This window comes from Zingiber officinale, chromosome 6B, assembly GCF_018446385.1.
Source record: "Zingiber officinale cultivar Zhangliang chromosome 6B, Zo_v1.1, whole genome shotgun sequence".
In the NCBI taxonomy this organism is placed as follows: domain Eukaryota; kingdom Viridiplantae; phylum Streptophyta; class Magnoliopsida; order Zingiberales; family Zingiberaceae; genus Zingiber; species Zingiber officinale.
This window is the reverse complement of record NC_055996.1, coordinates 41,492,337-41,564,425: the sequence shown is the minus strand read 5'-3', so window position 1 is coordinate 41,564,425 and position 72,089 is coordinate 41,492,337. Positions and strand designations below refer to the sequence as shown.

General features: G+C 37.1%; 1 protein-coding gene and 1 non-coding gene across 5 annotated transcripts; both read right to left on the bottom strand.

The window, feature by feature from the left end:
- Window positions 1-28,096: 28,096 nt before the first annotated feature.
- LOC121992374 lies at window positions 28,097-50,257 on the bottom strand. Of its 4 annotated transcripts, XM_042546697.1 has the most exons (10): window positions 50,026-50,257; window positions 49,418-49,931; window positions 47,691-49,327; window positions 47,249-47,363; window positions 47,072-47,160; window positions 45,663-45,904; window positions 44,758-44,844; window positions 41,720-41,819; window positions 29,065-29,275; window positions 28,097-28,985 (listed from the first exon to the last, which is right to left on the bottom strand). In XM_042546697.1, exons 2-10 carry the CDS (start codon window positions 49,770-49,772, stop codon window positions 28,405-28,407), a joined length of 3,417 nt encoding a protein of 1,138 aa, XP_042402631.1. In that variant the 5' UTR covers window positions 49,773-49,931; window positions 50,026-50,257; the 3' UTR covers window positions 28,097-28,404. The 4 variants fall into 4 exon arrangements, with proteins under 4 accessions (XP_042402631.1, XP_042402627.1, XP_042402630.1 ...); XM_042546693.1 differs by having other exon boundaries at window positions 47,691-49,931; XM_042546696.1 differs by having other exon boundaries at window positions 47,249-47,360; window positions 47,691-49,931.
- A 19,958-nt stretch (window positions 50,258-70,215) lies between these two features.
- Window positions 70,216-70,321, bottom strand: LOC121993317. Its single transcript, XR_006115178.1, has one exon. It is a non-coding gene; the product is annotated as a small nucleolar RNA R71 (small nucleolar RNA).
- Window positions 70,322-72,089: the final 1,768 nt, after the last annotated feature.

Genomic DNA, 72,089 nt, shown 5'->3' with positions numbered 1-72,089 from the left:
ACACCTTTTGTTTGCTTACCCTTTTGACATGCATCACATAGTTTGGTCTTGTGGTACTTGATGCTGGGTAAGTCTCGCACTAACCCTTGGTTGGCCAACTTCCGGATGTTCTTCATGTTTACATGTGCCAACCTTCTATGCCATAGCCAAGACTCTTCTTCTTTTGACATGAAACACTTAATCAAAGCATTAGTAGCACTTTTAAACGATACTTGATAAATATTATCAACCCTTGTGCCTACTAGTACCGTGTCAAGTGTGTCAATGTGTTTAACCAAACATTGACTTGAATGAAATTCAATTGTGTAACCGTATCACACAATTGACTGACACTTAGGAGATTAAAAGTCATCCCTTGACTAGAAGGACATTCTTGATATGGAGACATTCGGATATATGAATGTCTCCAACTCCTACAACCTTAAGACTACCATTGTTACCAAATGACACATTACCTCTATTTTTGTTTTGAATGGTAGAAAATAGTGACTTGTCCCCGGTCATGTGCTTGGAGCATCCACTATCAACAAACCAAGTTGATAGACGCTCCCCCTTTACCAATGCCTATAAGACACGAAAGATAGATGTTTTAGGTACCCAAATCTTGGGACCTAATGCATCTACAATGAAAGACTTAGGCACCCATGCCTTTGTTACCTTCTTCCTAGTCTCATGAACCCTAGAAACATGCGATCTATGAAATTGGGTTCTTAACACTAAAGAGATAAAGCTAGACTCCTTAGGTTGGTATCCTAATCCAGCCTTGTTGTAGACCGCCCTTTGGGCATTTAGAATCATGTCTAATGTCTTGGAGCTAGTTGAGAATTTCTCAAGCATTTTCTTGAGTTTCTCAACCTCACCCTTCAAGGCTTTGTTTTCATCTTCAAGGAGCTCTAGATGTAGGTCATCAACCTCATCTTTCCTAAGAGCTCTCAAGTTCTCTACTTCTTCTTTTAATGATTTATTTTCTGTTTTTGATTTTTTAAGCAAGGTAGACAAATGTGTAATAGTCTTATAGCATTTTTCTAAGTGAGAAGAGGTTACCTCTTCATCATCCAAAGATGATGAAGCCGCGGCTGATGTGCTTGAGTCATCACTCTCAGATTCGGACTCCTCCCTTGCCATGAGTGCCAATTGCCGAGTACTCTTCTCCTTCTTCTCTTCCTCCTCCGATGAGCTTGAGGAGGATTCATCCCAAGTGGCCTTGAGAGCTTTCTTCTTCTTGGCTCTTTCCTCCTTCTTTTTGGCCCGTTCCTCCTTCTTGAGTTTTGGACACTCACTCCGGTAGTGGCCTTTCTTACTACACTCATAACATGTAACATTAGTCTTATCGATATTTTGTTCATTAGGTTTACCTTTTCCTTTATATCTCCTGCTTCTTCTCATGATCATCCTCACAAAATTTGCCATCTCGCTTGATGATGATCCACCTTCATCATCGGACTCGGAGGAGGATGAAGATGAAGGAATCTCTTTCTCCTTCTTCTTTTCTTTCCTTCTTCTCCCATCCTTGCTCTTTTCTCCTGCAACCAAAGCTATACCTTTCTCCTTTTGACCTTTGTTAGCAAGTTCATGAAGTTCCATTTCATAAAAGAATTCGTCTAATTTAACAATGGAAAGATCCTTGGAAACCTTGTAGGCATCTACCATAGATGACCACAAGGCATTCCTTGGAAAGGATTTAAGAGCGTACCTTACTAGATCGCGATTCTCCACGCGTTCATCCACGGAATGTAAACCATTGATGATTTCCTTGAACCTCCCATGTAGTTCACTTACCGTTTCATTTTCCTTCATGGTGAGATTTTGTAGTTGATTCAAGAATAGGTCCCTCTTGGCTATCCGAGAATCTCGAGTTCCTTCTTGGAGCTCGATAAGCTTGTTCCATAAATCTTTTGCACTCGAGAATGGACCTACCTTGACGAGTTGGTCCTTGGCAATCCCACATTGTAAGGTGACAACCGCCTTGGCATCGGCTTGCCCTTTACGAGTTTGTTCAAGAGACCACCTTGATGAATCGAGTTCCTTACCTTCTTCGTCCTTCGGTGGTGTGAAGCCTTCCTTGACCGAGAACCACATGGAGATATCAGTCTTGAGGTAATACTCCATGCGGCTCTTCCAATACTGGAAATCTGCTCCATCGAAGAAGGGTGGTCTGTTGGTGCTGAATCCTTCCTTCATGGCCATCTTGTTGCTCCTTGGAATGTTAGTCCAGATGAAGAGCACCAGGCTCTGATACCACTTGTTGGGATCTTAGATGGCTAGAGGGGGGGTGAATAGCCTCTTAAAAAACTTAGACAGAGAGTTCTACACAAAAACTAGTTAGCACAGCGGAAGTGGAAAACTAAAACAAAGGAAGAAAAACACACACAGTAGACACAAAGATATACGAGGTTCGGGATAACTTGCCCCTACTCTGTCCGTAAGGTGGACGACTCCTTGATCTTCGGTAGATTGCACCCCGGATAACTTCCGGCTACAAATCCTCCTTCTCGGTGGAGTAACCTCCCCACAACGTCTCAAGAAAGATCTAAGTTAAAGCACGAGACTTACGAAGCTCGGTGGCAAAGGAGAATAGAAATGCTTACAACCACGCGAGGATCGATAGCAGAAAACAAGTTCACCCAAGAGCTCAAGAACTTCGCACAAGACTTTTTTTTCAAGCTTTCTTACATTGTTCTTGTTCACCTCTCACTGTTTTACCGCTTCTCAAAACTGATCTCTGCATCAGATCTGGTCAAAATGCAAATCAGTGGCTGCCCAATCCCTCTTCCTCCTTACTGGTTCTCCGAACTCACACCAATGATATCACAGTCATCACTGGCGTCTTGAGCTAGAGTCAAACTGATCGCAGCCCAATCGCAATCAGAACCACAGTGAGCGTTGATGCCTCAAATGCATCATTGCAGCAAATCACAGTGTAAAGAGCACTTGTCTTCTTCTCTTAATGAAGCTCAATTTGAATTCAACCATGAGAATGTGTCCTGCAACCTGCAAGCTAAAAAGACTCACAGGTTAAAAACAGATGGCGAAAACAAATACGGCAATCGGAAAAAGTGCATGCAAAACAAACAATACCGTGGATCGGTGCGCCGATCCACGCTTAGATCATCGGTGATCGGACCGATCGGTACTATCTGATCGGTCCCGGACCGATCGGATGTCATCGCTTCCAACACGACGATCGGTGCGGACCGATCGAGGCTATCTGATCGGTCCGACCGATCAGATGTCACTCTTCCCAAACGCTTACAACCTCCCGATCGGTCTCCGGACCGATCGATCGTGAAGACCTATCAGGGACTCCTGATCGGTAGACCGATCAACATCGCTCTTCCAAAGTGCGCGATTCTGATCGGTCGGCGGACCGATCGAGTGACACCCACGCGATCACTGGCGACCGCCGATCGAGCTACCGAGCCCTCTCGACCTAGTCCGGAGAAACGGTCTCCCTAGCCCTCTCCGACTTCATCTGGTCCTAGAGAACGAGCTACCGAACCCTCTCTGACTCCGCATGCCAAGTTTCCTTCTTGGACTTTTCAACACCAGATGTCCGATCACCCTTGATCCATCTGGATTTTCCCTTGCCTGGCTTCACTCACCAGGACTTGCACCTAGCTTCACTCACTAGGGTTTTCACCTGGCTTCACTCACCAGGACTTTCCAACTGCCTAACATCCCAGTTAGGACTTTCTCAATCAGGTCAACCTAGTCAACCTAGATTAGTAATTAATCTGAGTTAAATATCTGATACAAACTTAAATCAGTGTCAACAGCGAAACAACATCCAGGTCAGACTGTATCAACACCTTGATCTACTTGGACTTCCCAACACCAGATGTCCGATCACCCTTGATCCATCTGGATTTTCCCTTGCCCGGCTTAACTCACCAGGACTTTCACCTAGCTTCACTCACTAGGGTTTTCACCTGGCTTCACTCACCAGGATTTCCAATCTGCCTGGCTTCACTCACCAGGACTTTCACCTTCACCTAGCTTCACTCACTAGGATTTTCACCTGGCTTCACTCACCAGGATTTCCCGTCTGCCTGGCTTCACTCACCAGGACTTCTCCCCGTGCCAAACTCCCTGTTTGGACTTTCCCCGTGCCAAATCTCCATACTTGGACTTTCCGCGTGCCAAGCTACCTGCTTGGACTTTTCCCGAATCAGGTCAACCAGGTCAACCTTGACCTAAGGTTGCACCTACAATCTCCCAAACACCTATTCTTGTCAAACATCAAGAATACAACTCTCTTCTCGTCAAACATCGTCAAACATCAAAACACAACTCGAGTCAGGTCAACTCGAGTCAGGTCAACCAGGTCAACATTGACCTAAGGTTGCACCAACACAAGTAGTATCAGAGCAAGATTTTTTTTGGCTCTGTGTGATTGGTTTTCGGTTAAATTATGCACTGCTCATATATAAGTTTAGGCAGGATAATAGTAGGATGTGTAAGAAAGATTAACTCTGTGGTTACAGACGTCCTAGGTTAAACTATTATGGCTTTTGTGTTTATGTATGATTTGAACCCTCAAGCATATTGAGGTTGTTTTATGTTGTGCATAATTGTAATAATTAAGTACAGTCGATTGCTGTATTATTTTTTTTACATCCTGTTTGATCTAGATTACATGTAAATTCCTTTGTGGAATATAGGATCGATAAATATAAATTTTTATTTCTTTTTGTTATGGCTTGTATCCTTGCTATGCGTGGTACTATTTTGAGGACCAGAGGCGCGGTGAAGAAGGAAGCAGGATAGACGTAACGACTTGATCCATTGGCGGCATATTGGAGGACAGCGATGGATGAGTCATAATAGTTGAAAATTTTATTTTCATATTTATTGCCTTTATATGCTGTTTTTATGTGTTGTGATGTGTGTGCATGTTAAAATTTCTCAATTTAAATAACTAAGTGGGAAAGGGATATTTAAATAAATTCCACGGTCTTCATTACTGGTTTGTAAGTGATGTATTCAAATTTGCGCATTGGCTTTAAGTGTCTTCCTCCATATCGGATGAGTTTGTTTGCGGATCACTGATCAAACTTCCTCTATGGATGATTATAGGAAATTATTTAGGTATGTGTGATCTTCTCCATCTGAAGGGGCACAATCCTAATTAATGGACTAAGTATCAAGTAATGGTATACAGTTAGCCACATTTAATAGTATCATCCCCATCGAAGTCACTACTATTATTTGTGTGGTCGAAGATGAACCAGCTATTAATTTTATTTGTCATAAAGTTAGGTTGATAAGATAATAAAATTAATGGGTAAAACCTCCTCTTATAAATGTTTGAATTAGTCTACATCCATACTATCGTGGCATATGAAATTCATGGTGTTTTGAGGTGTTGGTGAATTTAAATTATATTGTTTGAGGAATCAATATTATTTTAAATTCTAAAGTTTTGACCAAATATTTTATTTTGTGATTTTCAGGATTTCAAAATGGCTTTCAGTCTTCTTGCTGTTATTTTAAAAGAAAATAAACTTACTGGTCCAAATTATATTGATTGGAAACGGAACTTGGGCATTGTCTTAACTACTGAAGAATACAAGTTCATACTTCTTGAGATATGTCCTAGAATGCCTGATAAGGATTCTAGTGAAGATGAGATAGAGAGACATAGGAAATAGGTCAATGCAGATGAGATGGCGCGATGTTACATTTTGGCTTCTATGTCAAATATTCTGCAACATCAGCATCAGGCCATACCCACTGCCTATGACATGATGCTCAATCTCAATGAACTCTTTGAACACCAGAATTGGGTTGCTAGGCAGGAGGCCATGAGAAACTTAATGACGACTACCATGATTGAGGGGACACCCGTAAGGGATCATATCCTCAGGATGATGGCTTTTTTGAATGAGATGGAAGTCCTTCGAGTTGAAATCGATGGGGAAACCCAGGTCGATATCATTTTGCAAACCCTGTCCAAGAGTTTTGAGCAGTTCCACCTGAACTACAACATAAACAAAAGGGTTTATTCGTTGGTGGAACTTCTAACAGAACTCCAAGCGACAGAAGGGCTATTTCGTCAAAGTTCTCAAGTTCACATTGTTGAAAAGGTTTCTGCCTCTAAGCCGAAAGGCGGAAAGAAGAAGAAGAAACAAGTTGGTTCGGCAAAGAAAGTGATTCGACCTCAAGGGACTGGGTCGCAGGCAGGTGTGAAGAAGTCGAAATGCAAGTGCTTCACATACAAGCAGTCTGGACATTGGAAGGTGGACTATCCTCGTAGAAAGGAGAATAATAAAGGTATATCTTATTCATTAGTTGTTGAAACATTTTAGCGGTGTTATCTACCGGTACCTGGTGTGTAGATACGGGAGCTATTGATCATGTCTGCAATTCATTGCAGGGGTTCTAGGAAACCAGACGACTACATGAAGGGGAGATCACCATCTATATGGGCAATGCTACGAGAGTGGTGGTTGTTGCAGTAAGAGATGTTTATTTATCTTTTGATAGGAATAAAATTTTGATTTTGAAAAATTGTCTTTACTTACCATGCTTTAAAAAGAACTTGATTTCAGTTTCTAAATTATTTATGGATGGATATTCAGTTTCTTTTGATGATAAAGTGGTTGTCAAGAAAAATATGGCGGTTATCTGTTCTGGTGTATTGGTTGACAATTTGTATACTCTTAATCCAATAACTCCCACGATGCAACAAATGGAAATTAATAACACATCTTCTAATTCTAATAAGAGAAAGCAACCTTTGGAAATGAACCAAACATATCTTTGGCATCTAAGGTTGGGTCATATTAACTTGAGTAGGATTCAAAGATTAATAGTTGATGGACCTTTGGGTTCATTGGTAGTGGAAAACTTTCTGACCTACGAGTCTTACTTGGAAGGAAAAATGACCAAGAAGCCTTTTAAGGAAAAGGGGTATAGAGCCAAAGAAGTGTTGGAATTGGTTCATTCTGATTTGTGTGGGCCTATGACTATCCAGGCAAGAGGTGGTTTCAAATATTTTGTATCTTTTATAGACGACTATTCAAATATGGGTACATTTACTTGATGTGTCGCAAGTCTGAGAGCTTTGATAAGTTCAAAGAGTACAAGGCTGATGTGAAGAAGCGTCATGGTAAAAGTATCAAGACACTACGGTCTGATCGTGGTGGAGAGTACCTCTTAGGAGAGTTTAGGAATTACTTATCAGATGTCAAGATTCAATCCCAATTGTTTGGACCTGGTACACCTTAACAGAATAGTGTGGTGGAACGAAGGAATAGGACTCTTATGGAAATAGTTAGATCAATGATGAGTTATTCAGAATTAACAAATTCATTTTGGGGATATGCTCTGGAAACGGCGACGTACATTCTGAACTTGGTACCTTCTAAGTTAGTACCCTCTACTCCCATATAATTGTAGAATGGGCGTAAGCCTAGTTTGAAACACATTCGGATTTGGGGTAGTCCAGCACATGTGCTAAAGGGAGATGCTGATAAGTTGGAATCACATACAGAAGTTTGCTTGTTCGTGGGATATCCTAGAGGAACGAAAGGTGGTTTGTTTTATAGTCCTAAAGATCAGAAGGTCATTGTTAGTACCAATGTCCAATTTTTAGAAGATGACTATGTAATGAACCACAAGCCCATGAGTAAAATTGTTCTTGAGGAAATAAGAGAGGACACTTCTACTTTAGTACCAACGGTACAAGATGAGATACCACAAGTAACTGCAACACGTGTCACAAATGATGCACAATTACAGGTAGTGTCTCGTCGTAGTGGGAGGGTTGTTAGACAACCTGATAGATTCATGTTTTTGGGAGAGTCTTCGGACTTGATCCCTGGTGAACATGAAGCTGATCTCTGGACATATGATGAAGCACTCCAAGATAAAGATGCAGCATCTTGGCAAAGTGCAATAAATTCTGAAATATAATCTATGCATTCTAATCAGGTCTAGAAGCTTGTAGAACCACCAAATGGTGTAAAAGTCATTGGATGTAAATGGGTCTACAAAAGAAAAAGAGGAACAAAAGGGAAGGTGAAAACCTTTAAAGCGAGGCTTGTTGCGAAGGGGTATACTCAGAAAGAGGGAACCGATTATGAGGAAACTTTTTCACCGGTAGCCATGCTTAAGTCTATTTGGATTCTTTTATCTATTGCTGCTCATATGGATTATGAGGTTTGGCAAATGGATGTCAAGATAGCTTTCCTTAACGGAAGTCTTGAAGAAAACATCTATATGAAGCAACCAGAGGGATTCATTGCGAAGGGTAAAGAGCATCTTGTATGTAAGCTCAATTGCTCCATTTATGGACTGAAACAAGATTTGAGATCTTGAAACATCTGGTTTGATGAAGCGATACAGTCTCATGGATTCATTCAGTGTCCGGATGAGTCTTGTGTATACAAGAAAAGTGACGGAAACGTGGTGGTATTTCTTGTACTATACGTAGATGACATTTTGCTCATTGGCAACAATGTCAAAGTGTTGTCAGACGTAAGGGTATGGATGTCCAAGCAGTTTGATATGAAGTACTTGGGAGAATGTGGACATATTATTGGGATCAAAGTAATAAGGAATCACAAAAAAAAGATGTTGTGCTTATCCCAAGCTTCATACATCGATATTATCCTAGCTCGTTTTAGCATGCAAAACTCCAAGAAAGGTTTTCTACCTTTTCGACATGGAGTACCTTTATCTAAAGAGATGCGTCCTAAGACATCAAAGGAGATAGAGGAGATGAAGGCAGTACCTTATGCTTCGGTTGTAGCGATGCTATGTACGAGACTAGATATCTGTTTTGTCATGGGCATGGTTAGTAGATATCAAAGTAACCCAGGACCGGGATATTGGATTGCCATAAAACATATATTAAAGTACCTGAAAAGGACTAGAGATTATATGCTAGTTTACCAAGCAGATGATTTGTTCCCTGTGGGTTAGACAGATTCTAACTTCCAATCAGATAGGGGAAGTAGTAAACAACCTCGGGGTATGTGTTTACTTTGGGAGGTAGAGTCATAGCATGGAGGAGTGTTAAGCAGAAATGCGTTTCAGACTCCACCATGGAAGCTGAGTATGTGGCAGCCTCTGAGGCAGCCAAAGAAGTTGTATGGCTCAGAAACTTCTTGATGGACTTAGATGTGATTCCTGGTTTGCCCAAAGTTATCACAATTTATTATGATAACAGTGGTGCAGTAGCAAACTGGAAGGAACCACGAGCCCATAAGGTAAGTAAACACATTGAGCGTAAGTACCACCTGATACGAGATATAGTAAAACAAGGAAAGGTTGTTGTCGCCAAGATTACATTAGTAGATAACCTGGCCGATCCTTTCACTAAGGCCCTTCCGGCGAGAGCTTTTGATAGACATGTTGAGGGGATGGGAATTAGATGTATGACAGCATAGTCTTTTAGTATAAGTGGGAGATTATTGGGATGTATACTATAAGCCTAGCTTTTGTATGAATATCTATTTTGAAATGAGAATCACTTTGGTTAAATGTTTGCATTTTATATTTATATATATGTCAATGCAGTTGTCCATTTAATTTATATTGTAGATAACATGGTGTGTGGTGCCACACAGAAAATCATATTATCAGTTCCTTATAAATTATAAATAGTAGCTCATAACCAAGATGAATTGGGATAAACCATTAGAACAGTTGTAATATAATTTGGTATTAGTCTGTCTTGACTATAAAATTACACTAGTACACTATGTGAGTATTGAGCATGACCTTTTGAAGTTGTTTGATTTGTACTGACTATATAAAAGAACAAAACCTCTGTTATTATGGATGTGTGTCCTCTTAATCCCTATATAATAACAAGCACGTATACTTAGTATTTATTTCTTTAACCTATCAATGGGTGAGATTTATTTGTTAAATCAATAGGCCTGATGAGTTGGGAGATAGTACTGTTTATATGGTGTGTTGTTAATTATAGAAGGAATCTGTGTCCTAATTATTTAGGCTGATGATGTCCCATTGAGGAGCTCATAAGGATTATCATGTAAATCCTGCAAGTGGACTTAGTCCAGCATGATAATAAAGTTGAGTGGTACTACTCTTGGAATCAGATGTTAATTAATTGAGTTGTCAGTAACTCATTTAATTAATGGACATATGATATCTTAAACACAGGGAAATTAACGCACTCATGATAAGAAGAAGCCCATATTTTAATATGGGATTGGTGCGGTAGTTCAATAATAATCCTTTAGTGGTATGGGTTATTATTGATGGACTTGAGTTGAGTGTTCAGGCCGAACACAGGAAGCCCAAGCCCATCAGGAGGCCTAAACCAATTCCTCCTCTAGTCCCTTGTTGTAGCATCTATATAAAGTCTCACATCTACCCATCCACAATTTGGTTAATCTCACCTTCCTAGGGCCAGCGGCAAGGGTTATAAAAGGGAGTAGGTGGCACCTCCTAAAACCTAATTTTTTTTCCCACAATTCTCTTCTCCTCCTTGCTAGGGTCGGTGCCTCCTCTTGCTTAGAATTCTTGGTGGCCGACAGCTTGGAAAAGAAGAAGAAGAGGAGAAGGTGCCCCATCCTAGAGCTTCTCTTGGTGGCCGGCGGTTTGGAAACAAAGAGGGGAAGGGTGTTTGTTGTCTTGGTAGATCGTCGCCCACACGACGTCCAAGAAGAGGATAGGAATACAACAAAAGATCACGAGGTCTTTGGCTACAAAGGAAAGGTACAACTTGTTCTTTGATTCTACTGTGTAATTAGTTTAGTTTTCTTTGTATCAATCTTGAATACCAACACAAGAGGTCAGCGATTCTGTACTTCGATCAAGGCATGCTTTGATCCATCAAGAACTCACTTGATTAATCAAACACATGTCTGATCGAACATGCAGGTTGCTAGGAAAAGTTCTGTACTTGTACAATTTTTGTACAGGGGAAATTAAAACAGAACGGAATTCCAGCGCCTTCAGTTGACCTACATAAACCTCTTCTTTTATTAGCTCATTTAAGAAGACATATTTAACATCCATTTGATAAAACTTGAATCTTTTATGGGCTTCATAGCTCAGTAGCATTCTATAGACTCAAGTATGGCTACTGGAGCATATATTTTATCATAGTCAAGTTCCTCTACTTGACTAAACCCTTAAGCTACTAGTCTAGCCTTGTTTCTAACAATTTCCCTATTTTCACTTATTTTATTTCTAAATACCCATTTTGTTTCCATTACCTTTTTATTATCAGGTAGTGGTACTAAGTCCCAGACTTCATTTCTCTCAAATTGGGGCAGTTCTTCCTACATGGCTATAATCTAGTCTGAGTCAAGTAAAGATTCTTCTATAGTTTTGGGTTCAATTTTAGAGATTAAGGATATTTGACTTAGGTTTCTTAATGATGATCTAGTCTGAACTCTTAAGTCTGGGTCACCTATTATTTGTTTAATTGGGTGGTCTGAGCTAACTCTTATTGTTCTAGGCTCAATTTGTTTTTTTTTCATGTTCTTATGGATGATTCTGTTCATCCTCGTATTCGCCTATTGTGTTTTCACTTGCTCCCTCTAGATCAGTGCTAGCTCTAACGAAGTCCATTAGTTGATACTGAGGTTGAGTTAAGCTAGATTCTTTAGTAATTTCATCAAATTTTACATTGGTTATTTCCTCAATTCTTAGAGTAGTCTTATTATAAACTCTAGATCCTCTACTGTTTAGGGAATACCTTATAAAGATTCTACTTTCTACTTTTGAGGTAAATTTTTCTAACTATTCTCTAGTATTTACTATGTAAACAAGACATCTAAATACTTTAAAGTATTTAATATTTGGTAATTTATTATAGTAAATTTCAAATGGGATTTTATTGTGTTTCTTATTTATTGTTGTTCTATTTTGTACATAGCAGGCTGTACTAACAGCTTCTGCCCAGAAATATTTTGGTAATTGGTATTCATTAAGCATTATTCGAGTGACTTCTTGGAGAGTTCTACTTTTTCTTTCCAATATTTTATTTTGTTGAGGTGTATTAGGACATGAGGATTCTTGATGGTACCCATTTTCTAAGAAGAATTTAGTAAATCTATGATTTTTGAATTCTCCACCATTATCACTCCTAATTCTTTTGATTTCTGAGGCTTTTTCATTTTCAGTTTGTTTACAAAATTTTTTAAATATTTTAAATGTTTCGTCTTTATGTTTTAAGAATTTTACCCAAGTGAATCTTGAGTAATCATCAATTATTACTAGATAGTATAAGTTTCCATTTATGGATTTAATCCAATGTGAGTCAAACAATCTAAGTGTAATAATTCAAGTGTTGAATTAGTTTGAATTTGATTAGTTGGTCTATGGGTTGATTTAGTATGTTTTCCTTGTTGACAAGCATTATAAATTGTTAAATCTAAGTTAGGTAATTTTGGTAATACTCTAACTAAGTCATTTAGTTTGGTGAGATTTCTATAGTTAGTGTGGGGCATTCTCCTATGTCATAGCCAATTTTCCTCTTTTTGTGTCAAATGACACTTAAGTGAGAAGCTGACTAGGTTAATTGTATAAATATAATTATTTCTAAATCCTTTTAATCTTATTGTAGGGTCTTTCATATGTGTAATTAATCATTCAGTGGATGTAAACCTAACCTTATATTCTTAGTCACACAATTAACTAATGATGAGTAATTTAAATTTGAAATTTTCAATAAGGAGTACTTTATTAATAATGAAATTGGATTGTAATTCAATGTTACCTATTCTAATTACGTTCAGTTTGTCATTGTTTCCAAAGACAACTATTTCTAGTCTTTTGAAGGTTAATTTCATGAACATTGTTTGATCCTCGGTCATGTGTCGGGAGCAACCACTATCCAATATCTATTTAAATTCCTAAAAAAGATTAGGAGAAATAAAATTTCAACTCAAGTGTGAACTTATTTTAAGTTGATTTATTTTAATTTTAATTTAATTTAATTTTGATTTAATCTTTATTCATCTCAGCCAGTCTAAGTTTTTGAACAAGGGGATCCTATGATTTTGTGAAATGGGTTAAGTTAAATTTCAAGGTTTGGTTTAACTTATGTTAGATTTAAGTTTAGTTTTGGGTTTAACAAATAGGCATTCTTTGTATAAACTTCTAAGCTGTAGTGAGTCACCTAGACATCATTAAAGTAATCACGCCTTCGAGGTTTTCCAAATAGTCATCCACTGAACTTAATAACAAAACTTTGGTCTAACCAGCTAGAATTGGTAAAGGGTAGTTTCAGTTAGTTCCACTAAGTCAAATGCACCAGGTCAAAGTCATATCTTCCTAGACATGCATAGATATAGTTTCCTTAACCTACTATCATCCAAACTTCTCCAGTACTATTTTTCAGGTTAAACTTTTATCCCTTTTTGATCTAATCCAAATTACCCTACCAAGTAACCTATTATTTTAGAGGTGCCAACTAATTTGGAGCCTCCCCTGAATTATTGAACTTTTCGATTTAGATTTTAGGTTTATATCGATTATTTTTGTAGTTAAAATAAACTTAATGGTAATTTAAATTAGCTTTGAAGTTATTCGATTTGAATGTATTTTTTCTATTTGAGTTTGAATTATTTGATTTGATTTTATTCTTAAGTTTGGAATATAGCTTTGAAGGTTTATTTTGGTTTAGTTTTGAGTTAATAGGTTTAGTTGGATTTGATTTTAGATAATGAATTTCATTTGTAGGCACATAGAATTGATTGAGTCCTACTTGCGTAGTTAGGCACACTTTCAGAACTCAAGCTTTAGTTAGGTTTTTGTTTTGGCTTATAAGTGATATAAAAGTTTTATTTGTTGAGTTGGACTTGTATCCGAGTTTGGACTTATTGTATACAGCTTTTTGGGTTTTAAGAATTAAATCTAAATTTTTTTGATCTAGTGGTGAAGGTTTCTAATAATCCTTTAAGTTTATTGATTTCACTTTTTAAATTAGTGTTTTCCTCCTCAAGTTTTATATCTTGATTTGGATTTCTATCTTTAATATATTCCTTGAGGCGTTGATTTTCCTCAAGAAGTGATTCAGTTTATTTTTCATGTTTAATTAATTTTTTATTCAAACATGTAATTATTCTAAAAAATTTAGAGGTTAAGATAGAAGATACCTCGTTCGAACCTTCGGAAACTAGTGTGAACTTGTGACTTGATTCGTCTTCGGACTCATCATCTTGCTCCGACTCACTTTCTGATTTTGGTCCGGTTGCTATCAGTGTGAGGTAGTTGTGATGCTTCTGATCTTCGACATCCGATTCTTCTGAAGATGATTCATCTCACGTAACCTTGAGTGCCTTCTTCCTTCTGGTTGTTTTGGGTTATCGTCTTTCATCTTTGGACACTCATGCTTATAGTGTCATTTCTTGTTAGACCCGTAGCATGTGATCTTCGCCTTCGTGTCATTTGATTTGATTACCTTCTATAGGTCCTTCTTTGAGAAATTATTCTTTCTTCTTGTGAACATTTTTTTACCATATCCACTAGTTTTTCTTCTTCATCTCCTGAGCCAGATTCAGATTCTGGTTCTGGTTTGTTCTTGTATTTTGTTTCTTTTAAGGAACCTGCAAAGAGTGCAATACCTTTCTCAACCTACTTTGAGTTAGTCTGTTCATGGAGTTCAAGTTCACAAAACAACTTCATCTAGTTTTAATTTAGATAAATTCCTTGAGATTTCGTAAGCATACACGATGGATGCCTATAGTGCATTTCAAGGAAACGCGTTTAGAGCATACCTTATCAAATCTCGATTCTCCATTTGATGGTTGATTGTATGGAGCCCATTGAGGATGTCTTTTATCCTCGCGTGCAATTGACTGACACATTCTTCTTCCTACATTTTTATGTTAAATAATTTATTTAAAAATAGGTCCCTTTTTGTTACTGTTGCGTCGTTGGTTCTCTCATGTAGTTCTATGAGTTTGCCCTACAACTCCTTCCTATTTTCATGTAGGCCGACGCGGTTCAATTCTTCTTTCGTTAGCCCGCACTGGATTGTCTTGAGGGCCTTGAAGTCAATCTAGGTCTTTTTCTTCATCTTCGGATTCTAGTTTTCTGGGGCCATTGGAATTCTGGTGTTCTAGTCGACTAGAGCCTTGCATCCTTTGGTGACAGTAAACCATTGGTCGAAGTCAGTTTTCAGGTATACTTCCATTTGCTTCTTCCAATATGGAAAATCATCACCGTTGAAGAGGGGATGATGAACGGTGTTGTATCCCTCATTTTGGGTCATGAACCTTGCACACAAAGAAGAAAAGGAAAGAAGTCCCAAGACTAGGTCTTGGATTAGTAGTGTGGGAGAAGAAAAAAAATATTAAGACTCGATTAGTGTTGCACCAATTCAGAGTAGTTTTCAATGAAAAAAAAATCAAAGAGGTAATTGTACTAGTTTGGATTATATCGAAAAAGCTCAAAAATCGAAAGAGAAAGGAAAGAAATTAAAAGTCACCTCCTTTCCTGATTGGTGGTTGCACCAATTCAAAGCGGACCGACTCTGATACTACTTGTAGAACTGGAAAGACTCTAGGAGGGGTGAATACATTCGTCAAAAAATCGTGACTAAAAATAGGTATGCAACGGAAGAATAAAAGACAACGCTAACAAAGCCAAGCTTTACTTGGTTCAGAGCCTTCGACAACTCATACTCCAAGGCCCGCACTCATAGAGTGCTTTCATTGGACAATCCACTAATAGCTTGAACGATTAGAAAAGTTAAGTACAAGAATTAACAAACAATGTCACCAACAACAAAGAAAGTAAGAAAATTTTGATCGTCGATTGTCGAAGGAGCGTCACAACATCACAGGAGCTTTTTCATAGCACAGAGCAAGAGTGGAAGTCATAGAAGTTGTCGTATCGAAGCTCTTGGTCGAAGACCTTTATATAGGTCCATTCTGGGCGCCTAGAACCCCTCCAGGCGCTTGGACCACGTGGATCGACCAGTCGACGAGCTCCACATCAGCTTTTGGATGAATTTTTGGGTCCAAACGCCTGGACCGACTCCGGGTGCCCGAACACCCAGGGTGCCCGCAACACTCGCCTAGGCGAGCCTAGTCCAGGCGCCTAGACCAACTCTGGGCACCCAAACTTTAAGTGTCTGGACTCTCCTTTTTTTTCAACAGCTTCTTCCTTACAAAAAAGGTTAGTCCATGCAATATAAAATATATTTACCCTACAAAACAGAGTTAGCACAACATAATAAAATAGTAGTAGTATTACATCTTATTTCCTTGAGACTAGGATATAGTTAAGGTCTCAACTTAGGTTTCCTAAATGGACCTAAGCTGGACCGACACCTACAGGTCCTTCAATGGGGAGCACGTCCTTACTGGATCTTTCCTCCAGTTGCTTACCTCCACTTACCAACTGCAGTCTCTTGACTTATCTTTGACCCACTAGGTCTTCCCACCAGTTATCAGCTATGCTGACCCAACTGGATTTCGACCGACTATCATGTCCCGCAGACTCAATCGGACTTCTCGCCAGATATCGGGTCTCGCATACCTATCTAGACTTCGCATCAACTATCGGATCCCGCGGACCTAACTAGATTTCAGCCTGGTGTCAGGTCCTTTAAACCAGTTAACTCCTACACACTTAGTATAAAGGTTAGTCAAACACCACATCTAACTTTAATCTATTTGTCATATATCAAAATCAGATTATTTGTGCAACCTGCACCAATAGTTTCTCCAACCTCAACTGAAGATGGAAAGAAAAAAGTTTATGACTATTCATTGAGAACTTTAGGGCCATAGACTAGCACCAACAATGTCTCTTGATCATTCTTTTATACAATATTTATTTGTTTCTTTGAAGATCTAAATTCATACTCAAGTAAAAAATCTTGATCTGTGTAGATTCTTATCCCTTTTCCTGTTGGTGATTAGATTAAAGGGAAGGATAAACACCAAATCAAGTCAAAAGAGGAAGATTTAGTTTAAAGTATCGTTTATATGTTTGTATTGGTGTAATCTATTTAATAAATTGTCTTTGTGATTTATATCCATATCTTTGTAAAGACTATTAGAAAATTATATTATAAGTCTCTAATCTCAACTCATCCACCCAAAACTGATCCCATATTTGGATCCCAAGGAAAGAATTCTTGGGATACTAGAAAGGGCGCATAGGATGTGTGCCAATGAGTTTGAAGATGGATAGAAGTCTCAACTTTTAGATATTGACACATTAGAAGAGAGTTCCACGTAAGAAACATGTGGGATATGTTCATGAGGCATAAAATTGGGATTTAATTATATGGGATGCCAAATAAGTTGATACAACGGGAGAATTTCAATTTTGGATTGGTAGATACAATGGAAAGGAACCAAAATTAGGGCTTTAGGACAAGAAAGTGTTGAATTTTATATCAAACTTTAGATTGGGAAAATTTATTTTTTCCCAAGAAGATGTTGGTGTTGGGAGCACCGTATCGAATCTAAGTTTCGATATATTGCTAAGTTTAAAGTTAGCTTGTTTCGTGATCTAACGAAATTGTGTCAAGTGAGCAGGTGTAGATAACTTGACAAGGATGTCCTAGTTGGAAATCAGATAATGACAAAATCTTAGTGGGACTAGGCAACTGAAGTCCTAGTTAGGAACCAGACAATGAAAGTCCTAGCGGAACTAGGCGGTGGAAGACATGGTTGGGAATCAGACAAGAAAATTCTAGTTGGGAACTAGGTGACTCAAGTCCAAGGGAATAAGCTGAGAGTTGAATCTTGACAACTAAATCTAGATGGGTCAGCTAAGAGTTGAATATCTAGTTAAGTTACGTACGAGTAACATTAATCTTTCCATCATACTCATTACATGTTTCTTTTTGTAGGTAGGCATTTTCAATAGTTCCAAGCGACCAGGAGGAAGTCCGGATGATTGGCTGGAGATAAACCTTGACTAATGGAGTCAAGAGGTTTTAGGCGACCAGAACGAGGAGTGAGGAGACTTCAAAATTCGAGCGACTAGAATGAGGAGTACCTCAAAGTTCGAGTAACTAGAGAAGGCTTCTAAGAGATTGGAAATGATGAGATCCAATGATTTGGGAGAGTTAGTCAAGATCAACAATTGACCAAGCTCAAGATGATTGGAGGGCGGAGGGAGTCCAGTCAATTGTAGACCATGGACGATGTTATATATTGGATAGAGTTTGCAACTATATTAGCATTGTTCAGTCTAACGGAGGGCTTCCAGTCAACTGGAATAGTATCATGTCTACATCGACATAGGCTCTATAAAAGGAGGCTCGAGTCACATATTTGAATATCAATTTTTTAACTACTCTCTTTGTACTCCTTGAAAATCTTCTTGTGCTTCATGGTTACATGTGGCACTCATGAACGCTAACGACCATCGACAACCAAGAGCTCATAACTATATTTTTTATTTATTTATTGTCGTATACTTGTTCTTATAATTTGTGCTTGATAACCTTTTTAGATTCTTTTTGAGGTTTCTCCACCTTTAGAAACTTTTTAGAAATGAGGGATTTGAAATAAGAATCATAAATTTTTAATCGTGTGTGTCTTAGCATTGTGCTCATTTTTTGTTAAGTTATACTTGCATGCTCTTTTAATCAAAATCTAATGAGTTCTTGCATTCTCTTTGTGATCAAAATCTAATTAGGTTCTACAAGTTTCTTGTGCTCAATATATTATTACCTTTCGCATGCTTATTGTGTTAAGCATTATAGAAGTTCTACTTCCTAGATTGATATGTGCTTGTATGATCGTTATAGATATTTCACTTGATCAAATTTGTTTTTAAGTTAGTTTCTTTTATTCCACTGCATACTTTGAATTTTTGTTTAGAATTCATAGTATCCTCTCTAGCATTGAATTAGATCCTATAGTAAACATGGGCTAAATAAACTTCTTTGTAAAATTTGTAATTTTTTGAAAGTTTATAGAATTTCTAATACATTTCTAAATTTAGCCCGGGTAATCATTTCAAAAATAGCACTAGACTGCTTTAGAAATAGTTGGTTGTTAATCATTAGTTAACTAGGAATATTCTAGGAGACGACTGATATCATGGTTGAAAGATATGTGTTGATTATCTCAAAGAGAAGACATTTAGAGATTGTTTATGAGTCGACTACTACATGTTGGATGGCTAAAAATGAGGTTTTCAGCTTAGAGAAATGGTCAAAAGATTTAGTATTTATGTATGAAATCCAATGTGGGATTTTGAATACAAATTAAGGGTCAATAAGGATGCATAAGACTAACTTTTGTGACATTATCAGTGTAACTTTTTAATGTGTCATAAAAGGGGAGAGTAGAGAAAATGTTTAAGTGGAAAATCTTATGTATTCTCCTATTTTGGGACTAGGATGAACCATATTTCATATAGAGGGAGAAGAGAGGAAAGAAAAGGTTTGAGTGGGGAACCTTGTTTCTCCTCTAATAGTGATTTTGAAGAATTCCTAGCCCTAGGGGAGATTAACCAAAGTAGGATCCTAGATGTAGGTATCGGTGCATGGCAATGCATTTAATGTATGTGTATGAGCATTTTGTTGTTATGGTTTTCCTAACTTAAATGTATTGTTAAATATTGAAAAATAAATATTGTTAGTGCAATATGCTCCCAAGTGATTCAGTGTGACTTTGAGGTTTGATGTTTGGATAAAGAGTTTAAGTTAAGCATTGTCCTATGATTTGTTATATGTGTTTGAATGTGCAGACACTACAAGAACACACATAGAGTAACTTTCGATCATTAACCTCCTAGTAGGGCCAGGTTGGAAACTTAATGGCTCAAGATGTCTGTTAAGATTATAGAAGGATGGTATGGGGCATTAAAGGGATGTAGTATGAAGAGCATCAAGGTTGCAAGGACTACAGTAGAAGCAAGCGAACTTCAAAAGAAAAATGCATGAACGAGGAGGAGCAATGGGCTCGAATGCATCTAAAAGAAGTAGGGCCTAAAGGAAGATATCAATAAGGTGAAGTCAAGCTATAAGTCTCTATTAAGCTTTGAGAGTTGAGTAACTTGTGCCCATGGTGGATGAGAATATAACTCAACTTAGGTGGACTCATACTTAGGAAGTTGAAGTCAAAGTTTACTAGTCGATTAGTCTTGAAAATCAATCAATTGATGACTAAGAAACCCAATACTCCAAATGGATTTGGGGTTTAGTAGTCGACTGAAATATGTAATTTAGACGGTTGGTGGACTAGTCGACTAGGTCCAAGGTCTAAGATCGGTGCTATTGAGAGAGGAGGGTGAATCTTGACCCATTCATTTTCTTTCATTTGTTCTTTCTATAAAAGTGTTAGTCATAGCAGAATATAAGAAAAGACTTAAAGGAAAAAATACTCATGGAATTTTCTTGGTTCTTAACCCCAGGGTTAGTACGTCTAAGGTACGCACTCAAACATGAGTCCACTAGTGGTTTCTTTTCTAGAAGCTTTCAAGAGATGGAGAACCCCATCTTATAGTTTATCTAGCACAAGCACAAGTATGATAAAATAAGTACAGCTTATAATAATAAAAGGTATAAACAAACACTTTGTCGAGCTGATCCGAAAGTCCTGAGAGCGATGTACCATTCCTAGAGCTTCCCTGGTCGTAGAGCTTTGCTTCGTAGCTTTCCTTTTGAGCATACGGAATATGATTAGTAGTAGAATAGATGATGCTAAAGCTCTAATCAAAGTCACTTATAAAGAATCATTCTGAACACCTAGAATTCTTCCAAACACCCCCAGTTGAGTCTATCCATATCTGAAACAAGTGCAACGTTATCTAACTTCGTTCACATCTTGGTTTGGGCCCTTGGAACCTTTTCAGGCGCCTGGATATTGTGCCATATCATGAGTTGATCATCTTGGGCTAAATCTGGACCATTCAGGTGTAGGATCGATGTATGTGAGAGGAGGTTGAACCACGTAATTTTAAAAAACTTTATCTTTTTCAAAACTTAAAAGAAAGTTAGTGCACAACGGAAAATAAAGCTAAGTATGAAAAAAATAAAACACTATCCATTTATTTAGTTCCTCCTACTCCAAGACATAGATCTTTTGGACTTATCGACGGGTAATCCACTAATATCCTCTATCAGTTAACTCCCGGTAGAGTAATTGAGTACAAATACAAAAATAGAAAAGTGTAACACCCCTACACTTTTCTTAGCAATAAAGTAAATGACTCTTTAAAATAAACGTTACCGAACATAGTGATGTTGAAGTGTGGAAGCTCAGGTGTTGGTGTTGGTCTGCTGACAGCATTCGGACGTACATGAGTAGTAGAACAATAATGGTACGAGAACGTAGCAACAGAAAGTCAAGGAATTGTGTAGAAGATTGATGCTTTGAGTGATGTCGTTGACCTCCTTATAAATAGTGTTGGAGGCGCCTCCGACAGCCTGAGGCGCCTCTAATAGCACTTATCTGATCCGTAGTTGTCAGTTTCTATCCGTGCGAGGGCGCCTCCAATTCGCTCTTAGGCACCTCCAAAGTGCTCCGAGTCTCCTCCAATGCACTCCAGGACGCCTTCCCATAGGGAAACTCTATTCTCAAACTTTATCAATGCTAGGGTGCCTCTGTCCTATCTAGGGTGTCTTCATTCAGCTTCGAGGTGCCTCCCAGCAACTCTAATGTGACTTAGACACTATTTATCCCAGGCTAATTTTTGCACTTAGCACCTATAAAATCTCATTAGTCTAAATGACAAATGTACCCTGCAAAACAGAGTTAGCATAATAAAAATAAGATAACATTATTTTAAAATGGATCTAAGCTAGACCAACAATGCCTACAGTCCCACTGTAACTCATCCTCACTTAATTACTCTCTTCCAGTACTTATCTTACTTACCATTGCAAACTTACTTAATCTTGACCCTCCAGACTTCATACTAGATGTCTCATTTGGACTTCAACCAGTTGTCGAGTCCCGTAGACACAACTAGACTTCCTACTAAATATCAACCTATCTAGTCTTCTCATGCCAGTTATCAACCTAACTGGACTTCAACGTAGTGTCAAATCCCATTAAATCTTTCAGTCCTACACACTTAGTAAATAGGTTAGAAAACACAACATTTAACTTTAATCCATTTGTCATTCATCAAAATCTGAGTTTGACCATCGATACTAACTACACCAAGCTCCTGGAACCAATAGGGGCTCTTGGACCGTCCAGATGCCTAGACTTTCAAGCGCCTAGAACAAATCTAGGTTCCTGATCTTTTAGGCACCTGGAACAGATCTAAGCGCCTGGAGTCTATCTAGGCCACTTAGTTGCTTGTTTTAAGTCTGTTTGCTTCCCAATCTTACTTTTAGCTTCAGGTTCCTGTAAGACAAGCATACGACAACAAACAAGCAACATAAGTCTTAAAGTTGTAAGTCTACCTGACCTACTAAGCTTACCTTTTGCTAGGAGTGAACTCCTCCAAGACTTTACCACCTAAGGTATACTCCTTAGGATTTTACCTTACCAAGCCTTCAATCCTCCAAACCTACTTGGACTTTTTCTCAACTTGATCTTGACCCTCGGGATTTTCTACTAAACCTACGGTCTTCGACTTATCTAGACTTCTCGCCTAGTGTCCTTGACCTATCTAGACCTTTTGTCTGATGTCCTCAATATGCCAAGACTTACCAAGTCCACTCGACCAAGGCTTTTTTTACCTAGCCTCAACTAGGACTTTCCCTTAACCTCCAATTAAGACTAGTTACTCAGTAGACTTCTCACCTACCTAACCTTCGGTTAGGGCTTTCCCTTGTTAGTCACCTACTCATGGCTAGACTTCTATCTTCCAAATATCAATTGTTATTCGGATCAACCCTTCGTCAAATGCACCAACATAAGGAGCCAACAAATAAAATGGTTTATTCATAGTTGAGTCGACTAGGTAGTCCACTGATGGGGGCACTCAATTGTTGGAAGGTTTCCAATCGACAGATGGCCATGTGAAAAGAAGTTAGGATTTGTTCTAAGAGACAAAAGATCAAGTCACTAGGAGCAATCGACTGATGGTGATAGGCCAATTAAATGTCAGGTGGTGGACAAAACTTATAACAAAAGATTTGAAGCCTATAAAAGGAGGCTTGGTTGGAGGTTTGAAACTTGTTAAAATAGTATTGGTAAATCATCTATTAGAGCCTTGGTTGTCCGTGTAACCTTATGCTTGTAAGTATGTGATTCTTCTTTATATTTCGCTTCATATGATTGTATAACCTTGCCATCGAGATCAAGAGTTCTTGGACATTGATTCTTTAGTAGTTCGACAATCTTCTCAAGGACTCTTACTCTACACCCTTTCGTAAGATGATTCATTCCTCAAAATCACCTCTAGATTTCCTTCAGCAATCAAAGGGGAGAAACTTTCTTACAATGATAAAATTTAAAGTATAATGAAGAAAGAATTATAAGTGATGAGCACAGGGAGACTTGGATAATAATTAAATGAAGGTTCAGTAGTCTTCCCACACCACCAAAGTATTTTTTTATATAGCTTTCATCTCCATCAAGTTTAATTACCATTTTATAATTATTGGTCAACATCATTACTAAAAGGTCATCAGCCGACTGCTCTAGTTGTTGATTACGATTAATATTAGATCAATGACTCTATCAATTTAATCTTCACTGCAAGTCAAGTCTAGTTTACTACACACCATTACCGGTCAATTGTATCGATTTTAACAGCATGAAACACAAAAATAAAACTGTAAACAACTCACAGTGAGCTCCCAAGACAAACTTTGTCATCGCTTGATGTCAGAAGAGCGATCAAGAATTGATATCAAAAAGCTCTCCGCAAAGTTCACGAACTGAAACCCTCTGCTGCCCAAATGTTCTTCACCGATATTGCTCCTTTGCCCACCATCATCTCTTCGATGCACTCCCTTGATTGCTCTTAGACGCATAAATTTATAAGACGAAAGCATCAGTTTGTAACTGATGCTTTGATTGCTCTTAATTGCAATATACGTTGAGGGAGATGAAGCAATCATCTCCTCAACGTAACGTTGTAAATCTTTTACAACGTAGCAATCTCCAAAATCTCCCACTCATCCAAGTCAATGCATAAAAGTTATCTGGTCATATAGATCATGTCAATCACATAAACTACAAGATGATCATTAGAGCAAAATATTAATTAGTCACAAAGAACAAATAAGTCACATAGACTATATGATGATCAAGTCACGAAGACTAGAATAAAACAATCAGTCACAAAGACCAAACAAGAGCATTCTATCCATACTTTAGGGTAAATGGTTTGTGCGACGGCAAGCACACTGAGCAATAATTGTTAAGAAAATTATTACACCTTACATAGCTGCTTTATAGAACAAATCAAAGACATCAATAACTTACTTTTACCCTAGATTAAATTATTTACATCAATATGAACATCTCTAATTCCACATAATAATTATGATGTCAAGAGCATGTTCACATCTCTAATTGACATAATTATTCATAATTACATTTTATGTACCGAATAAAAATATAACTGGTACCAGTGAATAAATGTCATAGACATAAATCAATCTTAATCTTCCTTTTTAGTTAAAATATATTCATTCTAATCAGTTATTTTTCTAGTTATGCTCCATAGACCGAATCATCCATAGCCAATACGAAATATGCTAAAGTAGCAGACATTGATCAAAACTTCAAGTGAACAGCTAAATAGTCACTTAGGGTAAGATTGAGATTAACTTTTAATTTCAAGGGTCTCACATAGTAGAGAAGTAGGGATCCATTCTCCTACTACCCTTCTTATCGTCATAGCACATGTGGTATGAATCACATGTTACGATGTTATTCTCTTTACTAAAAATAGTGCATGTTTTTATCAAAATTTAACATTATACAGATTTCGATCTAGACATACCTAATGTCTAATCCTGAATTGAACATATGAATTCCAATCTAGCTTTAAGCAGATTCAGTAAATGGTGGGTGCATTTACTCTAATCATTACATAAATGATCTCATCTTGACACAATTATCAAGACACCCTTAACTTATGGGTATATCTCTTTTCATAGTTATATAAGTTGTTCCATAAGTAACAGTCTTACCTCTATTTATACTTAACAAATAGAGATGATTGCCCATGTGAGTGAATCAATCTCAATTTGCCAACATGCTTATTGAGAACTTTTTTTAAAATGTAACAAAGACATATACACTGAATAGATCATGACATTTTTCATTTATCAAAATGTCTTTACAATAAGTTATATTCTTTGAAGTCACAAAGACTTCACGTGTCCTTGAAATGACTCTTTATTCAATGGCTTAATAAAAGGATCGGCAAGCATATAACGTGTAGAGATGTACTCAAGAACTATCTTTTCTAGCTTGTCAACAATATCCCTTACAAAATTATACTTAATTTCTATATGTTTACTTTTGCTGTGATATTTGGAATCTTTGAAAAAATTGTAGCAGCTTGACTGTCACAGTACACTGTAATAGGACTCCCACTGTCCTCCGTAAGCTTCAGATGTTTTAAGAAATTTCTTAACCAAATAGCCTCTTACACAGCCGTTGTACAAGCCACATACTCAGCTTCCATTGTCCACAGAGCTACACATGCCTACTTCTTGTCGTTCCATGAGATGGCACCACCATTTAGCAAGAAGGTATAGCCAGATGTGGATTTTCTGTCATCAAGGTCCCCCACCCAATCTGTATCTATGTAGCCACTCAAGCTGCTATCCTTTTAAGATATTTGAATATCCTCTTCACTACTTTCCAGTGTCTCAATTCTAGGTTTGATTGAAAATGACTAATTGAGCCAACAGCATAGCTAATATCAGGACGAGTACACAACATAGTGTACATTAAACTACCAATAGCATTGGAATATAATTTTTTCTTCATTTCAGCTATTTCTTCAGGAGTCTTGGGATACATACTTTTGCTCAAAATAGTACCTCTCACTATAGGTATCTGTTTAATGTTGCAATCTAACATATTGAAGTGTTGTAGCATTTTAGTGATATAAGCTTCTTGAGACAAATCCAAAAGCATTTTTGATTGATCTCTAATGATCTTCATTCCTAAGATTTACTCTACTTCTCCCATATCTATTATGTCAAATTGTGATGAAAGATACGATTTGACTTCTATCACACACTTTATGCCACTTCTAACTATTAGCATATCATCAACATATAATGATAACATGACAAACTTTCCTTTTTCCTTTATCAACAAATCAGGAGATGCCTAAATCTAGTCAACTGAGTGGAAGTAATTTACACTCATATAATGATTATATGAAAGGAAAAAGGAAAGTTTACCTCATGTTATCATTATATGTTGATGGAACTATATAATGATAACATATAGAGAAATAGTCTTATCAACTTTACCTCATGTTGAGAATTCAATTTCAAGAAAAGTAACATTTCTTGAGTGTATTTTAGAGATATATATAGTTTTATCTTGTCGCTCATCAATGAAGACATAACCCTTAAAAGTCTTAGAATACCTTATAAATGTTGGATCGTGAAAGTTGATAGAGGGGGGTGAATATCGATTTTAAACTTTATCGAGAGATTACGCAGCTGAAAATGTATAAGAGAAGAGCTCAGGAGCTTAGCTTGCAGAACTAGTGGAGGGGATTAGCTAACCTGTCGACCTCCTATGATAGCTCAGTCCTCTGACCTTTATATGTGCTAGTAAGGAGTGTTGAACTAAAGTAGAGTTGCATAGGCATGGACTATTGAGTTGGAGTGCAATCAGTATCCTAGGTATCATTAGTCCTTCGTTGGCTTTCAATGAACTTTGATAGTGAGGTTGAGAGAGTGGGCCGAGCTGAGAGGTCGACACTATGGAGGCCCCAATGGACGATGTTGGAAAAGAAAATTGGTAGGATTGCCAACTTGCTAATTCCGTAACTACTGGGGCTACTATAATTAGGCCACGAGCATAATAAGGAGCTCTGTATCTCAGGTTCAACACATACAGCTCGAGGAGCTCAAAGCATGGGAGAGAGCTCAAGGAGCTTGAATTTGAGAGCTCGAGGAGTTTGGCACGAAGAACTCCTAGTGCGAGTTCAAAATTAAGTGATCAAGGAGCTTAGAGCATCGGAGTGAAGAGCTTAAGAAGCACGGCAATGAGAACTTAGGAAGCTCGCAATGAAGAACCCAGGGAGTTCATCCCCAATGCAATTAACGATGGTAAATCTTTGTGACAAGGGAGCTCATCCCCTATTGCAATTAACGATGGTAAATTTTTATGTCGGGCCAACCTAACAAAGATGGTCAACTAATCTATCGACCTTCTTTAATAGGTCAATCCTGTAATCCGAGATTTTTGTAGACACTGAAAAAAATTGAACTGAAGCATAGCCACATACACATGACCTCTGAACTAGAATGGGATTGAAATCTTAGGCATCAACCAAAAATATATATACAAAATTTAAATGTATCTACATAGAAAAGGTATTTTTGCACTATAGAAACATATTGTTAATAGTTATTCCTACAAAGTGTAATGATCCCACCCAAAAAAACGCTCATCCTGAAAATGCATCCCCAACACAACAAGGTGTATTCTATCAACGCCATAAATTAAAATTAAAATAATTAAACTTATAATTTAAAAAAAACACAACAGTCTTTTTTTCGTCATATGAAATATAATTTATACAAACAAAGAACCATATTGACATCAAAAAGATAATAATTAAAAAAATAAATCAACAACCTTAGAATTCAACTAAAAAATACCTTCACTTCACAACTGAATCTTTCCTAATTGGCCAAGCAAGAAAACACTTTGGCATCAAAAATAAAACAATTGACAAATAAAGCAACTATTTGACTCGCTAAATGTCTACAGCCCTAAAAAGACAAAGGGTGAGACCAAATTAAAACAGACTTGCGGCAAATAAAAATGGAAAGAAACAAAAATAGTGTGCTCTTATTTGATTGTCAAAAAAAAAAAAGTAGGCTGCTATATGTATGTATATGTAAGAAGACGGAGGGTCAGTCAAACTTTGCATAATTTGATGAAATATCAGAAACTAGTTAATAGTGATCAAAAAGCCAAAAAGTTAGCAGCAAAAGTTATTATTTCCAACTAGAAATAAGTTGCCAGAATTAAGAAGCATACTTACCGAACAGCAAAACCAATTTAGCCCTTCATTATTCAAGTTTGTTAGAAATTAGACACTCAGACGTGTCCATCCAAATTGTTGGTTGCAAACTATTGCTAAGAAAAATGTTTAATCAAAAACCAAATATTTTTCTGTAGTTCTTCATATCAGGAACTTCACTAAACCACCAGTAGCAGGTTGACTGTGTTCAAAAGATACTCCAAAAAGAGAGCTGCAGCAGCTCATGTTCTCAGTGATTTTAAAGGTATAACATATTTACAAGATAAATATAACATCATTCACTAGCAAAAGTTGGTAGTTGGTCTAATAGAAACCTTTTGACGTTTACCATCTTATTCACCGAGATTCAGAACCAAACAGTGTGGCTGATCCACCAAGGAGCATAATGGATTCCATGTTTTCTCTAATGTCATGCACACGCTTGAAGGTAATAGAATCAAGACAACCACGATGATCCTCACATGTATCTTGAAAAATCTTACACTTAATGGGAGATTTGACAGGCAAAGAGCATTTTGGATTTTGAAAAGCAGAGGCAAAAACATTGGGTGTTTGCTTGGAAACAATACCATATTCTTCCTGATTAATAGCATCAGAGCTACTGTCAATCAAAGTTTTCTGATCAGTTGTAAGATCTACTTGAGATTTATTTTCACTGTGAGAAACTGTTAAACGTCTCTTAGAATAAGTGTTCATTGACACATCACCAGCATTCTCTGATGACTTGTATTCAAAAGATTTGCAATTGATGGCCTCTGCAGGATGATCTGAACTCTCTCTTTCAATTTCAGTAGCATTTCTGCAAGAGCCAACAGTTTGAGCAGAGTAAGGGAATTCGAGTATGGCACAAAGGGCCTCAGAAGAATCATGAGTTGACGTTTTCTTGTGATGTTCGATGTCGTATTTAACCAATCTGACTGCAGAAACAACAAAAAATGCCTAAACAGGGAGTCACAAAGAAACTAATTAAATATCAACTACATTAAACATGCTCACCTCCATCAACAGACATATTTTCTGATGAATGACTTTTCAGCAATTGCTTCTGTAATAAACCAGTGCCAGGAAAAACCAATATGTTTATGGACCTGGCATCTACTTCTTGAGAAACCTCAAGAGGCCTAAAGCCAAAGACATTAATCCAAGTGTCCTTTAATTCAGAAATTGCAGGTATAACTAACTTTTCAACGTTTAGAGAAGAGAGGGCCTGAATATGAGAATGAGAACAAAATAATGTCAAAGAAAAAGAAAAAAAAAATTAACTAACTGAAATTTCTGAAATAAAAGACTATGCTAACTTATAACAAAACAAAGGGAAAATGAGAAAAGCAAAATTAATGCAATAGTCAAACTAGTGCAAAAATCATGGACAAACCACATTCACAAACACCTGGGTGGAATGTGTGAACTTGTTGGAAGGACATTAAATAAATCGCTGGTGAAATCGTTAGTAACAATGTAACAGCAAATGAACTCAATTTCATACAAAACAACTCCAAAGTTACAAGCTTGAAAATATCATATGCACACATACAATCTTGTTTAACTTTCAGAAGTATCAACAATTTAAACCAATCTAATGGTTGACTAATCAGTAATCTTGTCCATTAGCTATCTTCGTACTAAAGACAAGTCTCAGCGTCATGTAAAAGCTTGGCTCCCCTGGCCATCCGCAAGACTGCAACTAGGATTTTAGTCACCAAATAACTCACTGCTGAGGTGGTACTTCATAAATATCCTACGGCGCACCACATTAGCAGCACTTCTTTTTTTATTTCCATCATGCTACCTCTCTTCACATGCCATGCATTATAGCTTGGCCATATTTTTTGGCTCGTGATTTTCTTCCTATCTGTTACTTTACTCTTTAATTACCTTTCCTTTTTAGCTATGTGGTGCTTTAAAAATATTAGATTGGTAGGATAGAATGGAATTGATGCAAATTAAGAATTGATTTTTAAATTATGATCTAATTCAATAATTGTCTATTTTAGGTGTCAAAATTTGATACCTTTAATTTGCAAAAAGGTTTAGGAATTTAGATTAGATTTCTAGTTTTCAAAATCATAATCAATTTATTTTCTTATCTCATTTGTTTGATTTTATTTTTCAATTTTAATTGTATTTGAGCCACTACAACTCCTCTTTGTAATTTATCTTACTTTCAATAATAATTTTTTTCAATGAAGTTGTATCAAGTGACAATATAGTCAAAATTCCTGCTTAAATTTTGATACTTCCCGATCCACCCCCCTAATTATTGTTCATGAGGATTTTATTCACATAAGGAACTGGCTGTGAGAAGCACCTGAAGTGAGCGTAATCACCTTTTGCTACAATGAGCACTCTATTCATTCTCGGCGGGCACATGCCCTCGAGGAAAAACTCCTCCCACCCCCTAACCACCTAGCGGTCCGCTATAAGTTGACCCCGTAATTTACCTCCTTTCACATAACCTGGGACGGACTGAGGGGCACTTGAGATGAGCGTAATTACCTTTTTTTTTTTGCTACAATGAGTACTCTATTCATAAAACTGGATACTTACAAAAAAATAAAAAATAATAAACACTCTATTCATCTCTCATCCAGCTTTCCTTGCTCCTTTACCTTGGCACATCCTTTTCCACATGGTCCCTTATCATCCATCACCCTCACTCTGCCATATGCTACCTTAGTCAGTCATCATTATAGCTAAGGATCAAGAACAAGGAGGAAGCATTCTCTCAACGCTTGCCTTGCGCATTGGCGTCCATCTCAATGGATCTATATACCCACTTTCGCTAGTATCACCATCCCGCCACCTAATTGGCTCTTCCTAATGTGATTTGCATGCGAGTATCACATGCCTCTCCAATAGCCCCGCGAAGGGTTGTCCAACACAAATTGACATCGTGAAAAGAAGCAACACCGCAGCAACTCTCTACATTCCATACTAACCCAATATCATGCAGCCACCATCCCATCTTTTCTTTTTGCTCATTATGAGATGACCACAAGCTTCCCACGCCACCTAGCCACAAGAATCAGAGATCCGGCTACTTCCAACACAAAAGATCAAGACAACGCTCGAACGCTTTTATTAGGAGAACAAGAGAAAAATTGAGCTATCATCAATTTAATTTTATTGCAATACGAAACAACAACAACCAAACTTTATCCCACGAGGTGGGGTCGGCTATATGAATCCTTTTATGTCATTGAGCTCTATCTCCTACTATATCATCATCTATACTTAAATAAATATTATCTTATTTTATTATTGATAAAAAATCTTTTTTGGTCTTCCTCTTACTCATTTGATATGTGTGTTTGTTATAGTTTCACAGCGCTTAACTAGAACATTTATTAATCATCTAAATTTTATTGTAAAAAAAAACCTCACAAAGAAAATTGGTGAAATTAAGAGGTGGACTCTGTTGGTGCAATTGACCTCCAAGGTTTTAATGTCCGACAAATATATTTAAGTAAGTTTAATGGAACTTGATCATGGGAAGTCCTAGTCGTGGCTAGGCAAGGGTGAGAAGTCAACCGAGTGACTAGTCCTAACTGCGGTTAGGAAAGAGAAGTCCTAGTTGCAGGCTAGGCCAGGGAAATCTCGGTAGATCGTGGAAGCCAAGTGGATTCGATAGGTCTAGAGGACCTAATCCCTGAGTAGTCGAATACCGAGGCAAGGGAAATCTCGGTAGATCGTGGAAGCCAGGTGGATTCGATAGGTCTGGAGGACCTGATCCCTGGGTAGCCGAATATTGAGTCTTAGTGAGTGAAGCCTAGTGGAGAAAACCCTAGGGGTGGTAACCTTAGGTTCTGGTGAGTAAAGTCAAATGGTGAAAATCCTAGTTAGAGATAACGTTAGGTAGCGAGAAGTCTTAGGTAGCGCGCGGTCGACCGGACTTGCGGATTTCGGTAAATCTAAGTTTAGATTTACCATAGTATTTTGTATTACTATATTGTTGTTGGCTAATGTAGTATTGCAGGAAAAGTCTTAGTGGATCAGGCGATCAAACACTGAGCAGGCAAAGTCCAAACAGATCTGGAGGATCAACGTTTGACAGGTAGGTTGAGATAAGCAACTGGAGGAGCGACAGTGAGGTCGTGTTCCTAAAAGGAACAACCTAAGGTCGCTGATCCAACTAAAGAAACCGAGAAGGTTTCCAAGTTGAGATCAAAACAGTTGAACTGTCTATTATTATTACTCATGCATTAGATATATTATTACTGTGCTAATATCTGTTTTGCAGGATTATTGTCTAACAATGTTTTGCAGGTTCGGCTTAATCGGTCGATTGAACAAGACCAACTCAGAGCAGATATCAGTTCAAGCCAAAATAGAGCAGGGTCCAATCAAAGCTTGATCGATCGACCGATCCTCTGGTTCGGTCGACCAAACCCTGATGACTCAACACAGTTCAAATCGAGCATAAACAAAGAAAGAAGAGTGACTGATCGGTCGACCAAACTAGAAGATCGGTCTACCGAATATTCATCACTTAATGGCACATTAATTCCAGATCTCGACGAACAGGGAAGGATCTCTATTCGGTCGACCCAACAAGGGGATCGGTCGACCGAACACTTTAATGTCATTAAATGTCGAAGATCGAATCAGCATAAGATCTCAGCGAAGATGGAAGGGAGCTGGTTCGGTCGACCGAACCTAAGGATCGGTCGACCGAATGTCGACGACTCTTATAAAAGTGAGCTCGAGGTCCGAGGTTGGAAAACGAAATTTGTTTGGTTCAAAGTTCATCTCTGTGCTAGCTGCTGTTGTTCGGGCTACTACTCTACAACTCGTCTTCATACAAGCAACTACTTCGTTCAAGTGCCGACCGAGCTTCATCTTCCATATAAGTGTCGGTATATTTTTATTTTAAAGCTTGCATTGTACTTAAACTCACATAAGATAGTAGGTTGTTACTATTTTATATTCTTGCATATTGTACGCACTGCTTCTTTCCGAAGTTTTTGAAAAGAAAAGTTTTAGTGGATTGCCCGACAGAGCGATCAAGGATCGTGGGCCTTGGAGTAGGAGTCGACCTAAGCTTCGAACCAAGTAACCGAACCTGTTCTTTACTTTCCGCTGCACGACTTCGATTTAAACGATTAAAAGAAAAGTTTTTAAAAACACGATATTCAACCCCCCCCCCCCCCCTCTATTACACTCTTACGATCCTACAGACTCCACTTTAAAAAGCAGATAAAAGAGTTCAACGCATTGAAAAAGGTGGATCATAATTATTTAATTTAATCATCATACACCAACCATAAAAACATATGCATCTTTTTGACTTCCATCTTAGTTTGATTTAATTATCATTAATTTTCAACTTCACATGACAATATATGATGAAAGAAAATACTCCAACTTCCACAAATTACATGAGCACAAGAGATAGAGATTTCACGGATGAGAAACATAAACAAAATTACCATCTAGATGGCAAACTTAGTTTCATAAAAATTGAAACTCTTTATGAACTTTTAAATCAAGGAATATCATATACACAAATTCATAATTGTCCCTATGCCTAGAGAATCCTCAAATTACTTTCTTAAAAATAATAGTCATTATAAACCTATAAATATTTAAAACAAATGTCCTATTTTTTGGCAGAAGAATGGATTTTGATGCATTTCTTGATTGTTAACAAAAATAAAAGTCTCTTTGACTATTAAGAGATTACCTTTGTTGAACGTGTACAATTTGTCAAATTTGCACTAAATGAATATGCTAAAAAATATTGACAACTTGTCCAAACAATTAGTGACTAAGGCAGACAGAAATCCAGAAATCATTATACTTTGACACCTAAAAAAGGCAATTACCAAAATCAACTACAATTTAAATTTTAAAAGATAAATCAATTCCTACAATTTGCACCATTTAATAGATATTTCTAAAGATGATAAATACTTTATACTTTGTAAAGGACAAAACTCAAGTGATACTAATATTACACATTGAAACAAATATCCTACTTGAAGATGTGCATAACTTATTTGGTCTTCTTAGTGAGGTAGTGGAGGGAGAATAATGCGAATTAAGAATTGATTCATCTCTTTTGTGTCAAAGATAGATATTTTTTATTTGGTAAGGATGTCTTCTAATTTGTGAAGAATTTTAATATTTTAAATTTTGGAAATCATAATAAATTTATTTCTTAAGTCATGGAGTGAATTTAGATGAGTGCTTTATCCATTTATTTAATTTTATTTTTCAATTTTAATAATATTTAGCATCTGAAAAAGATCTTAACTTTGCGTTTGTAATTTATCTTTCTTTCAATTATTTTTTTATTCAATAAAATTGATCATGTTTGGAAGAATGGTACTTTGTGTTTACGCCCACTTATATTTGCCATATAAGAATGATAGTGTGACGTGGAGTATGCGTAAGGAATTCTGAATATTCTAAATCACACAGAAGCTTCCATATTTTTTCTCCATTTCCAATGGGATCTAAAACAACCATGGTCAATAGAATGGGGCAAGGATGCAATTAATATTCACTCCACTTAACAAGGATACTTGGATTTTGTTTAGGGAATCATTTTTTTATCTGCAAACGAACATAATATGCATGGCTATAGATCACACAGTTATAATGAAAGGAAAGACAAACTTAGAAGCAATTGCAAAGAAAAAAAACAAGAGAAGGTATTGAGAATATGCATACAGAAATTTTGAAGAAGTCAAAAGTAAGGGGAAAAAATAAGAAAAACAATAATTCAGACATATTTTCCATTATTCTTTAAGAACACAAAAACAGATGTTGTAAGTTCATAATTACTAATGTATTACAGATATAAATAACTAAATAAAGTGCATAATAAATTTACTTTTTGTTATCGAGATGTATAAGAATTTAAAATACAATGAAAATAATACGAATAAAAAAAGTTTCTGCAGTTATGTTGAAGTAGAATATTTTTCGAGCTATCAGAAAAACAAAAACAACACCCTTCTTTTTTTAAATCATCAAAAGGGTCTTTCTTTTAAAAATTAACAGACTAACACTTCACTTATATTTTTCTGCCAAACATACTCCTCTACTCTCTATCTTAGAGTTGCTTTATACAAAACATGTAACGACCCAATTTTCCCTATTTCGAGTTCCAAAAGTCCTTAAAATAATTTAGAAATGTTATAGAAATATTCTAGAGATTTTTAGAAATTTTTGGAGTATTTTTATGCAATTTTTGGAGTTCGTTTGGTATTTTTACCAAGAGGAAGGAGTTTTAAAAAAAAAGAGAAGGAATATGTTGAAGCCAAGTTTTGAACCCACAACCTCGACCCGAGCCGAACCTCAGCCGAAACCAGCCCAACCAGCTGAGCTACACGATTTTTGTTAACCTTATATGGAGCGAAATATATATATGCAGTAGTTGGAACGTTTAAAATAAATTGGAATAAAAGTGCGTGGCGGAGGAATCGAAGCCCAAACCTTTGATTTGGTTAAAATCTGGCCAACCAACTGGGCTGCGCGTGATTTGTAAATTAAGTATGTAGCGAGATGTATTTAAGTTATTGTAAAGGGCAAAAATAAAACCTAGGTTATAAAGGGTTAAGTGTTTTTTTTTCCCCGAACCCTAAATCCCGTTTCCTCTCCTTTTCTGCACGGCGTCGCGATTTCTGCTCGGGCGAAAGAGGCGGCGGAGCTTCTCTCCGGCGGCCGGCGAAGGCTTCTTCCGGCGAATCTTGCGGATCCGAGCTCTCCTCGTCAAGGAGAACACGCGGAAAGGAAGGGATCGCTGAGGTCTTCACCTTCTCCGAACCCTAGAAGCTTTAGAGTTCTCTTTTCCGGTTGTAAGTCCAAGAACAGCGATGTAAGTGCTTCTCACCTGTGGTAGGAGTAGCTCTCGGGGTTTTGTTTTGCATTTTGTTGAACAATAGCAGCTTCCATTCTAGCATATGGTTTCAGATTTTGATCTTTGCTCTAGCAATTTAGTTTAAGCTTTGGTTCCAATCCTTTGTTGATATTTTTAGAGCACGGACAGAATGTTTAAGGGTCTCCCTTGATTGTTACAGCATGTTAATTTAAATGTATTTACCTTACATTTCAAGCATGTCCAAGTAGTCATATTTCCTTCAAGTCATAGCATGATTAAAGGATTTTTAAGGTTCAGAAATAAGTTGGTTTTACAGGAGCAGTTTTTCATTCTAACATATGGTTTTGATTTCAACCCTTGCTCTAACAATTTGGTTTAAGATTTGGTTCAGTGGATTGCAGTGCTTCATCTAGACCTGACGTTTTTTTTTTATTGGTCAACCTGCTGTTAGAATCTTGTGTGGTTGGTCCTGTACATACGGTTTTAGATCCATTGATAGTGTAGATTAGTATTTAAATTTTGAGATTCCTTTATTAAATCTGAGCATGAAACCAATAGAAAGATTGTTAACCTACTATCATGCACAAATAGATTTTATGCTCTAGATATCACAGGCCATAGATGAATGTAGTTAGTGAAAGAATCGGATAGTAGATTTGATATTCTATTCCACTTGTTAGTTGTAGATTCTGAAGTTTAGATTGTATTTATCTGCTGTTAGATGTACAGCTTTCGGTTTCTATTAGTTGAACAGTTTTAGTTTCATTGCTATCAGTTGAGCATGTGTAGCAAATTTAGTTTATATGGATACTCATGAGCAGTAGCAAATTTAGTTCGTATAGAATAGCATGAGCATGATTCACTTGCAGTAGTTGATCTTGTAATTGAATTTAATTTCCAAGATGTATTAGTTCTTAATTCTTTAGTTTTCAGCCTTTAGTTATTTATAGTTTCAGATTTCATTAAAGCATTTAGCTTTAGTTTTCTCTATATATGCAGAATTTTGTTAGCTTGATATGCAGAATTTTGATTAGTATAGTTAGCATTTCAGATTTGATGTATTTTAGCATGAAGAATTGATATACATGTGTTGGTTAGCTTTTAATAGTTCTCTAATCTAAAGCATACCGTTAGATGTCTTTGTTATTTCAATGAACCTGAACAGCCATTAACTTAAGCATGCACGGTTTAGCTTTCCTTGCTACTTAATGAGCATGCACAATTTGGTACCTGGCATGTTTGGTTAGATCTTTTATGCTATGCATAGGGCAAGAACAGCCCTCATTTTTAAAGTATGCAATTTAGATTTAAGTTTCTTTACTACCTCATTTAGCATGAACATATCTACTTTTGGATTTAGTTATGATTCTCTACTGAATTACCAAAAGATAAGTAAAAGAAAGATAAAGAAAAGAAAGGAAAAAGGCTAAGGCCTTAAGTAAAATCCCGAAGTCAAGACTTTAGGGATTTTGGCACACAAGGTGCTTATTAAATGCCAAGGCATTTTATTATAAGAAGTATTTAAAGATAAAAAGTATTTTACTTTTAAAGGGCATGTACCGGACACAAGGTCCAAGGGATGGGCTCCAAGATGCCCCTAGGCACAAGGCCTAGAAGTACCTTAGTAGTTTCGGGATTAGCTACCTCGACTCTTATTAAGGATGCACGCAAATTGGTAAAATACCAAAGTGGTACAATGCCGGGCCCAAGAGAAGTTGATTATTATTTTGAAGTATAAAAGTAAAAGTTTTTGGAAACAAATGAAACAAACATCAAATATGTTTAGAATTAGAAAGTTTAGCTTCTTGTTATTTGAAGCATGCAGTATCAGTTTTCATTTGCTTCCTTATGAGTTTATTTGAGCATGACTATATGTCTTATCATTTAGTTGATTTCTTGCTATTAGATTATTTAGCATGATTAGCTTTATTTGCTTTTCAGCATGCAGTTATAGTTTTATTCTTGTATAGTATGAGTAGCTTTACATATTAGCTTTTCAGTTAATATGATTTCTATGCTATTTATGAGCATGATTACATGTTTAGTATTTCAGTTAATCTGATTTATTTACTAGTAGATGAGCATGAGTAGCTTTCTTCTAAGCATTCAGATTTAGCATGTTTTTCGTTATATACATGCATATCGAGTTTTTGTGAGTAGGCAAGCACTTACTAAGCTTTTAGCTTATAGATACTACTTTCCTCCTACTGCAGGTGATGGCTGGACTATGGAGAGATCATGAGTTTGCTAAGGAAACTGTCAAGACTCCTTCTTTGGAGTTTTCTTTCAGTTATTAAATTGATAGAGATTGTTTTAGTAGTTTCCCTTTGTCTATGTTAAGTTTATTCCGCATTGTAGTTGAGTTATTTCCTATTGTTGGAGTTCTTTTGTTTACTATTGCTAGGATAGTTTATTTTTAGTTATATATAAACTGCGTGGTGATGTTATTGCTTTGTATATGTATGTACTTATGATTATTGTCACCGGTACAGGGGAGACTCTGCCGAAATTTTTCGGTAGGGTTTTCCTAGAGATTTTTAATAAACCGGTTAAGTAGAGTAGTAGATAAGTAACGGTCACTCTTAGAGAGTAGTAGTAGTAGTAAGAAGGGTGGTCGTTACAAAACATCACCACCATTAAAGCTACTTTATACAAAGTGGCTCCCAAGGCATTTTTTCTGTGTATTTTTTGTTTTCTTTCTTTTTCTGCTTTTTCCTTTTGTTTTCTTTTCTTCTCTTTTAATTAGCTATTAAAAAATAGAAAATAAAAAATTAATTTTGTATTTAGATTTTTGTTCTTTTTTCTTTTTTTCCTTTTGTTTCCTTTTCTTTTTCTATTAAAAAATAGAAAAATAATAAAGTTTTATCCCACTAAATAGGATCGGCTATATAGATCCTCCTACATTATTGAGCTTTATTTCCTACTACATCATCATCTATATTTAAATAAATTTTATTTTATTTTATCATTACTAACCAAATCTTCTTTGATCTTGTCCTTCCTAGTTTAATGTGCATGTGTCCTAGTTTCATATTACAAGCATTTATGGATAGTCTAAGTACATGTTTGTATCATCTTAAATGTGTCTCTTGTAATTTTTCCTCAATAGGCACAACCCAACTTTCTCTTTAATGTTCTCATTTTTTATCTTGTCTTTCCTCGTATGTCCACACATCCACCTTAATATCCCCATCTCTGCGACTTTCATTTTACATTTGTATGCTCGAGTCATAGTCCAACATTCAATTTCATATAACCTACTAATCTAATTGTCATTTTGTAAAACTTCATTTAAAATTTTGAGATACTTACGATCATAAAGAACACTTGGTGTTCTCCATTTCAATCATCTTATTTGCATTCTATATAAAACATCTCTCTTAATCTCATTATCCTTTTGAGAAAATGATCTTAAATACTTAAAGCTCTCACTTATAAGTAACTTGTCATCTTTGATCATACTAAACTAAAATTCCATATATTCTATTTTTACTCTTAACCTAAAATTATTCACTTAAAGTGTTTCCCACAAAGACTCAAATTTAGCATTTACTCTTTCACGTATTTTATCTACCTAAACAATATTATTTGCAAACAACATACACCATGATAACACATCTTGGATATGTCAAGTGAGAGTATTCATGATTAGTATAAAAAGATAGAGACTTAAAACTAAGTCATATCTTTATAGGAAATGTTTCGTTTAATCCGTTCGAGTCATCACTCTTGTCGTTACATTCTCATGCATATCCTTAATTATTTCAATATGCGTTATACTAACACTTTTTCCATCATTCGTTAGCACGAGTTAATTATACTAACTCTTGTCGATAGGATTATACTCGTTCGAGTCATCACTCTTTTATTTATTCATCATTCGTTAGTACTCTATTGCATTTATCTTTAAAACTTCTTATTTGATAAGATGTCTTGTTTTCCTCTCTCTTGCTTTAGCTATTCTATAAATGTCTCTTTCCCATTTGTATCCGATTGTCAATATAAGCATTTGAAAGTTTCACTCTTGGCTTACTCACTACTTTTTAAATCTATTTCTTACCTACTGCATACTTTTTCAAATTTTCATGTATAATAACTTATAAAGTATTCATTTTTCCTTCACTTTCTCTTGTATTTTCTCATTCCACCATCAAGATTTTTTACTCAGTAGTGCACATCCTTTTAACTCACCAAGTAAGTTCTTGGCCATCATTTTCAAATTTAATGTCAATTTATCCCATGTCATATTTAAGTCGCCACGTATTTCGCCTAACATTTATGCTCCTACCATCTCTTTAAATATACTTTATTTTTTGTCCTTTAACTTTCACCACCTGATTATAAGATTCGTGCACATTTACATGTTATTGATGATATGTTTGAGAGGCATATCTAATCTTACTATCCTATATTGAGTAGTTGAATTTTCTTTAAGGAAGACCTTGCAATTTTTATAAATTTTTTTATCTTCTTCTTGACTATAAGAAAGTTAATTTAACACTTATTGTTCTCACTTTTGAAAGTAACCAAATGCTCTCTTTTCTTGAAACACATTAAATATTCTAATTTCATATGCTATCATAAAATTCAATATAATTTTTCCTTCTTCATTTCTCATTCCAAAATCATAACCCTCATGTACCCTATCATATTTTTCGTTTCTTATTCCTACATGCTCATTTAGATCTCCTATTAAAATCATCTCATTTAGCATAATTTTGTGCGCTACCTCATATCTAGTTCTTCTGAAACCTATATTTGGTGTCTTCTTCTAATCTTAATTGAGGTGCATTACATTAATACTTTCTTTCTCCATCATTATCTTAAGAGTTATAATCCTATCCCCTTTCTAACTACTTTTGTTACTTCATTTTTTATTTCTCTTTTCTATGTATTCTAACTTAAAACTTGAGTTATTTATCATCTTTGTCTGCTCTTATGCTCATTTTGTATCTTATAAACACAAGATACAAAATTTTCATTGTATCCACGACCTCCATTGTTTTACTAGTAAACATTCCTACTGTTTCATATTCCAATTTAAGACAATTTTCATTTATATAATATTTGTTCTTATCTAACCTATGACATGAAAATTCTTGTATATTTAAAATTATACTCAAGTTCTCATTTAGATGTAGCAGTCTTTGCCAAGATATTGAAGTCGAACCCTACAACATTGTTTCAGATGCATTCGTAAAACATTTGCATGTGTTTGAGTTGGTCGGCTAACCTAACGTAACTCTCAACATTTTTCATTCGGACTTAGGATTAGCATTGGTTGTTTTAAAAAAAACTAAAAAAGAGAGACGAAAAATCACATTGGAGCTGCTTTGCAAAGTAGCTCTAAGATGGAGCTGTTTTGGTCAAAGCAGCTCCAAGGGAGTGGTGTTTTGTACAAAACAACTCCAAGGTATAACACAGAGGGTATTTTTAGTAGAAAATATAAGTAGGGCGTTGTCTTAATAATTTTTAAAAGAGAGATGCCATTTTGATGATATGAATAAAGAAAGGCACTCTTTTGATTTTCTATCATCTATATATTCATATAATTAATACTCTTCCTTGATGTGTGTGTGTGTGTTATAATCTAAATCCAACAAATGAATAGATGAGATAATATTATTGTCAAAAGTATGATTTGAACTTGAGGCTTCCACTTTCTATAAAGTTGATTGGCTATATGGAATTAGAAAGAGAGAAAATATATATATAGTCAAGATCTACATGAATCTGTAGTAGGATTCAGAATCAAAAGAATGGAACAATATAAAGTCCCATTTGCTTTTTTTTCTATAAAAGATTGCTAGAGGAAGCACTTACTGATTCAATTCCACTAAGAAGTTGATGGCACATCCCTTGGCGTCTGTACATGTTTCTGGTCCCAATAAAAGGCATTTCTGCAAATCTGGTTCCAAAAATTCTGTTTGACACAATAAAATTTACAAAACTCAGTATCATGTTTAAGCAAATAGGACATGCAAAAAGGAATCCAAGTTCTAATGATACCTTTAACTATTCAAAGAAAACTTACCCTTTTGATTGCAATTTAACTTAATATTGTTTGCAAATAATAGCTTTGCTATCTTGGTAAGATCAAATACCGGTGCATCAATTACTATGGTGATTATCCATAATAGGTTGTTAGGTTTGCCAATATTGCCCAATTGAGTCATAATCATAAAATCTAGGTTAAGCATGGAATTGGACTTGTCAGGTTCCATCCACCAATAAACCTACACAAACTACCAGAGACTAATGTGCCCTGACCAGACTTTTTGACATATTAACTGAATGAATCGAACCCAACCAAGCATCAAGAGAAAGAGAAGAAACAAAACTATAGGAAGAGCAAGAAGGGTTAACTGCAATACTACCCATGGGGCAATAACAGCAAACTATTAGGTTGACAACATTCATTATGATAGCTATTAACCAACATTATAGACAACATTTGTGGAAAGTAATTATAAAAAAACGTGGTTGTAAATGGATAATAATAACAAGAGAATTAATTGATCAGATGAAGAGGAATGAAGAGCATGGGAAGGGAAGAAAAGGGGAAAACTACTCTGTTTGGAGATGGGAAATGTAGTTTAGACAGTAATTTAAAACATAGTTGTAAAAATTATCCAATATCAATATGAAAGGCCAATCCAATCATTGGAAGAAGATGGGCATGTCATGCAGATCTAAAAATATAGATAAATAAAATAAAAAACACAGTAAATTTTTTAAAAAAAAAAAAGAGATTCAACGAAGTTATGTAGCAATAAGTTAAATTTTACAGGATGATGACATTTTGTCAAATTCAGAACAAAAATGGATGAATCAGTTAAAATTTGATTGAACTGATTTGAAAAATCAACGATATAACGAAATTCTCAAGGATCCCAGTCTGAATCCTAGCGAACTCACATGCCAAAATGAGAGACTCGACGCTCAATTGAATCTCAACTTGAATTTCTCAACTTTTTTGTAGCTTCATGGTGGCAAAAGGTGAATACGCTCACCCCAACGCCACCACCAACCCGTCCCAGGGCCAACACATAGGAGGTAACTTTTTTGCAGCTTCAGATTTGCTGCAAGCTTGCCTATTGCTTGTTCAAACTACCACACCATCTCTCTCACATGCACAATACTGACAAGAGACATTGTATCGATCGAATGAGAATGCAATAACATCTCTTAATTAATATTGCCCTAAATACTCTCTTTCCTTTGAATAAAACTCAATGCAAATATATTGGACACAACTAATCCTATAATATAGAATGATTATATTATATAAGTTTATTCAAAAAAAAATTAATAATCTAATATTACTCGATAATTCTATATCAATAATATAATATTTGTTATTGATTGTCACTTTTTTATTGTCGATTATTATTCATTAATATGCAAATTTATAATATCATGCGATCAAATAATAATCTAATAAAAGTTTAACTTAGTAAAGACCAAATACATTAAATTTAAGTTTAATAGTATTAAATGTAGTAGGGAAATTGTTAGAAGAGAAGTTGGCGAGTTATCTATAATGAGAGTTTTAAATACTTAATATTGTTTTTTCAAAAAGACGAAGGGATTAATAGAGATATGTTACATAAATTACAAGTAAGATGGTTGAAATGGAGGAGAGAATAGATAGACTTGCTATGTTATATGGAGTTCATATGAAGCGAACACACAAGCAAAAGATGAGAATCACAAAGATGAGTGATGAAGTGGATGTGAGGATAAGAAATAAGACCATTAAAGTGAAAGTGAAAATGACGTCTATTGAAGAAAAACTACTAGAAATGCGTTTAGGATGACAAGAACATACTTAGACAACCAATAAATGACACGGCTTAACGATGTGAAAATATAATAAACACGCACATTAATCAACAAAGAGGTAGACTAAAGAAAACTTGATTAATAACGATAATCAGGATAAAATTCATTTAAATATATATGAGGATATAATAGGAGATAGAATCTAATAGTGTAGAGGATCCACAGTCAATCCCATTTATTGGGGCAAACGTTTGATTATTTTTGTTGTATTATGTACTATTAATCATATAATATTTAACAATACACAATGGGTATTCTTTTAAGGATTTGTTAACCTCTTTCACAATGTCATATTATAAAATAGTTACTTTTTATCTCTTTTATTTTTCCTATAAAATTTGATTTTGCTGATCCTACCATTTCATACAATCTGAATTTATATCTTTTTATTATTTCTACCAATTGCGATAATCATGATTTGAAAGTATTGCTTCAACATAGGAAAATTAATAGCTATCAATAAATTGCAACTTTGCAACTAAAAAAGATAAGATGCTAGAAATCTAGTAAACTTGAAGAAAATCAATCAGATAGTATCAACTTGCAGGTTAGATAAGTTATAGTCAACCATACAAATCTCATTAGAACTAAGACTTCCACATAGCAAGCTCATGAAGGACAAGAATTATGGTTCCTTTAAGAGAACATTTGCCCAAGATACAAAACAAATCTAAGGTATTGCCATCAGACACAGAAATGCAATTAAAAAAGATAAGATGCTAGAAATCTAGTAAACTTGAAGAAAATCAATCAGATAGCATCAATTTGCAGGTTAGATAAGTTATAGTCAACCACACAAATCTCATTAGAAATAAGACTTCCACATAACAAGCTCATGAAGGACAAGAATTATGGTTCCTTTAAGAGAACATTTGCCCAAGATACAAAACAAATCTAAGGTATTGCCATCAGACACTGAAATGTTTAGGGAAGTGTGACGTAGAGAAGGTTAACTCACAAACTAGTTGTCAAAAACATCATCAGTACAGTTTAAGAGAACAAACATATGTGTGTACCTAATGGATGCCACAGAGATGATTTCGTCTTCTCTTTCCAAAGTAAATGTGTAGAAACCTTGAAAGTTCATCCGACGCAAATTGGATCTGCCCAGGAAGGCAAAGTTAAACATGGAGAAAAGTTAGGTACAAGGTATACATTAAAAGCAAAAACATAGTATCATAACAGGTAGAAAAGCAAAGGAATAGAGATGAATTTCATAATATTGGTATTTGGTTAGTAGCTGCAAATGTAACTTGCAGCATATAGCCTATTCGGAGGCATATGGCTCCTCTCAAATGGCCCACAAGCAGCAAGAAATGTAACTTCAAAAAGCTAAAAGTCACATTTGTGGCATGCAAGAAATGTATAAAAAAGAAATATATATATATATATCTCATCAGATGGTGGTTGAGGCATTGACCTTTTCATACAACTGCGGATCATGTTAGATGTTGCAAAAAAGATCCATGCATCAAATTGACAAACCTAGTGAACTTTTAAAAGGAAAAAAAATCAAAATATATTTAAATATATAACAAAAAGGCAAACTATAGTTGAAGAATCTTCAAAATATATGAATAAAAATATTACACTGAATTATTTAGATAGGATTAAATGTGAAATGATATCATCTTTCTATATATAAAAAAGAAAAACTAATAAAAAAAAAGAGAATTTGGAAGATTGTAATAATGATAAAAAAATTCTTTTTGACCAAATTGTAATTTTAAATTGTAATTATATTCAAATAAATGATTCTCTAGTTCTAATGCATGGTAACCATTGTTAGTTAATGAACAGCTATAATGTTGAACATAATAAAAGCGTGATAGCATCGTCACCAGTTCCAACTATTTGGGATCTTATCACTTGATGAAACTCTACAAAGTTAAATCATTAATAATGTGTGATTGATGCTTACCTACAATTATACACAACACCATGGATAAGGTTAATGCCACTTCTCTTATCAACAATTGGAAGAAAGCATTCATTCATAACTGCAAAGGCAACTGCAATCTTTGAATTGCATTCCACTCCTTGACGCGACCTTAATGCCAATTCAGAGGAATCCACATCATCAAAACACCTAACAACACTCCATGACAATCCTGCGTCAATATCATGTTTCGTCCCAAGAAGCTCCTGTAATCCACTGAAAACCTGCAGCAACCATAATTAGCATAGCGTAGTTTGGACCAAAAGAAACATGAACATAACAATTATAACTAACAAACTATAACTTTAGAACATTTTGGAAAATTATCTTCACAACCTTCCCTAATCGATATTCTAGCTGATTGTCCGTTTCATCAGAACTTTATGTGAAATAATGTTTGCAAAAAAAAAAAATGGTGCCATATTAAACATGAACATAAATTATTATTAAAATTTAACGTTAAATAAGAAAATTAAATAATACCTAGAGATTCACCCATGCCCCATTTTAAAAAAGAAAAAGGATTTTGAGTGAGCAAGAACTTCTCATTCTGTACTTTGTTACTTGATCCAGTGAGCATGCCCCATTTTAAAGAGGCGCATGCTCCAATTGTATATAGCACATGCATGAAGCTTTCATTCTGCTAGGTTCAAACAAAGCTTTGTCTCAAATATAATAGGTCGAGCAACATTAAAAATTCTCCAAAGATAGATATAGACCATGTAAGTTTCTTCACTTGAGAAACTTAAGGTTACCAATTATAATAATGTTATAGAATATAAGGAATTAAAATGTTATGCATAATCTAGAAGAGAATGATCAAAAATGAAATAACTACTTTCATATATGCTTCAAGGCTATGCGGTTCTTCCTCAAAGTTGTTAATGCAATCATAAAAGAGAATAAATAAATAAAATACCTATGGTGCACAATCAGTTTCTTTGAGTTTTACATCAAAATGCTGTTTATTTTACTGAAAATGTAGATATGAACATTGCAAATGAAAACATCGAGAAAGGGGCCCAAGCATGACCAGATATGTTGTTGCCATATGAAAGGAAAAAATATTAAACCTATAAATTGAAGACATCAAGGACATAATATGCTAATCTAAAGGTCTTCCTCATATCTGCAATGCATATCATGGTTGTTCCTAACACATTATAACTTAATACGCATAAGGCTATAACATGATATTAAAATTGTTATTCACCTAATTGAAAGAGAGGCATCCAAGCACATGGAAATAGACATTTGATGTACCAAAGTTATCATAATAAGCATGCAAAAGTATAACTTGACTTTTCAAATAATTTTAAAGCTGAACAAGATAGAGAAATCAAAAAGCAAATATATGGACAAATAAATTCATAAAAAGGCAGCATTTGTACCATTCTACAACTTTTAGCACAAAAGGAAATGGTAGGACACTTGGGAATGGCAGAATCAGATTCAGGGCAGGGAGTACAGTCTTTATGATCTGCAAAATCCATTACAGGTGACTCCAGATCTCATTGATTATATAAGAACATCTTATTCAAGAAAACATAACAGGAGAAAATTCATACATCTTGCCTCACACTGATGGCATGAAAATAAAACTGCCCCATCAGTTCCTCCACTAGGAATGCCACAGTACTTACAGCAGCAGTTTGTGCAGTACCAATCTCCAGGAGGCGGCTTCTGGACATTCATGGCAATTGAACCAAAACACAAAGTTACTACCAGGACTGAGCTCATAGGTGAAAATGAAGCAAACAATATGGCAATCAAGAATATGGAATTTCAGTAAAATTCAATCTTAAAATGAATATTAGATGCAGTTTTTTTCCACCAACGTTGTTTTCAGATTTTACCAACAAAAATGGAACAGGAGAATAATGTCATAAATAGAGGAGGATAAAGCTAACGTTGCATATGTTTCTCTAACAGCTACTTTCATAATTGCAATACCAGATATATCAACAAGTTCAAAAAAAAAGAAGAGAAATGTTCTTCTATTTGATGCACCTCAATGCCCAAGCAGTTCAGATGAAATGTTGAAGGACAGGCATCACAACACATTAAGGAACCACCATCACCACAGATACCACAGATATCATCATTAGGGTCTTCACAGCTGACATCAAAATAATAGTATCCTTGTCGTTCAGACTCAACCTGTTTTTTCCATGCCTCAATCTTGCACAGGAACAGGGAAATTTCTCCATCCTCCAGAAATATATTTTGTGAAGGATGCAGGAGTTCGCTACCAGCATGAAGCTCGAACTCCGATATTGGTAGGATTTTGCGACAACAGCTGCAGTTAATACCTTCTCTAGTAATCCAGCCTTCCAACATTGTTTTAGTCTTTTGTTGGTTCATATACTTCACTTTTCCATTAATTGGCAATACACCCATATCTATCATCCAAGAAAGAATTGTCCGTTTCCAGACATACGGAACATAGTCTGCATCATCAGCTTCTAACTCATTGTGACCACCACGAACCAAGATGGTGTGTCCACCCCTTTTGTTTATTAATCCTTTGTGAACATTCTTATGAGATGTGGAATTATAAGAAAATTTTGAGTTTGAAGCCAGTTTACCCTTAACCTGATCTCTAAGATGGCTCTTGTAAGAAGCTTGCTTTACCCTCTTCATTCTGCCCTCCTGGAATTTTTCAGTCTCTTCTGCCTTTCTTCTTCTCTTGTTAACAACAACTCTCTTCAATAAAGCAAGGGACTCCAGAGGTACAACAGATTGACTAGCAGAAGTTCTAGAGCTCCTTCCAGAAGAAGTCTTGCCCACCACATTGTTTGTTATACTTAATTTGTTTTGATAAATTGCATAAGCCTTTGTGATTGACCAATAACCACTACCACCTTCAGGCGGTATGTAAACAGAATCCTCATAGTCTCTGCCCCTTCTTGGCCTAAGATCTATTGTCCAACCAGCAGCTACAAGTATACTTTTTATCTGTGCTCTAAGTTTCTGCTTTTCTGTAATGTGAGATACACCTCCAACCTTTGATGCTTGTTTTTTCTTGAAAGATGTTTCTGTACTGGATCTACTCTTTGTTCTCAAAGCAGTTTTGCTCTTTGCAGTGTCTGCTACTCTCCTTTTTTCTCGGTCAGGAGAAACAATTTTCTGTTGTTTTTTAGGTTCGCCGGATCCACTCTTCTTGGGGATCTCATGTTTTGACCTACTCAATTCATTTTTACTCATTGTGCTAGTAAAATTTGAATTTTCGTCAACCCTTTCAGATGGAGAAAGAGCTGGTTCATTCAATGTGGCCCGGGCAAGAAAAACAGAGTTTATATCCTTTGGGATCCCCCCCTTGTATTTCCTCCTAATATAATATTTCTCAAACCCACCCACTTTATTACTACGTAGGACCCTCAAGGCATCATCAGCTTTCCCTTGCACCTTCAGAGTACGGTCTTGGGATCGTGAAATGTCAATTTCGGCTCTTCTGTCACCCGCGCCACCGCTAGTATGATGATCGTTGCCCCCGAGTTTCTGAAAATTACCTGGTGATTTCATCGACTTTGTGTTTTCAGCTCCCTCCTTTCCAGCCTTTTCTGGACGTATCTGTATTTGGTTTTCGCCCACTCCAGCCACCTTTCTATTTGCAGGCACTAGGGGATCGGAACCACCAACTATGCCTGCATTTGTCTCTATTTTATCAGTACCAGATTGTGAAATAAGAGTTTGCGGCGGCTTGTTAACGTCAAGTAGAGATTTATCCTTTTCACCTTGTTCCCAGGAATCCAATTTGATCATCTTTGAAGGGACCTCAGCATCAGTGTTACCACGCTGCTTTGTAACAAACTCTGCCTCAGCAACTTGTTTATTATCAGAGACAGAAATCTCTTCTGAAGCAAAAACCTCCTTTTTCTTCTTCTCCACATCCGCCGTCTCATTCCGACTGCCTTCGCCACAGAATGAGCTGTATCCAACTCCACAGTCCACCTCATCTACTGGGTCCAGCTGCGAAGTACTCGAACCTAACTTCCGTTTCATTTCCCTCCTCTTCGTGTCATTGGCATCCCTCGGCGCAGAGACGCCATTCCCTCTTCGCTTTTTCACCGCGCACCCCTTCTTCCCCATCGAGAAAATGGAAGAGAAACCCTACCTATCCACCAAACAGAACCCGCAGTGAATCCAATGCAAGCCGACAGGCCTACGAAGCCGACAGGCCTACGGAGCCGAGCGACGAATGATAAGGGATCTCAACGCGCCGACCTAGCCAAAGGAGCAAACACGATTCTGATTCCAAAACAAGAACAAAGAAACAAAACGAAATATTAGATCAGAAGAAGTCCGACGGAAGCAGCGTATCAAGCAGCGGAGCCAGACATACCTCGAACTAAGGAGACTCCTCCGGGAACTGGTGAGAATGGGGAAATGAAAACCAAGGCGGCGAATGGATCTGCCGGATTGGATAGAAGGTTTTGCTGACCCGAGACCGCGCGGCGAAGTGGCAGAGGAGTGCTCAGAATGGCGGCCGGTGAGGTTGCGGTCGCGTGTTACCGACTTACCGTGCTCTGAGCAGCCATGGCTCTGGGACGGGCACCGCGATTTTTTACTCTCTTTTTGTCATTTATTTTTCAATTGTGTAATTATTAATAGGTTAAAAACAGAGAGAGAGAGGACTCCAGTTTCCCTCCATCGGCACACTCGCTCGTCTTCGATTTGGCAGATTGTATGGTCCCTCCAAATACTATTGGATATAATTGTGGGCCCAACCAGGGACTAGTTAGTAATCCCTCAGGATGATGTGGCAGGTAAATGAATGAGTATAAAACCGAGTACGGTTGATAGAACGATTTTGATTTTGGTATATTGATAGTGACTCAAATCACTGTCACGCATACCATTTGTTATTAGTATTTTGTTTCATATAATTTTCACTTGTGTAATTATTACTGGGTTAAGAAAGAGAGAAAGAAAGAACAGCCACAGACTCTTAGTTCCAGTTTCCCTCCCTCACCGGACTTGCTCGCCTTCGATTTTACAGATTTTATGGTCCCTCCCAACACTATTGGATATAATTGTCAGCCCAAGCAGGGACTACTTAGGAATCCGTCAGGATGATGTGGCAGGTAAATGGATGACTATAAAACTGCGTAGACTGAATAATAGAACGATTTTGATTTTAGTAAACTGATAAGGACTCAAGTCCCTATACGGCACACTATTTGTTATTAGTATTTATTTTAATTGTGTAATTATTAAGGGAAAAATACTTTTAACTTCTTATTTTGACTTATTTTATATTAAGTAGTATTTTATCTCTTATATTTCAAAAAAATATTTAATCAAAGTCAAATGTAAAAAAATTATTAAAGATAATTATATCCTTATTTTTTTGATTTTTTTTATAATATTAAGTAGAAAAAAATATATTATATTGATGTAAAAAATAATTACATATGTTTTCGAAGTCGACTTTTTAATTATTGATTAGTTGATCGATCGTGTACACAGAGAAAAAAATATACATAAAAGGATAAAAAAATATAAAAACATTCAGCTATAGTGCCCTTCATGACTCGCTCGGATCTATGATTGATATCAATTTGTTGTCCACTCTCAATGTACTATAAAGCAAAGTTTGTCAGTTGGATTAGAGTTGTCAGTGTTATCCTCTTTGATGGTCAAATCAATGATAAATTGAAATATGAGACTCGTGTTCATATATGAAAAAGCAAAAGAGTTAGAAGAAGATAAATAAATTTACCTTCGCATAAGAAAAGAAAATTATACCTTTTACTTATTTTAGTGAAACTTTATATAATCATAGGCGGATCTAAAATTTTAAATTTAAAGGGAAGTGATGAAAATAATTATTATATTTTATATTCAGAGGCTACGCAACTTGGGCGACCAAAATATATTTTTTAAACTACTTAAGTTTATTTTATTCATATAATTAAGTATTAATCTTTATATATTATTGGAGGTTACATACAATTTATTTATTTTAATTAGTAAATTAAAGCACATGTTGAAAATATTAAGTAGAACCTTGAATTGTCTAGAATTAGTTCGGATATCAATAAATGAAATAGAAATAGACGTAAATTATCAAGAGGGGGGGATAGAAAGAGAGGAGATCCTCTGGGGATGCTCCCTTTCCATGCATTGGTGGAGATGCATGGTCTCCACCTATTTTATAAGTGGGGGTCATGCATCCCCACCAATACATGCAAAGAGAGCATTCTCTGGACCGTAAAAGCGATCCAGAGGATCCGGCCTGGGATAGAAAATACATAAGAGTTAAAGGTATTTTTCTAGTTATTAATAGGTTAAGAAAGGAAGGCCAGCATCTTCGTTCCAGTTTCCCTCCATCGTCCGACTATCTCGCCTTCGATTTGGTAGATTTTATGGGCCCTCTAAACCAGTGTTAAAACAAGCGCTAGACGGTAGGCGGGTGATTGCCCATCGCCTAGCGCCTGGGTGCGTAGGCGAATTTTCAAAAAAAACCTGTCGGATCAATTCGCTGATCGATCCATTAGGGTTTTCCCAACAAATAGAACCGTGTTGAATCGATCAGCAGATCGATTCAACAAGCCGAATCGATCAACTGATCGATTCGACGTGTTGAATAATTAATTGATCAACTCAACACGTCGAATTGATCAGTTAATCAATTCAGTAGGGTTCTATTTGTCGCAGAATCCTTCTGAATTTATTAGTTGATTGATTCAATATGCAGAATCGATCAATCGATCGATTCGGCAAGGTTTTGTTTGTCGCAGAATCTTGCCGAATCAATCAACTGATCGATTCGGCAGGATTCTGTAACAAGGCAGCTGAATCTTGAAATTGACGAGGCATAGCATACAAAATAGAAATACAAAAATATTAATAATGAAATGCATAATTTGATCCTAATAGATAAATGAAAATAGAAATACTGAAATAGTCAAAGTATATAAACTAAAAGACTAAAGTATAAACTACAAAGTGAAAGTTTGAAACTGACAAGGTATACAAAATAACAAAAGTTTTCTCACGAGTCACAAAATAACTCATATAATCTCCTATATTCCTAATTTTTCTTCTAGTTCATCTCCATATTTCTCTAACACTTCATCTGTATTAGATTCAAACTCAAAATCCATGGCATCTTCCTCTTCTCCATCTAATACAAATTCTTCTTTGTCAAGTTCTCTGACATCTTTAATATTTGTCTCAATATCTTCATCTCCACCATCAACAATCCATCCTTGTGCCATAGTTGCTTCACTAGCAAGTAGCATATCTACTTATTTTTCTTCTTGTCATCTTTTTTGTTTATGATCTTGACATTGAATTGAGCATAAACTAAATTATTCAACCTTCCGGTATCTAGTCTATTTCTTTTCTTTGTATGGATTTACATTAAATAAATATATTAATTATTAAGTCAATAAGCAATTACTAATTAAGTACTCCCGGCCCCCTCAAAAGTACTTGTATGGATTTACATTAAATAAATATATTAATTATTAAGTCAATAAGCAATTACTAATTAAGTACTCCCGGCCCCCTCAAAAGTACTCAAATTTCTCTCACAATTAGAAGAACTTGTAGTTAAAGAAAATATTCTTTTAGCCATCTTTTGTAATTTAGGTGCACTATATCCAAATGTCACCATCCAACTAAATAAAAATAAATCAAACAATAACAATAAAAAAAATCAAGAAATAGCAAACAACAATAAAAATAACAAATAAAGTAAGTACTTAGTTCTTACCCGGATCGTATTTCTCATCATTTTTTTTTTGCATCCAATTATAACTAATGGTCTTCCAAATCCCCTTGCTTTGTTGATAAATTTTAACAACTCTACATTTACTACCTCACTTTGACTATCAATATCATTAGGAAAGAATGCTTCAACACAAGTGAATAAGTCATTCGTGACCACTTCTTCACTTCCTATTCTCCGGTCATTAAAAGAGTAATAAGGATTCAAAAGGTAGGCCACCAAATATAGTGGACTATTAAGCCGATTACGACTTTTCTCATCAATAATATCAATAATCGAATGATAGTGAAGCTCTTGATTCTTGAATGCCACTTTAATATACTCTCTCACTCTAAGTAATTCTCCATATATAAAACCTATAGATGACTTATTATCCCCATCAACAAGGCAAAGCAACTTAACTAAAGGGGCAAACACCTTCAAGCAAATACTTACTCCATTTCAAAAACAAATACTCATAGCGGTATTATATGTCACCTTCCCCTTTATATTTTTTGAATGTTTGCATGCATTTCATTCTTTACTAGCAATCATAGATCTTAGTTCACTTTTCTTCTCCATCAAGCTTTGCAAAGTTAGAAAAGTGATTGCAAATCATAATACTCCTGGCCTCACTATGTCTCTTTTTCTGGTAAACTTTCTCATCATTTACAATGTCTTATGATATGTATAAATAAAGATTGTCAAGTTATTTGCCTTCTCAATCACCCCTTTGAATTTTGGTTGGTTCCCAATTCCTTTAAGCGTAAGATTCACGGTGTGATTTGCGCATGAAGTCCAAAATATATGTGTCATCTTCTCCTTCAACAAATCTTTTGTTGCCATATTATTTGATGCATTGTTCGTTACCATGTGAACTATACTTTAGGACCCATCTTCTTCAATGCACTTGTCCACATATTCGAATATTTAATTCTCGATGTGTGCTTCATTTGATGCTTCCTTGGAAGAAAGGAAAGTTGTGCCTTCTTTACAATTGACACACAAATTCATGATACTTCTTCTTTTCCGGTCAATCCAAGCATCAGTCAAAATTGAGTAACCATTCAAAGCTTATTCTTCTTCTTACTTCTTTAATAAACTTTTAGTTCTATCTATCTCTTCCTTCAATAAAGGCTACCTTAATAAGTATTGAGTTAAAGGACAATAACTCGGGCAAAATTGAGCAACCGCTTCCACAGTACTCTTGGGGTATGTTTAGTTCGGGGTTATCCTTGATAACCTTGGTTATCCATCCAAGGTTATCAATGAAAACCTTATTTGGTTTAGGTAATCGATGATTCCCGAGTAATGTTCCATGTCCAACACGTCAACAAAAGGGGCATGCAACCCGAAATCGGAAAATTGAGGTTTTTCTTGATTCTGGGGTTAATAGAATTTTTTTACCCAAAATACCCTCAAATAAGATAAAAATGTGATAAAAATAAAATATGTAAAGAAAAAAATATATAAAATATAAAAAATAAAATAAAATAACTTTTAAAAAAATAAAAAAGTAAAAAAACATTAAAAAAATTGTAAAAATAGGAAAAAGCATAAAAAATTTAAAAATAATAAAGAAACGGGGAAAAAATTAAAAAAACATAAAAAATAGAAAATAGGATAAATGTAAAAATATTTTTAAAAAATTAAAAAATGTAAACATAATAAAAATGTAAAAAATATATATATAAAAAGGAAAAATATAAAAAATTAAAAAAGCATAAAAATAAAAAAATAAATAATGTAAAAAAATTTTAAAAAACTTTTAAAAATTTTAAAAATTAAAAAATGAAAAAAATAAAAACTGAAAAGAAATAAAAAAAATAAAAAAATACATAAAAAATGTGAAAAAGAAAAAAAAACGTAGAGTTTAAATAATAATAATAATATATAGTTGGTTTTGTAACTAAGGGTAATATAGTAAAATATTAAACTAGGTTATTTATTAAAACCTTCAAACAAACAAGTTTTTGTTGCATTACGTAGGTTGAACCAAACAACATTTGATTATGTTTTATTCCCCATAACTTTGGTTATGTGATTACTTGGTAATCACATAACCAAGATTATACATGATAACTTGAACCAAACACACTCTTGAAGTTATCATTGTCAATGGCATAAAAAGGAATACTAGACTCGTACACCCATTGAGCTAAATATTGGTATACACCGTGTGTCCTTTGCTTCCAAAGTGCATCAATAATATTTTATTATTGTTTTGTCTTCGTACTTCCACTCAATGAAGATTTAGGATCAATAACAGATGCAAATATGTCCATAGGGCCAAGAGTAAGTGGGTTCCTTCTTATCCCTAGAGTTCCTTCGTTTTCCTCATATTTTTCAAGAAAAACTTCATCTCTCACCTCTATTTCCTAGAGTCCCTGGTGGGTGACTCACTATGTCTTTCTACCAGTTGTCAAGTTCACATATCCAACTTGACTTTAGCCATCTATCAAGTTTCATAAACCTAGATGGACTTCTTGTCAGATATTAGGTCACTCCTTAACCTATCTGGATTTCGTGTTAGTTATTAGGTCCTCAGACCTAACTAGGCTTCAGCCTATATTAGGTCCTCAGACTTAACTAGGCTTCAGCCTATATTCGGTCATCTAGACCCGTCAATTTCTGCACACTCGGTAAATAAGTTAGACAAAAATAACACCTAAGTTTGATCCATTTATTATTTATTAAAACTTGAGTTTAATCATTGGTGCTAACTGCACCAACACTAATAAAGTTTACTAGATACTAGGTAAGACAAAAATCCCAATAGTGTTGGTTGCTACTCGGAAAACCTAATGGTTCCACTGTACAAAAATTTTGTACAAAGGTCTGAACCTTTTCCTAGCTACCATGTGTTCTTTTAAATTAAACTCGGATCGCCTACAGAACTTAACACGTTTGATCCTAAGTTTAATTTATTTGTTCTGTTAGGTTTAGACTTGGATCTCCTGCGGAACTTAACACGTTCGATCCAAATCACCTAGGTTATTAATTCCATTAAATATTAATTTCTAAATTTGGCTTCCAAAATCGCCTTCTTGGATATGGGAACAATCACCACCGCCTAGACAAAGCCTTTTAAGGAAAGCTAATATTTAATTTCCTTAAATAACTTTAGGTCAACCAAAAAGAACAATCAAATCACAAGGAAAAGAAAAATAAAAGAACACAACATCGAAAACTAATTCGAAATACTAGAATCGCATGCCTCTTGTATTTGGTATTTTTACATGGAGATAAAACTAACATGATGCGGAAAATAATATTAGTTATATCTTACTTAGTAAATAATGACCTCTTGATCTTCTACCATATTCCTCTTCTAATCTCGGATGTTGTGTGGGCAACGATCTTCCGAGACGAGGACCACCTAGCACCTTCTTCTCCTTCCTTCAAGTTTCGGCCAAGCACAAAGCTTCCAAAGGATGAAGATCTTTTTCCACCAACCAAGCTCCAAGAGATGCAAGCTTTCTCTCATTCTTCTCCAAGCTAAAATCCGGCCACCACTTGATCTCCAAAGAGGATGAGAGGTTCGGCCACAAAGATGGAGAGAAGAGAAAGGGAAGAGGCCGGCCACACCAAGGAAGAAAAGAGGGAGAAAATAATAGAGGTTGTTCACCTTGAAGGCACCAAAAACCCCCTCTTTTATAATCCTTTAGCCTTGGCAAATAAGGAAAATTTAATAAAAACTTCCTTAACTCTATTGCCATTGAAAAGGAAAATTTTAATTAATTAAAATTAAAATCCTTTTCTTAGAGTATATGGTCGGCCACACCAAGGAAGCAAACAAGGCAATTTTCAATCAACCAATTAAAATTCCTTATTTGTCTTCGGAAATTTTAAAAAATAAAATTTCCTTTTAAAATCCCTTCATGGTTGATAAAAAGAAATTTCTATAATTTTAATTTTTCAACATGTGAATAATTTACAAAGAAGAAAAATAAAATATCCTTCCAATCTACAAATAAGGAAAGAGATTTAATCTCTTTCTTTAATCTTTTGTAGAAACTTATAAAAGAGATATTTTAATTTTTAATCTCTTCAATAAATTATATCTTCCACATAAGAAAATTTTAAAATTAAAATTCTTTTCTAATTTAATAGGGTCGGCCACCTAAGCTTGGGTTCAAGCTAGGGCCAGCCACCCATGGACCAAGGTTTGGCCGGCCCTAGCTTGGTTCTCAAGCTAGCTTGGCCGGCCCTTACACCATGGGTATGAAGGTGGGTATAGGTGGGTATAGTACTCTATAACTAAGAGGATACGATAGGGACCGAGAGGAGGAATTGGTTTTGGTCTCCCGATAAAATTAAGCATCCCGTGTTCGCCCCGAACACACAACTTAATTTTATCAATAATAATTCATTCCACTAGAGAACTATTATTGAACTACCGCACCAATCCCAAATTACATTTTTTGGGCTCCTTCTTATTTTGAGTGTGTTAGTCTCCCTGTGTTTAAGATGTCGAATGTCCACTAATTAAGTGAGTTACTGACAACTCATTTAATTAATATCTAAGTCCAAGAGTAGTACCACTCAACCTTATCGTCATGTCGGACTAAGCCCACCTGCAGGGTTTAACATGACAATCCTTATGAGCTCCTCTTGGGGGCATTATCAACCTAGATCACTAGGACACAGTTTCCTTTTATAATCAACAACACACACTATAAGTGATATCATTTCCCAACTTATCGGGCTTATTGATTTATCGAACTAAATCTCACCCATTGATAAATTAAAGAAATAAATATCAAATATATGTGTTTGTTATTATATTAGGATTAAGAGCACACACTTCCATAATAACTGAGGTCTTTGTTCCTTTATAAAGTCAGTATAAAAGAAACGACCTCTAATGGTCCTACTCAATACACTCTAAGTGTACTAGTGTAATTATATAGTTAAGATAAACTAATTCCTAATTACACTATGACCTTCCAATGTTTTGTTCCTTTCCATTTTAGTTGTGAGCTACTGTTTATAATTTATAAGGTACTGATAACATTATCTTCTGTATGTGACACCACATACTATGTTATCTACAATATAAATTAATTGAACAACTACAATCAAATGTAGATAATTTGACCAAATGTGATTCTTTATTTAAAATAAATGTTTACAAAAGCTTAGGCTTTCAGTATACACTCTAACAAGTAGATACTAGGCAAAGGTAAAGCCTTAGTAGGTTTGTTGGACCAGATACTAATCAAAAGACTTGGTAGATATAGTACACTAGGCAGGAAGTCTAGACAAATTTAGAGGACCAGACGTGTAGCAGGTTGATGGGTCTTGAGGATAAGACATCGAGAGGAAGTTCTGGGGTCAGAGGATCGGATGCCGAGCAAGAAATCCAAACAGGTTTAAAGGACCAGATGTTCGACAAGTCAGGTAACTTCTCCTGAGAGAAGTAAGTGAGGGTGCGTGCCCTTGAAAGGAATAATAGACGTCAATTAGATCTAGAGTTTCACGCACAATCCAAAAGTCAGAACCAGATAGTTTCAAGACTATTAAAACTAATTTTTATTATTATTATACATGTTGTATTAACTCTGTGATGTAGGAAGGTGGTCGGAGTAAGAGGATTCTAGATGCTCGAAAGGGATCTAGCACTATGTGAAAATTGACAATAGACTTCGGATATTATCCGAAGTAATAGGTAGATATTTACCGAAGTATAGGCACCTGAAGGTTCCGGGGATTAGATGGATCCAAGGGTCCATAATTGCCCGAACTCAGTTATGCATGTAGCTGAGATGACATGTCCTGGTTGGCTAGCACACGTCAGCTTCTAGATGCTCAAGAGTAGTCTAGGTGACTCGGATAGAGCTTCGCCCTGGTGAAACACATCAGCAATATATGCTCCCGAGGCTGATCCAAGTGCCTAAAGTTAGATAACTCAACAACAAAGGTAGATTAGATATGCCTCAGTGGAGGTGCCTAGAGCTGGCCCAGGCCCCTAGAATGACCTATAAAACAACCCTTCAACCAATGGTTCAGACGACAATCTTCTATTAGTCCCTTGCGGCCGATTAGAGGAGGGTGAATAGCCTGAAATAAAAAATGAACACCTTTCTCAACTTATAACTTTATTAACATAAACACTTGTACAAAAAGAAATAACAAGCAAATTAACAAGAGAAAGAGACACAATGATTTTACTTGGTTTGCAATTAGAATATTGCTAATTCAAGACGTTGAAAGTCCACTAAAATTTTCTTCAGGCGGAGAAGTTTCTTACAGAAGTTAAAGCATTGAATTAAAAAGTTAAACTGCAGGTAGAACGTTTATAAGTATTGTATTTAGTTACTAGGATCATGGTTGTATTTATAGCCCTGATTGGGATGCTTGGAAGGGTTCCAAGCGCTGGGCGTGGATAGAACTTTATCCGTGTCGCACTGGATTACAACAAGTGGAGTCTCAATAAACTTTTTGGTTCGAGCTCTTGAACCCGCTTCGGGCGCCCAGACCTTGTTAAATTTGATCCACAGTCGAGGGTGCCCTCGAGACCCCTCAGCACTCGAAGTAATCCGAGCGCTCATACTAGCTCCGAGCGCCCGAACTCTAGGCACTTGGAATCGCTCTAAGTGTCCTAACAATAGTCAACAACAAGTTGACTTTTTGTCTAGCTTCTGCTCTGGCTCCTCTCACTTGGGGTGATTTCGGCCATTTAGAATAGGGCTCACCCAAATCCATTTTTTGATCTTCTCGAGCAACCTTCCATTCCGGCTTCTCATCCCTTGGAACCATTGCGCGCTTCCTTCTCGTCTGCTAGCGTACTCTTCCGCAGCGCCTTATCCCTCAAAAGCACCAAGCCCGTCGACTTCTCCCATGTTGTCCTTCTCGCTAGCTATGTCTTTCGCTTAGCCTCCTGTGCTCCTAAGTTCCTGCACACTCAAGCACATGGCATCAAAACATAACAGAACTTAACTTGACTTGGTTGATCACATAAAAATTACACGGGGGACTTACATCTTTTACATTAAAATAATTCTGGTGCTGCTCCAAAACTCCGTTGTGACACCGAAGTGCTGCTTCGATAACAACGATCAAGGTTCAATTCCTATTATTTTCAGTATCATTTATTTTTGTCTTTAATTATTATGCATATTCCAATTCTTGTACTTATCGAATATTTAGTTGATTGCCTAAAGAAAGTGATCAACGATCAAGGGCCTTGGACTAACGACACGAGCTATAAACCAAGTAAAAATAAAGCTTGTTAGCATTATGCTTGTTTCTCTATTTCAATTCCACTGCATACTTTTCAAAAAACATGAAAAGTTGATACGCACTATTCACCCCCTCTATCACTCTATTCGATCTTACAAAAGAGAATTAGCAATGAAAACTTAATACTATGATATTATGTGGAAAGAATTAATGTGGAAATTCACTTCATTCAAAATGTGAATACTTAGTATTATATACAAAATCACAACAGATAAAATAAGAAATAAGAAGAGAGAATAGAAAACTAATTATTCCTAAAGATATCTTTCTAACTAAACCCTTTAATTTAGGGAATTTCCTATTCTGTGCTCACAACTATTTATTTATGTGAATAACTATTTATTTTTTCTATTTACTTCTATACAAGCTATTCACAGTTGTTTGACAGTTAGATTTATAGAATTTATGTTGAATGAGTCAAACCTTTTTGTGAGTGCCTCCATCTTCGCAATAATTAGATCAAGTGCATTAAGGTCATACTTACCTGTAATTTTCGTAGGATTACTTTGTTCTGATGCCTATTGAAGGTGGTTGAGTGTCACACTTTCTATAATTTTCTTGGCCTCATCCAGTCTCTTGTTTATCAGTGCTCTGTTAGATTTTAAGGGATGTTCTAAGGTAATCGTCTTATAGTTTTTACTAAATATAGATGTACTATTTGAGTACATATTATATGTTTAATTATCTTAAACTTATTTACTGAATGTCCGCAATACAATTCATAGCATGAGAGAAATTGTAATTGGATAACAACTAGTGATTATCTATACATATGCAATTATGAATGTATTGGAATTTCCCTAGTCATCAAATTGATGCATTCAAACATCATCAATTCTGTAAGACTAGCACGGGTTATATTCCTTGGTTCGCCAAGCAGCTATTTTTCTCACTGGCTGAAAACATTGGGATGTCGACAGTTAAATGTGAATACTAGTTATGGTAATTAGTTCATTGGAATGACTCGCTGTAAGACTTCATATGTTTATCTATAATATGGATATGTTTGTGAAGTTCTTATTGCAACTCGAGTGCAAGTTTCCTTTGACTTAAGTATATGATGCAGTGATGATGAAGGGCCCCACCCCGCTGCCACGGTGGAGGTCAAAGGAGGCCAAAGTCAAGGCGGTCAATGAGTGGATGACATTGGCCGATCGGGTAAAGCATGCCCCGACCGGGGATAAGGATCTAACCCACCGTTGCCTTCGACACGGGGAATAATCAAACAACCGACGCTCAAGGGAGAATGACGTGCAGAAGTCTAACTGAGCGGCTAACCCGCTCGGCCAGACAGCAGGGCTTGACATCGACAGAGTTCAACTTTGGCCGAGTGGCTACCCTGCTCAGCCTAACAGCAAGTCTCGACAATGGAAGAGTGGAACTTCGGCCAAACAGACAAAGGAGTATCAAGGTTCTTGTCGACCGAATGGGGCACCAGAGCGGCGAATAGCTGGCCGAGCGACAAACCCGCTCGGCCTAGCAGTACAGTACATTGATATCCGTCAACATCCTTTTGGGAGTTAGGGTCACCGACACCGGGCATGGACTGCCAGAAGATCGTATGATGAAAGCTTTCATTGTCACTTCAGAGATATGCTCGGCCTGTTAAGGTACTGTGTCAGAGGCACTTTATTGACAAGTCTTTTCAGGGAAGCTTTGAGATGCGTGCTCATATTGGGAAGCGTGTACACGTGCTACCGGAGCTCTATATAAAAGGGAGTCCAAGCGTCGGCGGAGGTATGCGATATTTATTATTTGCACTATAGTCTTCTTGTTGCTCCACTTCATTCCTCATCATCGGTGATTGACTTGAGCGTCGGAGGGCCAACGCCGGGGACCCCTTCCCTGGCTTGGCACTGACAGAGTTTGTGTTGCAGGTTCGCGCGGAGTCCGCAGGAGGTCAGCGTAAGCGCCACATCCCTAGCTTTCCGTCTCTTCGACTTTCGGACAGGATCATATTTGACACCGTCTGTGGAAATGTCACCTGCATCCGAGCCGAGAAGATGGAGGACGCTGGACGACTCACTACCGTAATGCTCACCCAAGAAGAGCTTGAGATGCTCATTCAAGCCCGAGCAGCAAAAATGATTGAGCGACAACAACAACAAGCGTTAGCTGATCAGCTAGCGTCGTAGCCTGTAACATTGGCGGGCGACTGGCGAGTGGGGCAAGAAGACCGAGTAGAGCAACTCTCCATATGGGGGTAGAACAGAAGGTCGACCGACACACAGGGGGAAGCGCCGCCTGCGCCGATCCCCTTCCATCGCGCCTTGTTCCAAACCCCCTCAGAGATAGCTCAGGCGCATCAAGAGCGGGGATCATCTTCCGATGATGCTCCCGTTCGGGATGCACGAAAAGGCAAGGCACCTCGGAGCAACACATCGCCCGAACAAATCAACCGACAGTTCTCAGAGGAGATCTTACAAGACCCTCTGCCTCGACACTATACCCCGCTGACGATCGGGACGTACAACGGATCGACCGATCCAAATGATCATCTGGATCAGTTTGACAATGAGGCCACGCTGCACCAGTATACAGACGGAGTGAAGTGTAGAGTCTTTCTCACTACGCTCTCTGGATCGGCACAGCGCTGGTTCCGAAGACTATCAGACGACTTAATATAGAACTTCAAAGACTTCCAAGCCGCTTTCTAGCACCATTTCGCCAGCAGCCGACACTACTAGAAGACGAGCATCAACTTCTTTGCCCTAAAGCAAGGACATAAGGAAGCGCTCTGAGCGTACATCTAGCGCTTCAACCAGGTGGCCATGGACATCCCCTCAGTCTCGTCCGAGACAATGATGAATGCCTTCACTCAGGGGCTCACCGAGGGAGATTTCTTCCGGTCGCTCATTAAGAAGTTATCCAGAGACTTTAACCACATGCTCAAGAAGGCCAACGAGTATATAAACATGGAAAATACCTAAGCGGCCAGAAGGAAAGAGGCGCTGATCGAACCCACGGTGTCGACCGAATGCTGACCCTCAGGCAGCCATCAACCACCAAAGGGGTCGAGGGCCGAAGGAGCGCGACCACTCCAAGAGACTAGGGCTCATGTCGTGCAACATGTGGCGTCCGGTCAGCCAAAGGCATCAAGGACAAAATATGGATGCCGATGTTTTGTTCTTTCCACCAGTCATCGACTGACATCACACGTGATTATCGTGGGCTGATACCAATTATCAGCGGATCGGCCCTAAGAGGATATCGCCGTCGATCTACTTCTTCCGATCGGTGACAAAGGCATCGGTCGATCAGGCGGTGAGAGGAAGAAAGAAGGGAGTCCGAGCGCCATCACCAACATCAGTGGAGGGATAATACCGACCCTCCAGAGTCCTGGCCGAGCGAAATAGACTATCCACCCGCGAAGAAGAAAACAGGAACAATGCTTCCCGAGGAGAGATAGGCATGATTACCAGAGGGCTGACCGACGGCGACTCCAACAGAGCCAGGAAGTCATACGCTCGGTAGTTGGAGATCCACGCCGTAGGATGCAGCAAGAAGAAGGCTGAAGGGCCCCAGATCAACTTTGGCCCCAGTGACTTGGAGGGAGTGGAGATCCCTCATGATGACGCGCTGATCATCCGAGCGGTAATCACCAATACATAATTCACCGAACTTTTGTTGATATAGGGAGTTCGGTGAACATTATTTTCAAGAGGGTGCTTGATCAGTTACAAATTGATCGAACCGAGATGCTGCCCATGATGACCCCGTTGTACGGCTTCACGGAGAACGAAGTACTGAGGAGAAGAGCAACTGAGGAGAACCAAGACCACCAACTTCATCGTGGTGGAGGCATCATCCGCCTACAATGTCATATTGGGCCGACCGACCCTCAACAAATTCTAAGCAGTAGTATCTACTTACTGCCAAAAAATCAAGTTCCCGGTAGACGACCAGGTCGGCGAAGTCAAGGGTGATCAACTGGCCGCTCGACGATGCTACGTCGAGATGGTCAAGTCCGAGGCTAGGAGCGCTCGGAAGACTCCGCGACTGGAGGTAAACACGATCACTAAAAAATCCCCTACCTTGGTATACGAAGAAAAGGAGGAGGTCCAGATTCATCCCAGCTGAGCAGAAGCAATAACCTTCATTGCCGCCGACCTAGAGGAGGAGAAGGCAGAGTTGGTCGCCTGCCTTAAACAAAATCACGATGTGTTCACCTGGTCGACACACGAGCTTCCCGGTATCTCCTCGAGTGTGGCTCAGCATGAGCTTCATGTCTGACCGAACGCTCAGTCGGTGAAGCAGAGAAAAAGAGATTTCAGCGCGGGGTAAAATGTTATCATCCGTGCGGAGATAGAGAAGCTGTTGGAGGCTAGCCATATTAGGGAAGTTGGCTAGCCAATGTTATGTTAGTCTCCAAGCTATTGCATCAACTTCCGCAATCTGAACAAGGCCTGTCGACTTTTATCCGCTGCCCAGGATAGATCAAATGGTGGACTCAACGATGGGCTGTGAGCTGATTTGCATGCTCGACGCGTACTAGAGATACCACCAAGTGTCGCTCGCCCACGAGGATCAAGAGAAGGTCAGCTTCATTATGGCCGACAGAATGTACTGTTACAACGTCATGTCATTCAGACTCAAGAACGCCGGAGCCACTTACCAGAGGCTGATGAACAAGGTGTTCCAACGGTAGATCGGTCATAATATGGAGGTATACGTCGAAGACATATTAATTAAATCCCTCCAAGCTGCTGACCTATACGCAGATATCAACGAGACTTACCGGATGCTGAGGACTTATGGGATAAAACTGAATCCCGACAAGTGTATGTTCGGCGCGAAGAGTGGCCGCTTTCTGGGCTATATAGTCACTGAGTGGGGTATTGAAGCCAATCCGAGCAAGGTCAAAGCTTTGCATGACATGCCGCCATCTCAAAACTTGAAGGAAGCTTAAAGGTTGACCGGTCAAATCACGGTGATGTTCAAGTTCATATCCAAGTTGTTCGATCGGAGCCTGCCGTCTTCAAAGTGCTTCATCAAGCCACGAAATTCCAATGGAACTCCAAGTGTGATCAGGCACTAGAAGAGCTGAAGGAATGTCTAAACTCTATACTTGTATGAGCCAAGCCAGTTATTGGTGAGCTACTTTGGATTTATCTATCATCTAATGAACATGCCGTTGGATCGGCTCTGGTTAGGCAGAACAGCCAAGAGCAGCAGCCTGTATATTTTTTGAGCTATGTATTTTAGGATGCTGAATCTCGCTACATTGATCTCGAAAACCTAGAATATGCTTTGATTATCGCCGCTTGGAGACTTCATCCGTACTTCCTAGTGCACATAATCATCGTGCTAACTAACAGTGCCTTGGGATGAGTCCTTCTCAACCTGGAAGCGTTAGGAAGACTAATCAAATGGACGACCAAGCTAAGCGAATTCGATATTCAATATCAACCCTGAGCGACAATCAAGGCTCAAGCCTTGGTGGATTTTGTCATAGAAGTCCAGAGTGACGAGTCGGCGGTAACATGGAAGATATATGTGGATGACTCGTCCACTCGGCGAGGTAGCGGAATCGGCACACTGCTTATCTCACCATGGAAAGACCAAATGCAGCTCTCCGTTCGGATGGACTATCAAGCCACTAATAACAAAGTAGAGTATGAGGCACTGATAGCTGACCTGCAGGTAGCTCGGCATGTGGGAGCAGTTAAAGTCCTCATCCACTCGGACTCCCAGCTTGCTGTACAACAGCTATCCAGGACATTCAAGATAAGCAACGCTCGACTAAGGCTCTATGTAGAGGCTTTTGAGAAGCTAAAGGCCAACTTCCAGGAGGTCATTATACAGAAGATCCCCCGATCGGAGAACCAGGCGGTGGATGAGTTAGCGAAACTAGCCAGTTCTTGACGCCGATCGTCATAGATCAATCGATCGAACAAGTTTCGCTTGTGGCGCATATCGAACGAATGGAAGGAATAACCTTATCGAACGACTGGAAGACAACTCTGACAGAGTTTCTATGTTCGGGAGCTACACCTTTCGATTCGGAAGAAGCCCTCTTATTGAAGAATAGGACCGAGCGGTTCACCTTAATCGAGGATCAGTTTTACAAGAGAGTCTTCTCCAGGCCCCTTCTCAAGTGTGTCAAATCGAAAGACGTCGAGTACATTCTCCGAGAGGTGCACCAAGGTGTTGGATTATGAAAACGCTAGAGGGGAGGGGGGTGAATAGCATTCGTCGAGAATTCAAAAATCAAATCGAGTACGCAGCGAAAATAACAAAAGTAAGGACAATGCTAACACAACCAATTTTACTTGGTTCGGAGCCTTCGTCGACTCCTACTCCAAGGCCCGCACTCATTGAGTGCTTTCATTGGACAATCACTAATAATTCGCAATAAGTATACAAATTTGTAATATGAAATTACCGACAATAATAAAATAAAGACTTAAATCGCTGGTTGTCGGAGAAGCTTCGCAGCGTAGCAAGAGTGTCTTGGAAGCAGCACGCACGAGAACAGTCATAGTAGAAGTTGTTGTACTTTGCTCCAGGTGGTGGTCTCCTTATATAGGAAGCTCCGGCGCCCGGATCCCTTCTGGGTACCTGGACTGTGATGCCGACCCAGCCAATCAGCACGCTCCACGTTGCGTCGGGATAGAATTTGCATTCCGAGTGCCCGGACCACCATTCTTCAGCAACTCAATTTCTTGCAAGAAAATATTAGTCTAAGGCAAATGCAAATTATACTACCCTACAAAACAAAGTATTAGCATAATTATAGAGTAGTAATTAGATTTCATCTCATTGAGACCAGAATCTAGTCACGATCTCACCTTAGATTCCTGAAATGATTCTAAGTTGGATTGACGCTTAAGTTCCCTAACTGAGAACATGTCCTTGCCAAGTCACTCCCCTCCAATGACTTACCTTAACTTACTTACCAGACATCCGGTCAGCCTCTCAACCTGTCTGGACTTCATGCCAGCTATCAGGTCAGCCCGTCGACCTAGCTGGACTTCATGCTAGACATCCGGTTAGCCCGTCGACCTATTGATGTGCGTAGATTGTATACACTTGTTTAACATGTTTTGACACACATTCACATACTTTGTACATGCTTTATTTACGTATTTTCGTACTTCCAGCTTCTTTTTTAGCATATTTACTCTTTTTGTTCGGAGATATACTTTTGTACATTTTTTGTACACAGGAGTCAAATTTGGTGAAGGTTTCGTGTTCAAGGCCAAATCTGCAAGCGAAGCAAGAGAGGAAGACACCATTCCTGAACCTCACATGATCCTACCATGGGGGGTTGCCTAGGCCGTGTGGAGATCCTTGGTCGTGTAGCTGCAGCAGGAAAGGAAGATGGGCTTGACCGTGTAAACCTCACACGACCGTGCCAAGATTTGAAGCCAAATAGAGCCAGGTCGTGTACACCACATAACCATGTAAGATTTCCAGAGACCAGGGAAGCCCTGGACGTGTACACCACATGGACGTGCAGGATTTCCAGTGAGCAAGAGGGTTCTGGGCGTGTACACCACACGACCGTGCTAGGTTTCCAGAGGCAGAAGCAGTCCAGGCCGTATAGATCTACACGACCGTGCAAGGGGAGTCATGGAAGATGCATGCCACGGCCGTGTACCACACACGACCGTGTAAGGTTGGCAGAGAAGGGAATGGCTTTGGCCGTGTGAACCTCACACGGCCGCGCCTCGGGGCCGTGTGGTGCCCAAACCCCTCTTCTATATAAGGCCTCCTTCTTAATTTGAGAGAAATTTTTTCTCCTTTGGGGGGGGGGGGGGGGGGAATAAGATTTGGGGAGTTCCTTACCATTCTTGGAGGGATTTCCGGCGATCTAAAGGTGGATCTTCACCGAATCGACTCTGGGAAAGCAAGGATTGGATCCGAAGACGTTTTTCTTTATAGATAAGTTTTCTTTCTTTCTTTTCTTAGATTGGAGAGGATTAAGAATGCTTGTAATCATCTTTTCTTCGATTTTCTTTCCTTGTTCCATTGATTAGATCTCTTGTTCTAGGATGAAGGGAGTATTTGTAATGGAGATTTGATGTAAACTCTTGTGGATTTGCCTAATTCCTATTTATATGATTTTGCCCTGTTTGTATCTATTCATTCTTGTGTGGATTGTCGTGATTAGGGCTCAATTACCATGCTTGATTGAATGTTTGGATATCTTGTGGATCTTGTAGAGGTAATTCCTCATTCGATTTTCCGAGGGACGTTCGTGACAGGAACATGCCCGTGTAAGGACGTTTGAGGGGTAATCTTGAAGGGGAAATTAGGTATTTTAAGAGGGTAAGATAGATTATATGTGTTTATATATTATATCTTGATACGGTTGAGGAGTGATGAATTTTATGTTGATTATCCGAGGGACGCACGTGACAGGCAAGCCGGTGTAAGGACAACATAGATTCATTTCTAATTGATCATGTTTAGATATATTTCAGTCCTAGGCCGGTTGTCTATTGCAAGAGGGAACCGACAACCTTCTACAAATGATGAACAATTGAGGAATAAGATTTGGTAGATCATTTACATTGAAGAACCTTACAAAGAAACCAAAACTTCTAGAACATACCTTTATCATTGCCCTTATTCTTGTTTCTTATTCTTTCATTTCTTTGTTTACATTTCATAGTCATACTTAGCTTCTGAAAACCAATTGATTAGTTGTTTAGCTAATTCACATTGAGACATCTTTAGTGCTTATTCCAGTCCATGTGTATATGATATCTTTTATTATTACTTACGATATTTTCGTACACTTACGGAGGTCAACAAGTTTTTGGCGTCGCTGCCGGGGACTGCGCTATAACATTAGAGATTATCAATTGAGTTAGACAACATAACATAACTTTTCTTTTCATTTGTATAGTTGTAACTAATCCTTAGAATCCTTTCGTATATAACATTCTTGTCAATTTTTTTTGTTGTAATTCTAATTTTGGATTTTTTATTCTAACATTTTTGTCTAACTTTTCTCTGTTTTTCTTTTGATTTAGTTTCTCTCTTCTTTTTCTTTTGTAAACATATCTTGCAATCTTGTTCTTGGCATATGAATTATTCTAGATATTTTTCTTGTTCCTTTTGTCTTTTCTTTCTTGTTTTCATTATGCACTTTCTTTCTTACAATTTAAATTCTGCATTTTCCTTCTTGCTTTTCATATTGCATTTTATTTCTTGTTTTTGATTCTTGAATATCCATGAGCACTAACATGTCAAGCAGGCCCATGAGAAATTTTTCTACACCTTTTATCTGCAAAATTTTTGTCTCCCATTGTGCAACCTCAAATTGAAGCAGAAAGTTTTCAACTAGATCCAGAGTTAATTTTCATGATACAAGGTCACAAATTTGGAGGAGAAGTATCAGAAAGTCCTTATCTGTATCTTGAAACATTTTTAGAGATTTGTGATATGGTGAAATGTGAAGGAGTGTCAGCCGATGCAGTTCGATTGATGACATTTCCTTTCAGTATCAAGGATAAAGCAAGGATTTGGTTATATTCTCTCCATCCTCAAAGTATCACAAGTTGGGAGTAATTGGAGAAGTAATTTCTGAATCATTTTTCCCTCCAAGCAGAACAGTGTATATGAGGAATTGCATAACAAATTTTGCTCAGGCATATAGAGAATCATTGTTTGAAGCATGAGATAGATTCAAGAGTCTTTAAAGACAGTGCCCTCATCATGGTTTTGAAAAATGATTGATTCTGCACATATTCTATGGGGGAATTTCTTTCTCAGATAAGAGTTTATTGGATTCATTAGCTGGAGGTTCTTTTATGGACAAAAGTGTAGATGAAGCATATATGTTAATTGATCAAGTGACATTGAACCTCCATGAATGGTCAAACATAAGTTGGATGAAATCTCCCTTAAACATTCAAGAAATGCAAGCCATAAATGCTATAGAGCCTATAAAACAAATTGTAACTCAACCATCTATGAGTTTTGAAAATCACAAATCACCGAACGGGGAGTTCAAACATTTGGGGGTAAAGATTGAAAGTATTGTTTCAAAATGGTTTAAAGAAGACCCCCCTCCTTCGTAGACAAGATCTAGTGAAAAGTGTGATGATGTTGGGTTGAGAATTGAAAAAAATCATGAAGAACTTATGAAGAAGGGCATGTTTAGAATTGAGGAGAAGATTAATAGAAGATCACAAGAACTCAATTCTATTTCTCCAGGAAGTTCCCAAAGGCCACAAGTATCTTTCCCTCAACGATTGATCACACCAACACTAGATAAGCAAGTTGGACCTCCTCCAAAAGCTCAAAGGGAATTTGGGAAAAAGGAAGTTAAATCTTTCCTAGGACCTTCACTAAGAGTTCTTTTTCCACGAAGGTTAGTGGGGGTCAATGAAAATAAAGACTTCGGCAAATCATGTGACACTAATATGGTTGAGTGCAGATTTTTGAATGTATATGAAGATGAGGACTCTTCAAATGAGGATTTTATTGATAATGTAGTGGTAAATAAATTTTCAGATTTATCTCCAAATTTTATAGAGTGTTATAGTGACATTGAATTTTTAGATGATGAATGTGATGTGATAGATCAACTTAAAACTGCAAGTGAAGTTATTGATCCTCTTGTTATTGATTCTCCTATTGAGGATATAGATGTTGGTTTATTTTTTGATGTATGTGTTGATGATGATGTTTTGGAAAAATGTGTAGGGAGTTGTGTTGTGGAAGCAGCATCTCAAGGATCACAACCTTTGTCCACACAACCCTTAGAGGTTGTAAGAATTGATCATGTTATGGAATAATGTGTAGGGACTCATGTAGATATGGTTGAGTCTCAAGAATCACCATCTTTGATATCGCCAACACCTGAGCCAGAGCCAGAACCATCATTTGATTCAGAGGAAATCACATCTACATGTTTTGAAATATCAGGTATTTCTCAGCAAAGCAAGGTTAGTATTTCTTGTGATATTTTAGAAAATTTTATTGAGGTACCTATTATTGACTTTGTTGGATGTGATTCAGTTTTTATTTCTTATTCTGCTTATCTTAATATGGTTATGACTCTATCTTATCTAATATATTTGTGGGAGATTTGTATTTTCTTTGCATGTGTAGATTTCACTTGGGCTAAAAATTGGAAACTCACACTGAACCGTCTTCGACCACCTGAAAGAACTTCAAAGAAGACGAAGATGGAGAGAGCAATACTTCATTTTGTAATTCCTATATTGAAAGCTCCCTTCATAATAAGAGCCCTTGGTAGGAGGGTGTTGAAATATCTTACCCCTCCAAAAGCGAGATTTCGATAAATCTAATGAGGTGGTCGAGTTAATGACCTTAAACAAGCGCTTCTTGGGAGGCACCCCAAGTTCATTTTCTTTGTTTTCATTTGTCTTTAGTTCTTTCTACTTTCATTTCATTCTTTATAATAAACATGTATCCTCTACTTAATTTTTGTTGTCAATCTTCTTTTATAGGACTCAAAGATT

Coding starts and splice junctions, on each gene's coding strand:
- LOC121992374 (XM_042546693.1), bottom strand. CDS start 49,772: ATGGGGAAGAAGGGGTGCGCGGTGAAAAAGCGAAGAGGGAATGGCGTC. Junction 47,364..47,690: donor TGAACTGCTTGGGCATTGAG/GTGCATCAAATA, acceptor ATGAATGTCCAG/AAGCCGCCTCCTGGAGATTG. Junction 45,905..47,071: donor GTGCTAAAAGTTGTAGAATG/GTACAAATGCTG, acceptor TGGTTGCTGCAG/GTTTTCAGTGGATTACAGGA.